The 71755-nt window shown below is 47.0% G+C and overlaps 1 protein-coding gene across 1 annotated transcript; it reads right to left on the reverse strand.

Moving 5' to 3' along the window:
- Window positions 1–8209: 8209 nt before the first annotated feature.
- ONECUT1 (one cut homeobox 1) lies at window positions 8210–51744 on the reverse strand. The gene is made up of 2 exons (XM_036301990.1): window positions 50222–51744; window positions 8210–11947 (listed from the first exon to the last, which is right to left on the reverse strand). The coding sequence occupies exons 1-2, from the start codon at window positions 51336–51338 to the stop codon at window positions 11658–11660; spliced, it is 1407 nt and encodes a 468-aa protein (XP_036157883.1). The 5' UTR covers window positions 51339–51744; the 3' UTR covers window positions 8210–11657.
- Window positions 51745–71755: the final 20011 nt, after the last annotated feature.

Here is a 71755-nt window from a genome sequence, read left to right on the forward strand (position 1 = left end):
CTTGGTAGGATTTAACAAAAGGGATTCCATTTTGTGTTTGTTGTTTCTTTTTAATTAAATCTTTATCATTAAAAGCATTACATATGTCCCCTCTTTCCCTCATTGACCCCTTCTACTCTGCCCTCGCCCCCCACCCCAGGCCTTCAACACCCTATTGTCTGTGTCCATGAGTTAGGCATATATGCATACAAGTTCCTTGGTTGATCTCTTCCCACCCACCCACCTTCCCCTACCTTCTCTCTGAGATTCTGAAGTCTGTTCTATGCTTCTGTGTCTCTGGCTCTATTTTGTTCATTATACTCCACAGCACATACCCTCTGAGATTATTCCTTACAAAATATCTGCCCATCACCACGCCTTCCTATTTCATGTTTGCACCTATCTATTTTACATCTCCAGTAAACTGACCTAAAGACAATTGCAGAGTGGACATGTCGGTTGGCTTTCTCAGGGATCCCAGATAACATCCCAGGGTGTTCTCCATGTGTGAGCTCAGAAGAGGGCACGTGAACCCTCTTCCCTGATCACAGTTCACTGTGCCCAGTCCGGGCCCTCAGGACCTTTGCATTTTACCCTGTGGAGAAACAGACGTGGCACGATAAAAATAACCACGGAGAAGCTACAAAGATCGGAAAAACTTAGGAGTTCTAAAGGCTGTTAGCACGGCCGTGTGGTTGTCGCTGCCTTCCTGAGATGGCTCCTGAGAGGGCAGCACTGTGGTTGTGGCTGCCTTCCTGAGAGGGCTCCTGGCCCTCAGCTCTGCGGCTTCAGCTTTAGGGCGGAGCGGCTGGCAGAGGAAGGACCTCCAAAAAGCCACTCCTACGTAAAAGCAATGGCAACATGGGCAAAGTCATCAAAACCAACGTTTGCCGAACTCTGGAATTAACCACAGGCTTGCAACATTCTGAGGAATGTTATCTAAGAAAAAATAGCTGAATCTTAGTGATACAGCTAGCTTCATGTTATTTTCATCAGTGCTAGTCCCAGCTGTGTCCCTTCTTGGTTCTGTGGTACCTTGAAAAGGAACAGCCCTGGAATCAGAGTGAACACCAACAGATGGGATTAGAGTTCTCCCAAAACACTGTTCTCAGAATTATTATTATTGTTATTATTATTATTTTATTTTATTTTATTAGAGAGAGTGGAAGGGGGGAGAGACAGAGAGAAACATCGATGTGAGAGAGACACATTTGATTGGTTGCCTCCCACACACACCCCGACCATGGCCCAGGATTGAACCTGCAACCAAGGTATGTGCCCTTGACAGGAATTGAACCCAAGACCCTTCAGTCCATGGGCTGACACACTAACCACTGAGAAAACTGGCTAGAACTCAGAATTATTATTTGATCCATCTGGAGCTTCCCTCAAAACCTCCACTCACAGTGCTCTTTTTTCTTTCTTTCTTTCTTTCTTTTTTTTTTAATTTAACCTAACTCAGAGCTTGCTCAATTCCCAAAACCTTCTTGTCTCTGGAGAATTCATCAAGAACAACCAGTAACAATTGCTTAATCTGCAGCTGCCTGAGACACTGGCCACAGTGGGGGAAAACAAGAAACTCACCAAAAACCTTAAAAGGCAAAGCTGGGAATGAGACACCCATAAAGAACTTTGATGAGCTCTGATGTATTTCTGGGAATTGGAACATCTTTATGCACCTGTGAGGGATAATTGCCTTTCCTTAAAGTCAACTAATTATGAACAATAATAACATGCACAGAACACCATCACAACACCTAGATTAGTGTTCGGTTGAATAACTGGGGACTAGAGACCAGCCTGGTTGACACATGAAACTGACCATATCCGGAGAGAACAGAACGATAGAGGAGCAAGGTGTCTATGGCCGAGTGAGATAACGTTGGTATTAATCCTGCTTGGGGCAGAACATCCCTCTGGTAGGTTACACAGCTAGCCATCAGCACATCGGGAATTCCAAGCCTCCTTTCTCTCTTCCTGAAACCAGGCCTCTTGACCAATCACTGCGCTTTACTAAATAGAGGAAGGTCTAATTTCCCAGCCCCCCTGTTACAAGATAGCAAGAAGCTAGGAAAATTCCGGGGCAGGAGGAATAGGGAAAGTGAGATAAGAAAATTAAACAAAGCCAAGCAGTTTGGACAGCTTGCAGCTGGTTTGTAATACCAAGCCATTATCTTCCCCACACCAAGGACACTTGAGAACAAATGGTAAGAAAAGCCTTGCTAAGGAGAGAATGCAGGAAAAGAGGGGGGAAAGAGGAAAGGAAAAAAGGGCAGTTTTATTTCACTCCCTAACCAGAGAAGCCAGCAGTCGTGGGGTTTGGCAAGATAACATTGCCAGGTGCTCCTCACAAATCCGGGGAAGGCCACGACAAAGTAAAAGGGGGACCTTGAAAATTAATCTGCACCAAGATATTCAGCAGAGGAATTTAAAAATCTACAGACAGAAAGTATATAAGGTAGAAACCCCCCACCCCACACGCTCCTCAGATTAGCTGAGTGAGCCGATCCTCGCTTTATGTCGGGTGATAGATTTGCTTGCCTTGCTTCTTTAATAAATTTGCATGCTTTACTTTCTTCTTTAAAATATATTTTTATTTTTTAAAAAAATTTTTTTTATTGATTTCAGAGAGAAAGGGAGAGGGAGTGAGAGATAGAAACATCAATGATGAGAGAGAATCATTGATCAGCTGCCTCCTGCACGCCCCACACTGGGGATCGAGTCCACAACCTGAGCATGTGCCCTGACCAGGAATCAACTCTGACCTCTTGGTTCATAGATCAATGTGCCTGAGCCCCAATCAGGACCGGGGTGGAACCTGCAACCCAGGTACATGCCCTTGACCAGGAATTGAACCCACCACCCTTCGGTGCACAGGACAATGCTCTATAACATGCTTTACTTTCTTGATAAATTCACTTTATCACAACGCCATCATCTGGAGTCACTCATTTGAATTCATTCATAGGCGAAGACAAGAACCGAGGAAGGGACAGCCCTCTCCCTCTGATGCGGGGGCTCTCCGATAACACTTTTCCCGGTGTTTTGGCTGCCTGTAACACCTCCAACACCCCATCGCCTAAGACAGGCTGACAGGCAGACACCCGCCCCCACACACAAACACATTATTTTACTGGAGAGGACTTCTTAAGGTTATCTTCTCTAATAATCATTTTCTTTCTTCTGAGAGTCAATCAGTCTAATATAAATGGCTAACATCTACAAACAGAACACCACACTTCCATTTGAAAACTTCCCCCTGTTCCGCTAGGGAACACCTCCTTCTTCTCCTGCCCCCTTAATCTTTATTTATTTATTTAAAAATATTTTTATTGACTTCAGAGAGGGAGAGAGAGATAGAAACATCAATGATGAGAGAGAATCATTGATCAGCCATCTCCTGCACGCCCCGCACTGGGGATTGAGCCTGCAACCCAGGCATGTGCCCCAACCGGGAATCAAACTGTGACCTCCTGGTTCATAGGTAGATGCTCAACTACTGAGCCATGCTGGCCAGGCAGTTACTAGTAATCTCTCTTTAAAACATGATCCTGGCTTTAGTTTGCAAGCATGTTGTCCTCTCATGCCGGGGTCCAACCCCAGCGGGTCCAGGGGTCCCCAAAGGTGTGGATGGAGTCGGCGAAGAAGGAATGACACGGAGACGGAGTTCAGTTGATCAGCAGCCTAGCCAGGATCTCTAGCCAGGATCTCCAGCCAAGTTCTGGTCTGGATCTCCAGAGAGGTTCTGCTGTTTATTGTCTTGTTACATCCGTATTTATCCCAGTTGATTTTAATCCTGTCAATTTCTATTACAAAGGTTAGGGCGTTTCTTATCTCCATTCCAGGGAGTAAAGATTATGTAGCTTAAGCATGATTGTTTGTAGTGATTAACTACCCGCCTGGCACTTAGTTAAGGAGTTTCATCCCCTCCCTGACTTCAGGGAAAAATTCCTACCTGGGGAAACAACCTTTCTAGGAGAGGCATCCCCTCCCTGACTTCAGGGAAAAATTCCTACCTGGGGAAACAACCTTTCTTGGAGAGGTGACCTTGGTTAAAACACACAGCGCTAAGGGGAGCAAACATATTAAGAACAGTATGCTATATACGCCAGGTCCCTTGAAACATATGCTGTGCAGATGTTTCTTTCCTGCAGCGACTGTGTCAAGCAGCAAGGATGGACCGGCTTCCGGCACTCTCAGCTTCACCCTTCCTCCGAAGAAAGTCCATTAGTCATTCCTGAGGTTTACAAAGAGAATAAAACAAAAGAAGACAAGAATTGTCTAAATTTAAAGTGCTGGAAAATCCAACATTTTATTTACTACATTTTGGTGACTACATAAATGCTGAAACATTTTAACACTGAAAAGCATGATGGCATCATCACTTGCTTTTTTTCTTTTTTTTTTCTTTTTTTGCTTAGCAAACACAGCAGATGATATTGCACGGCATAAAGTGAGAACAGTAGCGAAGCTTAAAAAAAAAAAAAAGAAAGAAACCTTAATGCAGTACAGGAAATACTCATAAACAAACCAGAATAACGCCTAATGCATTACACTTTTTGTTGCTACACACAAAAATACAGAAGAAGCATTGGACAGAGAGAAAGAGAGAGACAAAATATTAGCAAACAACCATAACTGGGTACAATAATCATTTCATCTGAAATGTAGATGCAACGTAGAAACTACCACTGCTTTCTAATTGACAAAGAAAATGACAGCAACATTTGTTTTTTTATAAAAAATCTAAGCCCCTCGTGGTTAGGTTGTTAAATTAATTTAATTATTTATTTACTTTTTCTCCCTCCCTCCCTCCCCGTTGCTAAGGAAGAACTCCCTCTGCTCTTGGAAGATTTTCTACTCTATTGACCTTTTTTTTTTCCATTTATTTTTATTTTATTTTATTATTTTTTTTTACCTGATGATTGTCTTAGGCACCCTCCTTACATAATAAACCATCAAGCTAACTTGAACAGGGAAAATGAGTCACACTCAAACAATAGCTAAAGTCAAAGGTGTACTGAAAAGAGAAGAGGGTTAAGGGACGATCTCAGGGAGTGACAGGTGGGCTGACTTCAGAAGGGATGAGAAAACACAGGGAGATATGAAGACGATCACCGAAGCAAGTGGAAGACAATGTTTTAAAGTTTATTTTGTTAAAAAATACTCATCACGTGGTTCCAAAGGCATATCTAAAATGAGCCCACAATGATTATGTAATAAATGCAGAACATCCACCAAAAAATCGAGACTAACACAGAAACAGGAAACATGACCTTGTGCATACCACTCTGTTCAGCGTTTCACCGCTGAGGGTCCAAGTCTTCTCCCGCCACCACTCTCCTGGCTTTCTGTAACTCACTGCACAGCGTTTGCATGAAACACACATGATTAGTCAATGCTGACCAACAGAGCACTGAATGGTCCTGCGACTCAGAGCAGACGTATTGCCCTATTAAAATACATAACGAGTACAAAAATGCTTCTAAGAAAGTGTAACATTTGACCCAAAATCTAAGCCCTCCCTTTCCTTCCCCACCCCAAACACCCCTGCAAAAGAAAAGAATGTAAATTTCTTGTATTGAGAGGAAAAGTATTTACATCTATGGATGTGTGTCATGTAGCTGAAGCAACTCTTACTTCAGCAAAATAGCACGGGGTCTGCTGAGGATGCTGCGAATCGGCTGAGAAGTCTGCGTGTGCTGATCTACATTAAATTGGGGCCAAGTATCTGAACAGCCCACGTGAAGGGGGCCCGAGGCCGGGGCCACCTCTAGTGTGTGGAAATGAAAACTAGTGGCAAGATGAAGAGTGAAAAGAGACAAATTCAAGTAGGCCTGGGGTACATTCGCCAGGGTTCTTTGGCATTTGAGGAGAATTGGTTAGGAATTGTGAGTAGCAGATTCCAAGAAACAGATGTGGGGTTGGAATATGTAACTGTGAAATATTTTCCTTAAACTGGACTAGTAATTGGGGCCGAGCAATCATGTTTTGCTTCTTTCATGAGTCAGGGCAGATGGGCAGGAGCCAGGTCCGCTGCCCTCAACCTGGACTTTCTCTGTAAGGGTGTGAAGCCACTGTATACTCCTCTCAGCTCTGCCAAAGGAACTGTGTTCATGCCCTGCCCCTGCCTTGAAGCAATTCAGAAACTTGGTGAAACTGAAGAGGATTTCCAAATTCAAGTTAGCTTGTCTCTTTGAGTTTTTACACTCTACTTCTCAGACCCGTGCGAATGGCAAAAAAAAAAAAAAAAAAAAAAAAAAAAAAGCAAAAAGCAAAGTATCTCACAAATGCCAGTGCTTTGGAACATTAAACAAGTCTTAAATTCTTTGGAATTTCAGGTCTAACCTGCAAGGTAATCTTTTCTTTTAAAAAAAATTTAATAAGTTAAAGGAAGAACACGAATAATGCCTTTCTTCTTTCTAAGTGACAAAAAGGACGACCTTGAAACTCTCCCTTTGGCATGTACACGTTTTCTGAGGGGGGGCCTGGCAGTGTTCACAACACACACTGAGGTGCCTGCTAAGAAAAGCTAAAGCTACACCCTGCAGTGAAGAGAAGCTCTCGCCTTCAGCTCATCTTAGCATCAAGAACAAAAAGATTGTAACATAAAAGCTTTGGCCGTTTGGATTCTACTATATACATTTTAAAAACTACACAGTCATAAATTAAAGCAGTGATTAAATAAGCTCATATAAAATGTACTTAAATTAAAAAAAAATCACAGCACATTATAGAGAAAATAGAAACCAGTTTCACAAAAAAGAGATTATATATATATTTATATATATATGTGTGTTTTTTTACCCTGTGGAAACAAATTTACTACGAAACACAAAACTTTATAAGTAACCATCAAAATGAAAAGCATTTCTTATTCCATTCTTGCAGTTTTTACACAACCCTTAACCCACGCGGGGAACATATCCAGAAATTAAGTCTTCCTTGAGCAACAGAGCAGTTCTGCCAAGAAAACCAACCCCAAACCGAAGCGAGGAGGGGGCAGACATCCCAAACATACAAACTACAAAATAAATAAGAATTATAAAGTTGTGTGTTTTTTTCAAAGTAACCTTAACAATTATCAAACTAGTAAGTTCTGCCTTATCACATAGACTCTCTATACAACGTAACCCTAAAACGTTATTACTATGAGGTATTTGGAGGAATTGGTAAAAGTGATGCACGGCCTGCCTGGTGAAGGGACTCGGTGAGGCGGGGGGACCTCAAAGGGAACGAGGAGGAGGAGCTTTGGTTTCTCAGCAAGAAATTGGGGGAAAAAGTCATCCTTTGGTATCAAAGAAAGTTTCATTGCATGGTTGCACGGAAAAAGCACCACGGTGAATAATTATTCCTTTTTTTTTTTCCTTTTCTTTCCATTAGTGGCCTTTCTAAGAGGCTGAGGTATTCAAAGAGTATAAGGTGAGAGAGGTCAACAGCGGTTTAACACTTTGGTTCAAGCAAGGCACTCGTCCTAGGAGTTTACAAAGTTTGCAACATGTTTGCCTAGAGATTTACAAGTAGAACTAGCAGTCATAAGAGTAGTGTTTCCTAATGTTGTCATTGTTGTGGTATCATTATTATTAAGAATGAAGACAAGTTTACACACTGAGTGAAGAGTGAGGAGGGGCCAGGAGAAGGGAGAAGGGTCGGGGTGGAGTTCCCTCTGCAGACGGAGGCCGTGCATGAAAATATCTTTGGTATTCTTTGGTATCATATCAATGTGATTAAAATCACCAATGGAAATCGAGTGAGGTAGCGTCTTTGGTTCACACTATAAATAGTAGATCTTTACACTTTTTTTTTCTTTTTTTCTTTTCTTTCTTTTTTTTTCTTTTTTTTACACGTGGAAGTAGCTATTTCTTACCTTCTGCTTCTTTGTCCTTCCTATTTAGGAAATAGTTACCAAATGCACTGTAAAAGCTAACCACACCACAAGAATAATCCAGAAGGCCAGTCGCATCTCAAAACGGCCTCTGGTGTTTGAATGCACCCTAAACAGGTTAATAGGAAAGGGAGAAGTGCTTTCTCTTTGTTTGCTAAATGCATAGTTTTCATCCTTTATGTACAAAGAAGGGAGGATCTTTTTGCGGGAAAATGCCTTTATAGCTCATGTGAAAATGTCCTAGGACTCTTTGGTATAGTAAAGTTTGGATTTAACCTGCAAAGATGGGTCATTCACCTGGGGTAGCAATGTGTGTGGGGGGGGGGGGGGGGGGGGGGTGCGGGGGGGATGGGGGGGGAGTGGAGAATAAGTCCAAACATAGCATAGTGCTTTTACTTTTGTTCCTGGAAAATTAATTATACTTTTTGGGGGGAAGGAGGCAGAGTGAGTGACATGTTCAGTTAGAACTTCCCCACACATTTTCTTTGGTTTTGGGGGCCTATTCCAGCTGCATCCAGGGACCGGAACACTCAGTTCTTGGCACCCAGAATTCTTTTACCTGAACATTTACCGAAGTCTGGGCTTTTGGGGTGTCCAGACCTCCCACTCTTTCTCTTGGCTCCCTTTCAGGGAAGCGTTTGGTCATGAGAGGACATAAATGGTTTATGGCCAAAACCAGTCTAATTTCCATTCTGTGAAGAAGAAAAAAAACAAAACCCAAAATGTGTTATTTGAAGTGCAGTTTTGGAATAAATATACATACAAATGAAAGAGTGAGATGTGTTTTTAGGTGAATTTTGTTCAGGGGCCGGGAAATGATGGGTGAACAAAAGCATGTGACCTTGGTTATGTTGGGTTTAGAACCTGAGCTGTAAATTAGTGAGACAGGAACGGAAGCATTTCCTCTCTCTGTGGCAAGTCAGGAGCAGAGCAGAAGCAGTCCTACTTGATGGGATACGTGTATTGCTTGTGAGAAGCTGAGTTTGTCCATTGTGATTTCTCAGAAGCAGAGGTTGTGAAGATGCTTAAACAGTCAAGTAAAACATTGCTTTTCAGGCTTGGATTTGTGCATCTGTTTGTGAGAAAATATATCTCTAGGCCCTGAAATTGCATAATGGGTGCACATTCAATGCTGGTATGAAAATTATCTTTGGTGTTAGCAAATAGAATCACTGGTTATTTTTCAAAAAAAGCATGGTGAGAATATTAAAAATGCAGTAATATTCTTTGAGATTGTGTCTACACAGTACCAAAAGAATTGGTTGAACACATAAAATGCAGTTAGATTAACTGGGCAGGGTCATGTAGTAAAATCAAAGCAAAAAAAAGTGATCACCTGAATTCTACTTTTGTTTTTCCTGGGGCATTGACTTTGGTAAGATTGGGTGGAGACACAGCTTTAATTTCCCTGATTTTAAACTTCTCAGGTTTTAAATAAATAAGGTTTTCCTCCCTCCTAAATTATAAGTATATTATGTAGCTGTACCCATTGTCCCCTCTATTCCTGGAAAGAGAAAATGTTAATCAGTTTTTTTCCTTTTAGTTTATGTCATTAACAAGATTAAATTTTTAGCAAATCTTGGAGGGTGGCCATTTAAATGGTATCTTTTAATAGCTGTATTGTAATTGTGCCATGTTTAGAAGGGAAATTTTTAAGCTGGAATTTGGGGCGAGAGAAAGAAAATGGACAACATGTGTCAAGGCAAATACGTCCTTTCATGAAAGGGGGAGTATGTGCCAGCTTCCTTTCCTCCTCCAGCAGACACGAAGGAGACAGGTGGCTGGCTGGTGTGGCCTCCTCTCTCCAGGTGCCTGCCCCTTCTAGACCTAGACAAGATGGTTTAATTTTTTAAAGCATTTTAATGACTCTCAATAAACACCTTATAGTTGAGATAACATTTAACTTTATATTCCTAGTTAGATGTGCTAATTGACCAAGGCTATGTAGTTCTTTCCCAATAGTACAAAAGACATCCACTTATATGAGTGATAATTCAATGGAATTCAGAGAGAATTTGGGGACGGGGGGGAAAGCAAATGATTCACTTGGGTACTACTAGTACAACTGTATTATCTTTTGCTTTTTTCGTGTTTTTTTGTTTTTTCCTTTTTGCCTTGATTTCTATAGGCCTGGTTAAGTGATTTGGGAAAATAGGAATTTAAATGTTTATATTTGGAGGTTCAGGTCTAGTTTTTATATGTCCCTGTTAGAGAGTGGAATCTATGTTATAAAATTTCCAGCTTAATGCAGTAGCAGGAAAGAATGTGGTATGCTCCGGGGGCTATGCTGAAGGAAGTAAACAGCTGAAGACTCTGGCTTTTTCTACATCCCACCGTTTCTTGGTTGGGACCTGCTATTTTTATTCATGTCCAAGTCATAAAATGTTTGAGATTAGCAATAAAATAAGTTTGATTGTATTGTTAAAATTATTCAAATATTAGATAGTTCATTTTAATAATAAAATCGGTCAGTTCTCTTTGAGTGTTTATAAAATATTTTTAAAAGGTATTTGGTGTCAAAGGCATGAAGCAAATTTGTCAAATTAATCTAAGTATGCAGTCCTTTAATTCCATGGTCTTTTTACCGAAAAGCATTACTTTAAACAAATTTTCTAATTTAGTTACCTGCCCTGTGTGAACTTAGTTTTCTAGTTTATAAATGGGATCCTACTTTGGCAGAATCCCCAGGTTTTCCCAGCTATAAACAGATTCTGGAATCATGTCATATGCCTACCTAAGTGACATTTATGGGTCCCGAAAGGGAGTGTGCCACCTGGGCGTACGTGCATCCTGCATCAAACTCTCTATTATGGTAGCAATTGCTTCCCTGGAGCGACATTCTTTCTTGCCAGTTCTGAAAACAAATATTTCAAATGCTTTAAGAGTCATAAATAATAGTCATGATTCTACGTGGCATGTGTATTACAGCTAGATCAGTTCATATGTATAACTTTACATAGTATCTTGTGTAAAAATAGCTTTGGTTATTAAAATCATTGCAATAAAATACCTGCACTATAATATTAAGTGTGTTCTTTGGTACCTAGGTGATTTTTTTTTTAAATGGATGGACTCTTATTTCATTTCTTAAAAAATATCTGAACAGTCCTTAACAAACAAAGAGAATGCACGAGTTTAGGTGTCATTCAAATTTTCCTTGCTGGGTTTGAATCTGCATTTAGGTTGTGGGCCTGGCAGGTTCAAACAATAGGCTAGACGAGCAACATCACATCCTAATCCAATGAACTCAGACAACCCCACACTGGTGGTTGCTCTCCTACAGCACAACCCTTCCTGAAGGCCCGCCCTGCCTATGTCCCTGACCACTGGTAGTGGTGGTGGTGGTGGTGGTGGTGGTGGTGGTGTGTGTGTGTGTGTAGTGCACGCACCCACACGCAGTACTGAGACACCATACACCTTTGTGGCGCGGTGGGACAGGTGAGAAAGTCTGATCTTAAAAGATGTCCACTCAATGGCTCAAAATCACTGCTCCAAACCACGAAACAGCCAAGCACAGCGAGAAGGATCGTGGATCGAAGGTGTGAGACCCAGTGGTGTTTTCCTGCTCATAACTCTTCTTGCCAAGTCGTCGCCCCGCTGAAGTGTGTGTCTCCGAACAAAGTCAGAATGCAGGTGAGCTAAGTCTTTGGTTTCTTTGGACTATAAATAACACTTTTTTTTTTCCTTCTTCAAATATTTCTAAGTATAAACCTGCTATGTTGAGGTCCTTGTCTTTTAAAAATTTCTTTTATTTAAAGCTTTTCCACCGAGGTTTTAGTTTGTGGTTATTCCTTCATGCTTTGGTACAAGTGCTTGATGAAGATGAGTTGCCTGAATTGGAGCTGCCCTCGTCCTGCCACTTGTCCAGGCTCCTCCGCCGCGCGTTCATGAAGAAGTTGCTGACGGTGCTCAGCTCCAACCCCAGCTGCTGGGAAATGGTGATCTGCAATTCTTTGGATGGACGCTTGTTTTCCTTGAATATTGCGTGTAGAGTTCGACGCTGGACGTCTGTGAAGACCAGCCTGGGCTTTTTGGGGGTGTTGCCTCTATCCTTCCCGTGCTCTTGCTCTTTTCTTTTGCACGCTGCAAAGAAACACAGAGGCCGTTAGAACAAACTGCCTGGGAAGAGCCGGAGTGGACAGGCGCAGCCAAGAAGATGTGTTAGCCATTCCACTCGCCTGCTTTCTGCCTGCTGACCTCTGATTTTAGCACCATGGTGGGCTGGCAGGGAAGTGTGACAAAACGATGGAGAATTAGGAGGAGGTGGAGCTCTGGCAGTCCTGGCTTTGAGGCTTTGACAGTATCTGCATTTTATCTGTGGCAAATCAGTTAACCCTACCTGGGCCTCGAAGTCCTCATCTGTAGAATATAGGGTTTGGGCTAAACAAACTTATTGTTTGAATTTTTTATCACCATCTGCAAAATGAATATAAGAATACCTAGAGCTGACTGGGTTGTGGTAAGGATATAGGAAATACTATATAGGGTGTTCCAAAAATATGTATACCCACGCTTTGACTAATTATAAAGGCAATGTGGTGTCTGGCTTGCTGTACTCTGATATGAACTCCAGCCGCACTGAGAGCCAGGTGGGCATCTTCCTCGTGGAGGTTGGGACTGTTGCCCTTTCATATCCCCTCAACCCTGTAGCTGGCTGCCCGGCCTATTGCCGTCTCCCGCTCCACATCCTGGCTCTTTGTAGTCTAGGTTCTCAATTCCTTACGAGATGGCTCACCATCTCTGACTAGATGCAGCCTCTGTGCTCTCCCCAGGTAGCCCTGCTCCTCTGCCTGTCCCTACCGTTCGTTCCTAACTGCTCCAGATCCCAGATTTCAGAGTTCCCCTAAGACAGCGGTTCTCAACCTTCTGGCCCTTTAAATACAGTTCCTCATGTTGTGACCCAACCATAAAATTATTTTCGTTGCTACTTCATACTGCAATGTTGCTACTGTTATGGATCATAATGTAAATATCTGATATGCAGGATGGTCTTAGGCGACCCCCGTGAAAGGGTCGTTCTACCGCCAAAGGGGTCGCGACCCACAGGTTGAGAATCGCTGCCCTAAGACCTTAAGTGCACATTAGCACATATTAGCTCAGCAATCAGATCAGCTGGAAAGCTACTGGGTGAAGGCTGAAGAAGCTTCCAGTCTTTGGAGTCCAATCTAGGGGTATCCAAGTATTTTTTTTTTAAATCATATGCTACTTAGTAAAACAATGATTTGAGTGTAGACTCCCTAATACTATTTGTTTATAAATTATATGCATGTATATATACATGTGTACTACTATGTTATGTGCATTATAAGGCATATATGAAATATAGGAAATTTGAAAAAGGTAAAATAAAAATAAAGAGACATAGGAATTCTCTTCTACAGATGCATCAGCCTGCCCATGCCTTCCAGTGCATTCACCCCCCTGAAGGAACCACTGACCTAGTCAGAAAACACAGGGTAAGAATTTCAGACTGAACATGAGGGGAGATCTCACTCATAAAAGATAGATTTGGGGGCAAGTAAGGCCACATGGTACCTTTCATGACATACGCCGTAGGTCACTGGCTACATCCCTTTCCCAACATGAGAGAACGGCATCAACACAATGGGAAGTATTTATTAACTGCATAGAGCTATATATACCAAGCCAGCTGAATTTCCCCAAACAGAGTCCCTCCCCTACAGCCTACAGCCCTCCTTGGACAACTAGATTAAGTCCCTGCAAAAACAGCTGCCTAGACCAACAGTTCTAGTTAGTCTGAGTCAGCCCATGTAGACACAGCTTTATACAATACTAATGCACATGGCTGATTCACTCACATTCAAAAGTGAAGGTAACACAGGCTTTGCTCTTAAGGAGGTCAGTCACATAAGCTAATAACTGCAAGAGCAGAAAAAGGTATACAGGAGATTACCTCTGCTTGAGGATATTAAGGAAGGCATCACAGAGGAGGGGGTGCGTGTACTAGGCCCTAAAGGATGAATAGGAGTTTGCTAGCGAGAGAAGTGGGACAAACTCATACTCAGCAGGGACAGCAGCATCCTAGAAGGACTGATAAGTATTAGGAGACTGGTATTCGTGGGGCAAGAGTGCACGCAGGAGGAAAGCTGTGGAAGACAAGGCTTCACAGGTAGACAGAGATCAGAATTGAATTATCTTGTAGGTAAGGAGGAGCTATTGGAAGGTTATGAGTAAGGGTGTAGTGTGATTAAATTTGGGTTTAGTAAAACTCCTCCAGTAGTGTCACAGGGGGTTGAAAAGCAGCAAGATTAAGGATAGGGATGCTGTGGTATGCCGCCTCAACCCCCTCAGAGCTAAGGCACTCAATCTTCCACCTTCTGGGAGAGTTGGTGGCTGGCGGCTCTTAGCTGAAGTCCATTCTTGGAATTGCCCTTGGCCAAGGTTATGCCACCTTGGGGTGGGGTCGAGGAAGAAGGGTTGGTGTGGATGGTAGAGGTTGAAAAGAGTGGAAATGTGTTGGTTTAAGGTCTTACAACCTCAGCCCCTTGTATCAAGTTGGGACAACTGTGAAGGGTCACCCAGTTCCAGAGCACCCTGTAGGACTGATTGAGGCTACTCTTGTAACCACATTGACATTCAATTTCTCCCTCTGCTTGGTCTTACATCTGCCACCCCCAACCCCCACAGGGGCGATTCCCCATAGCTCTCTCCGATAAACTTCCTGCATGCACGTTGCAGAAAACCAGATCTTTGCCCCAGGAAACCTAGCCTAAGATGGAAGCCATTAGAGACCCATTGTAGTGAGGAACCCAAATTATATAATGCAGCTGAGGATGCAATATAGGGAGTAAATCCAAGAGCCTCTTGGAAGGTAGAAGAAATCAAGAGGACTTAATGACAACTTGGCTGGGTGGATGGTGTTTAGAACAGCTTCCAGGTTTCTGGTTGGATGGTAGTAAGGAGGCCATTAGGCGATGCAGATGGGGAAATGCATTTTACAAAGGCAGTAATCACTTCTGAGTGGGACAAATTTGAAGTGCTTGCTGGACCTTTTGTTAAAGATCTCCACTAGGTGGTTGTCCGGAGGACAGGAGGATATATGTGGCGTGTAGCTAAGGGGAGAGGTCTGGGCTAGGAATATAGACTGAGATGGTAAATTACATACGACACACGCCTGGGGAAAAGTAAATACCTGAGTGTTGGGTGCAGACTCAGCTTACTTATCATTCAAAAGGTAGAGTGAAGGGAAACCACATAGATATCCATTTCCCACCTAACCAGGAGGTATGCTTGAATGACTTCTATGTGGTCCTTGCACTTGGAAGGACTGAGCAGGCTAAAGCTACTCCTGAGCCAGCATTTCTCCAAGGGCATCAGAGGAATATCTCAAACAGGACTTCCTTGGAAAGATGGTTTGCAGGTCAAGTACACTTACAAAAACCTCCTCAAAATTCCTAATACGTGTTAGCACGTGTAATTCTGTTTCCAAAATTTTCTTAACCAGAATCCTTTTTGGTGGGGACTGTTTATTAATGTCTCACACAACACTGCTGTTGGGGAAACAGTTTGGAAGTTCCTGCCTTGAGCTCTCAAGCATTGCAGACATCACAATATTAGAACCTGGGAGTAGCCCTCGCTGGTTTGGCTCAGTGGATAGAGTGTCGGCCTGTGGACTGAAAGGTCCTGGGTTCGATTCCAGTCAAGGGCACATGCCGAGGTTGTGGGCTCGATCCCCGGTGGGGGGCGTGCAGGAGGCAGTCCATCAGTGATCCTCTCTCATCATTGATGTTTCTATCTCGCTCTCCCTCTCCCTTCCTCTCTGAAATAAAAAACAACAACAACAAACAAAAAAACACCTGGGAGTAAAATTCCCCCAGAGCAGAGAGCCTGGCTGACTTGTTCTGTATTCCAGGGCCTCCTAGCATAGTGCCTGGCTCTAAGGGGAGCTCAGTACCATGTGAGTACTGGAGGGGGTGCCTGTGACTAAATGCATGTGGTATATCTGGAAAGAACTCCGTGTGGAAGTTGGAGTCACTGAACAAGAAAGCAGAGATATTGGTAGAATAGAGAGTGGACTAAAGCTTGTTGACAACTAGGGGCCATCAGTCACCCTCAGTCAGTGTCTGTGAAAGGAATCCACGAGCCAGGCTTCAACCTTGGCCCTCCCTAACTTTCTCTCAATCCATTAATCTGGAGAGAGGCAATCATCCCTTTAGAATAAAGGGGTGGAGACTGAGGTTTCTGATTGGCTGTTAGCATTTGAGAAGGTGTATAAAAACCTCAGGCACCAGAGGAGAAATTCAGAGTCCTCCAGCTCTGCAGTCAGCGCTGTGCTTCTCCACCAGATCTGAGATCTGAGCCCCAGCCAACTCGGTCACAGCAGACGTTTCTGCAGGATTTTTTTCTGAGCACCTTGAAGATGAGCATCCGGACCCCGCCCACACTCCTGTGGCTGGCAGGAGAGAGCCTGCTGAGGGACCAGGCCTCAGCCATCGCAGCTCTGGAGTACCTGCCTGCTGAGCTCTTCCCGCCACTGTTCATTCAGGCCTGCCGGAGGAGAATGCGGAAGCCCCTGAAGGTTTTGGTGCAAGCCTGGCCCTTCCCTGTCCTCCCTCTGGGGAGCCTGATGAGGCTGCCTCCAGTCATGGTCTTAAAGGCGGTGTTGGAGGGGCTTGACGCTCTGCTTGCCCAAGAGGATCTCCCCAGGAGGTGGAAACTGCGGGTGCTGGATTTAAGGAACATGGATGTCAACCCCTGGAGAATGTGGTGTGGACACAGCACCTGGAAGTGCTCGAGGACAGGACCAGTGGCTGTGCACTGCTCCAGCCCCAACATGGAGCACCCCTTGGCTCCCTTGGAGGTCTTCCTAAACCTTGACTTCAGTGAAATGGCCAGGGTTAAGTTTTTCATGTACATCATCCAATGGGCCCAGCAGAGAAAAGGGTCGGTACACCTGTGCTGCAAGACGCTGAGTTTTTTGGAATTGCCCTTCCAGAGGGCCAGGAAGGTCCTGGATAGGGTGCGGCTGGACTGCATCCAGGAGGTAGAAGTGGACTGCACCTGGGACCTGCCCACCCTGGGGACATTTGCTCGCTACCTGGGTCAGATGAGTAACCTGCAGAGTCTCGCTCTCTGCCACATCAAGGTGTTAGCTGAGGGGGAGAATGAGGAGGAGGAAATGGAGGAGGAGGAGGAAGTGCAGGAGGAGGAGGAGCAAGAGGAACAGAAGGAAAAGAAGCAGGCCTTGGAGGAGGAATGTCTGTGGGAGAGTGAGGAAAAGGAGCGGCAGTGGAAGGACGAAGAGGAGTGGGAGAGGGAGGAGCAGGAGTGGGAGGACGAAGAGGAGAGGGAAAGGGAGGAGCAGGAGGAGCAAGGATACTTTTCCCAATTCCTCTCTCAGATGCAGAGGCTGCAGCACCTCAAGAAGCTCTACTTGGACTCTCCCTCCTTCCTCCAAGACCGTCTGGACCAGATGCTCAGGTGCCTGCAGACCCCCTTGGACAAACTCTCCATATGGGATTGCTGGCAGCTGACGCAATCAGACCTGACACACCTGTTCCAGTGCCCGAACCTCAGGCAGCTGAAGTTCCTGCGTCTCTATGGCGCCAACCTCACTGATTTTAGTCCTGAGCCCCTCCGAGCTCTGCTGGAGGCAGTGGCACCCACCCTCCAGGACCTGTGCCTGGATAACTGTGCGATGGTGGACTCCCAAGTCGAGGCCATCCTGCCTGTCCTGAGCCGCTGTCACCAGCTCAGGGACTTCACCATCACTGAGAACCCCCTCTCCGTGGCCACCGTAATGCAGCTGCTGCGCCACACAGCCGGGCTGCGCAGTTTAGAGCACGAGCGGTACCCCGTCCCCCTGGAGTGTTACAGGACCCACGAGACTGTGGACCAGGGGAGAGTTGCCCTGATCCAGGCTGAGCTCACGGGGATACTGAGGGAGTTAGGACAACCCAGGACCATCCGTCTTGACACCAAGTACTTTAGCTCTGGGGACTTTTATGACGTGGCATTTTCATGACATGGAGCCCGTGATGTGCCCCTGTAGTGACCCTGCTCACCAGATGCACCTAACAAGGGCTTCCTTCTGGGCCCCTGGAACCTGAAACCTTGGACTGGGGTGCAGTATGCAGGGCCACTCACGTTTCATGCTCATGCTCAGTGTGAATGTGGAAAGGGAGGGACCCAGCCCGGGTACAAGATTACAGGGACAAAGGTTGGGGAGTTCATGGGACCTCACAGGCAACGTGTCCTACTATCAGAAACATGCATCTGGTTTGCTTGGGGAGGGGTTGGGGATTTGGGCTCGAGGTGCATCTGTGGGAGTTAATCCTCGGGTGGATGGTTGTAAAGGAATGATCGAAAATAAAGACAATTTCAAAGGCAAAAAAAAAAAAAAAAAAAAAAAGCTTGTTCAGAGTCCCTGGGTGATCTCAGTAAGGAGTCTAGGAGGAATTACCCTCAGAAATAAAATCATACTTCTAGAAGCTTTACAGAACTATAGCTGTTAGGACTGTTAAGAGAATATGAATGAGAGCAATGATTTGGAATTTCCATAGAAAACTACCTATTATAAGGTGGGAAACCACTAACTCGGGAGAGAGAGAGAGAGGGAGAGAGAGAGAGAGGGAGGAGGAGGAAGTGTGAGTGGAACATGACAAGAGGTACTGCTGCTTAGGGAACAACATGTGTTTTAGGGGAAAGTTACACTGTGTGGGTATAGAGTTTTGATGAAAAATAGACAAGTATTTCCTATAGAGCTGGATTTACAGGACGAGGATTCCTCTTGTTTGTGTAATACTGAAGAGTAGTATGATTCACCTTTGTGAAGGTGGGCAAGCAAATATATTTTCAAGATGCAGTGGCAAAGTGTGGTGGGAGCTGTCTCAGACAGGTTCCTGTGACCTTCTTTATGGGTGACATCACCCACAGCAAGTCCTCTGTGGGAAGCAGAAGTAGGCATGGAAGTTGGTAGAAGGCAGAGTATGACTATGTGCACTATAAACAAAAGAGTATAAAGAATTTTTTTAAGGTAACACATGCAACCATGAACAAAACAATAAGAGAGCCCACTGTATGGGAGAACATATTTGCCAATGTTACATCTGATAAGGATTTAATCCCCAAAATTTATACGGAACTCATACAACTTAACAAAAGGAAGATAAACAATCCAATCAAAAATGGGCAAAGGACTTAAATAGACACTTTTCAAAAGAGGGCATACAGAAGGCCAAGAGACATATGAAAACATGCTCAAAGTCACTAATCATCCAGGGATGCAAATCAAAACGACAATGAGGTACCATCTCACACCTGTCAGACTGGCTATCATCAACAAATCAACAAACGACAAGTGCTGGAGAGGATGTGGAGAAAAAGGAACCCTCGTGCACTGCTGGTGGGAATGCAGACTGGTGCAGCCATTGTGGAAAACAGTATGGAGTTTCCTCAAAAAATTAAAAATGGAACTCCCATTTGACCCAGTAATCCCACTTCTAGGAATATATCCCAAGAAATCAGAAACACCAATCAGAAAGGATATATGTACTCCTATGTTCATTGCAGCACAATTTACAATAGCTAAGATTTGGAAACAGCCTAAGTGCCCATCAGCAGATGAGTGGATTAGAAAACTGTGGTGCATCTACACAATGGAATACTATGCTGCTGTAAAAAAGAAAGAAGAAAGAACTCTTACCATTTGCAACAGCATGGATGGAGCTGGAGAGCATTATGCTAAGCAAAATAAGCCAGTTGGAGAAAGATAAATATCACATATATCGCATGATCTCACTCATTTGTGGAATAAATGAACAACATAAACTGATGAACAAAAATAGATCCAGAGACATAGGAGCATTGAACAGACTGTCAAACTGCAGAGGGAAGGTGGGGTGGGGGTTGGGGGGGGGACTAAGAGATCAACCAAATGACTTGTATGCATGCATATAAGCATAACCCATGGACAAAGACAGTAGGGGAGTGAGGGCATGTGCTAGGGGGTGGGAGCAGACGAGGAGAGGTCAATGGGGGGGGGGGGGGGGAAGGAGATGTATGTAACACTTGAAACAATAAAGAATTTAAACTTTAAAAAGAAGGTAACACATGAGCCCGGCAAGTGTTGCTCAGTGGTTGAGCATCAACCTATGAACCAGGAGGTCCCTGTTTGATTCTCAGTCAAGGCACATGCCCGAGTTGCAGGTTTGATCACCGGTGGGGGGCATGCCAGAGGCAGCCGATCAATGATTCTCTCATCATTGATGTTTGTCTCTCCTTCTCCCTTTCTCTCTGAAATCAATAAAAAAATATATTTTTTAAATGTTTAAAAGGAAACACATGAGGGTGAGCGCAAAGGACAAAGGCTTTCATTTCAGGCATACCTGGGGTCTGGGCGTTATCCATAGTTGGCAAGACAGACCCAAGGGTATTTCATGAAATATGAATTCTGCAGGATGTGGAAAGGTATTTCATTTCATGAACAGTGAGTTTTGAGGTCAGTGAGTTTGGGAAAGGCTTAAGTAATTGATGATTAAACAAGCTCTTTAATGTAGGACTTCTCAGAATCTTCAGTATGCTAATGTGCACTGATACTTTCTAGTTTATGGAGTCTCTCAAACTTATTTGACTAAGGAACTCTTTATTCAGAGAATTCCTTTCAGGAATGAATGGCGTTGCTGAGAGCAGTGTTTCTCAGCATGTGGTTGGCAGACCCCCTGCTGGTTTGGGAACTGTTACTAACCTGAAGCAAGGTCAGTACAGAAAACTGAAAAATAGCAATTAGAAAGTTTTGTAGCAGTTTGACATTACTGCAACATTCAAGTATGTGATCATTGTTCTAGTAATACATTTTTATTGTATTATCAAAATTATTGGTCCAGGACAGATGGAAATTAGAAACAAACTAGTCCTTCACTAGATAGAACATATGAAGCCTGGCCTTAGAACACATTTTATAAAGCACTAGATGCCTGGTGCACGAAAATTCGTGCACTTGTGGGGGGGTTGGTCCCTCAGCCTGGCCTGCTCCCTCTCACAGTCCAGCAGCCCTCAGGGGATGTCCTACTGACAGCTTAGGCCCACTTCCCACAGGAAGTGGGCCTAAGCCACAGTCTGGCCTCCCTCTGCGGGAGGCAACCGGTCCAATCAGGGGAAGGCGTCACCCCATCACCCTGCTGCTGCTGCCACTGCCAGCCACTGGCCCTTCTGGGCCCTCCCAGCTGCCGCAGCTGCCAGGCCTTCTCAGCCCTCGCAGCTGCCACAGCTTTGTCTGGAAGGACGTCCGGAAGACATCTGGTCTACCTGGTCTCATTAGCATATTACCCTTTTATTAGTATAGATGGCATACAATAACATCCTAGACTCAGCTCTCAGCCAAGTGTTTGTGTAACCAACTTCTATCCATTTCTCCAATTTAATGACATAAAAGACTTTACAACATCTAAAGTGCTGATCAAGCTATACAAAAGTCTGCCAAGAACTTGTCCAGGAATATGTGGGCACAGACATATTGGCCTGGAAGACATTTATAAAGCCAGATAGATTTATAACACCACTTCCCATATGAACCTTGACTCAGAGCACACAAGCTCAAGTCCCAGCTCTGTAGGTACTGATAGATGAGCGATATTGGGCAAGTCCTTCATCTTCTGTGAGCGTTAGTTCACTCAGCTGCAAACAGAGGGAATGGCCTTTGTTCCTCACAGGATTATAATAAGCATTAAACAAGATAACATATGTTGAAGTAATTATTAAAACTCTAAACCCTTGAGGAGTAATCTAGTTGTTTGCAAATTAATTTTCTGATACTTTCTTCCCTCTTTTTTAAAAAAAATATTTTTATTGATTTTTAGAAAGGAAGGAAGAGGGAGAGATAGAAACATTGATGATCAGCTGCCTCCTGCACCCTCGTGGGGAATCAAGCACACAGCCCAGGCATGTGCCCTGACTGAGAATGGAACCAGGGACCTCTTGGTGCATGGGTGGATGCTCAAGCCACACCGGCAAGGTGCTTTCTTCCTTCTTTAGTCAAGGTGCAAGTTTACCTATTGAATTGACACAGCAGGCTGGGACCTTTGCTTTGTCTCCAGCCTGTGGAATGAACTTGGACGCATCGCTTGGTCTCTTCCTTGGCATCCTTTAAATGAACAGGCAGTGCTCTAAGTCCCCTGCCAGCATGAAAGCCCTGTGAGTCGATGAATGGATGGTTGCAGTGTCTCCTGGTTTCCAAAGTCTATTAAAAAGTTTCCAAAGTAGCCCTGACCAGGTGGCTCAGTTAGCTGTGGATTCCATTCCTGATCAGGGCACATACCTAGGTTGCGGGTTCAACCCCTGGTCAGGCACATACAGTAGGCAACCGACCCATGTTTCTCTCTCCCGTCCTCTCTCTAAAATCAATAAACATATCCTCGGGTGAGGATTTAAAATTTTTTCCAAGGTAACTGTAGTCTGTCTTTAAAATATTTACCCACAATGTTTACTTTTCCACTGCATCGTCTCCATCCTTGCGGCGTCTCGAAGACAGCAGGCACTGGCTCTGCAGGGACACCAGCCAGTGCCGCAGAGAATGCAGATCCACACCCATCTGCATGCAGGTGATGAACATACACTCCCATTCCTCACAGTGCTTTCACTTTCTCAATCTTTGAGCTTCATAGATGAAGACGTTTACAAGTCCACCCCCACAGACCCTGTGAACAGTTAAGCGTTTGCCTGCCTAGGACTCCGAGCCATTAAACAATAGTTAATTTGTATGTTTACCGAGTTTCTACTTCTTTATTAAAATTGTAGGACAACTTATTTATTTGTCCCTGCACTGGCTGCCTCAGAGGATGGAGCCATGGCTCAGGGGCAGCTGTCTTCCTGGGGCAGTGGAGCTGTGATGCTTCTGCGCGCAATCACTACAAGTGCACTGAGGGTCGAGGTGTGGTTGAAGCGTTCTCCACGCTCCTGGTCTCTGAGGGAGGACGCTTCTGCACTGGTTGTCAGAAACTCTGGGCTCTGGCTTGGTCATTAATTAGCTGAATGACTAGATTAAACCCCTGAAGCAAATAGAATCCAGCTTCCTTCCTTGTATAATGAAGGGATTGGACTAAATAACTTACAGCCCCTCCCAGGGGCTGCAGCTCTATGACCAGATGTGTGTAAACACTTCCAACCCCAAGGGAAGTAGCAGGTGGTACAGACTCCCCAGGACTATTGGTTTCTGTGTCCTAAGCGGGCCCCTGAAGTCAGAGGGGTGCACGATCCATTCTAGGGATGGCTGGCCCACCCTTCCAGTCCACGCCCCTCTTTTGTCAGATGATCCAGGTGCCACTGACTCTATCTCCCTCCTGGTGGGCAGAGGTGGGGTGGGACTGGGCACAGAGGCCTCGGGGGCAGCGCACCTTCAGATGAGGCCAAAAGGGGGACAAGACCCCTGTGCTTAGTAAGCAGTATAAACAGGAAATTGGACTTTGTAAATAACTCCCAAGTTATTCTTAGACATAATTTATAAAGGTCCTTTAGAGAACTCTAGATTATGTTAGTTACACGAGGGAGGGATGGGAGACGTGTGGTTTGGGGAGGGGGTGTGGATACACACCCAGACAAGGGACAATCAGTGTTCGGCACGCATCTAGGAAGCTGTGGTATCTGATAGAATAAGATGGAAATGGAGCCAAATGAATGGCATGTCTGCTGAGCCCCCAAAGACCCTCCCTTGAAGCTGCTTTTCAAAGTAAACTCTACAAGACAATATATATGCAGGAGCAAGCGTGCAAATAAGACAGATTTCAGTAAATCAGTTAGGGATCAAAAGAAACGTAAAGGGGGAGCAGCGGAAGTGAGTGTGGCCGGTCTGCCCCTGAGCCCCTCTCCCAGGCCAGTACCCACCCTGTGGGGGACACAGAGCCAGAGGGCGGGCCAGGACAGCTGCAGGATTAGAGCTCGGACCCCAGGGTCATAATGTTATCGGATCTACCCTGAGTTATTTTGCTGTCCGGGGCATAATTTTAGAAGATGGGGCTCCTAATAGTTTTGGGAATGAGGCAGCTATTAAGTGGCCAATTCAGAGGGCACAGCACAATGAACAATTTGAAAAGCAACTCCAGCAAGACTAATGGATATGGCGAGGACGGCCCCTGCACGGGAAGCAGACTCTTGTGCAGATTGTCTGGAGGCTGAGATGCCAGCAGAGGAGACGAAGCCTGCTGGCCGCATGCTTGCTTTGCTCATGTCTGTGAGTTTGTGGGCGGCCAAAGCACCCACGGAAACTCTTCTGGGCATGCACACGAAAGGCCTACCAAAACCCGAAAAGAGCAGGCATTCGCAGTCAGGAATGAGCACAGTAACCCACCCCTGAATCTTGCTTTACTTAAAACCCCTCTGTTAAACCTACCCCTCAAGTGAGGTAGAAATGGGTGTTATTTCTGTTTCTATAGATGAAGAAACCACATCAGAAAGGGCAGGTCACTTGCCTATGGGAACACAGCTGGTTAGTGGGGGACCTCCAAACCCATTGTGCCCTGGAGGCACATGTCAGCATGGTGGATGCGTCATGCAAACTGCGCAGGATGGGGAAAGGGCAGGAGCAGCAGGTGCAGGGGGTCCAGGGAACCCGCAGCCACGGTGTGCAGAGCGGAAGCAGGCGGCCTGCAGGCACAGGCTGCTTGTCAGCCAGACCTGCGTCTCTGCTGCCCATCCCGGAAAGCGGGCTGCACGAAGCTGAGATGGAAGTCGGTGTAGGGGACAGCTCACTCACGCTGACTGGCCTGGGAAAGGGACGGGAGTGAGCCCAGTTTCCATAGGACAGGAGAGCAGCAGGAGACAGCTGTCTCCACGTGGATATCGGCTTTGGGAGGAAGCTGAAGGAACTGCTGACCCACAGGAAAAGGAAAGGTGGGGGGCAGCAGGCTAAAGCCAGGACATGTCTGCTCCATCAAATTCAGGTGGGAAAAGTCACCCAAACCTGTTACCACTCCAGCTATTTGATCCCTCCCTCCCACCAATGTGTTTTTATTGATTTCAGAGAGAGGAAGGGAGAAGGAGAGAGGGACAAAAACATCAATGATGACAGCCTGCAACCCGGGCATGTGCCCTGACCAGGAATCGAATCAGTGACCTCCTGGTTCACAGGTTGACGCTCAATCGCTGAGCCATACCAGCCGGGCCACCTATTTGCTCTTTTAGCAGAGCTAGCTGTCCAGGACAGTCCTGCTTCCCCATGCATCTGCTGCCTGGAGTCCTTCTAGGGCAGGGGTGGGCACACTTTTTGACTCAAGGGCCACAATGGGTTCTTAAACTGGACCGGAGGGCCGGAACAAAAGCATGGATGGAGTGTTTGTGTGAACTAATATAAATTCAAAGTAAACATCATTACATAAAAGGGTATGGTCTTTTTTTTTATTTTTTTTTTAGTTTTATTCATTTCAAACGGGCTGGATCCGGCCCGCGGGCCGTAGTTTGCCCACGGCTGTTCTAGAGTCAGCAAATAACATAATTCCATCAACCTCTCTTCTCCAGGTAAAGCTCCATAGCTGTAGCCCTGGAGAGGGGAATCCATTGGAACCTGTGGTCACAGGAGGGCAGAGGCTGCCGGGCCTGGGACGGTGGAACACGATCAACTAAAACTTATGGCTGCTTCCCCTGTGCTAAGCCCACGTGTGCTAGTATCTTCCAGAGCCTCACAGCAACGATGGGAGGTCTGAACCATTATTATCTCTAGTTTACAAATGAGGCTCAGAGATGAAGAGACTGGTCCAAGGTTACCCTGACAGTAAGTGGTGGAGCTGGGATTAGAGCCAGTGTGGGTGGGGCCTAGGGATGGTATTGGAGGAGGCCAGGTGTGGCCCAGGTATTCCTCAGCACAGGTTGGGGGAAAATCAGAAAATCATACATAAGTCCTCACTTAACTTCATCCACAGGTTCTCTGACTTTAAGTGAAACGACTTATAATGAAGCCAATTTTACCATAGTCTAATGCTATAAATAGGAGTTACGTTCCTAGCATCTCATCAACATTATAGTGAAACTACTTTATTGGAGGACTGGCCATAACAGCTTTCACTTTGCGTGGCCCCTCAAACAGCCCTTTTTATGTGATTCCAGACTATCTTAGTTCTCACAAACTTTGTCTTCTTTCTCTTTTGTTTTGTTAATCCTCACCTGAGGATATTTTTTCTATTGATTTTTAGATAGAGTGCAAGGGAGGGAGAACAAGAGGGAGGGAAGGAGAGAGAGAGAGAGAGAGAGAGAGAGAGAGAGAGAGAGAGAGAGAGAGAGAGAGAGAGAGAGAGAGAGAGAGAGATGAGAGACACATTGATTGGTTGCCTCCTGAAAGCAGTCAGACCAGGACCAAGGATAGAACCTGCAACCCAGGTAGGTACATGCCCTTGATCAGGAAAGGAACCTGCGGCCTTTCAGTGCTCCGGCCTATACTCCAACCAGTGGGCCACACTGACCAGGGTTGTCTCCTCTTTTGTTCTGTGTACAGGCTACACCTGAGACAGATAGGTGAGCTGGGACTCCTCAACGAATGAATGCATTTTCATACTCCTATGATACTTGTATTGTTGTCTTGCTGGCCATTCATGCTCGCACGCATACATTCTCTGCAGCACAGGTTCAAGCTTTTTGATGCTTACAGGAAGGGACACTCACCACCTGACCCTTCCCTCCACAAAGCTCTTTCCCTGTACTGCAGCTGCAAAGGAACCAGTGGGAAGAGAAGCTGCTGTCTTACACCTGCTTGTCTAGTCAGTAATAAAAGGTCATGTGACTTTTCTGAAAGATTAGCTCAGAAATTCTGATATTTTATTGTTGATGTCCTCACCCAAGGATATTTTTTCATTGATTTTTAGAAAGAGTATAAGGGAGGGGGAGAGACAGAGAGAAACATTGATGTGAGAGAGACACATCGATTGGTTGCCTTCCACATGCCCCCCCGGACCAGTGCCAGGGATTGAACCTGCAACTGAGGCACATGCCCTTGCTCAGATCAGAACTGGGACCCTTCAGTCCATGGGCTGAAGTTCTATCCACGCATCCAAACCAGCTAGGGCAGAAATTCTGATCTTTAAATTCCTAAACTCTAGTTAATGCCTGATCCATTGGAATTTTATTACATCAGTATCCCTCATCTTGAAGAGCCCCTCAACAGTTTGGACCCCAATAATCAGAAATATATGCCATTGATGCCCTAGTTATGATGTTGATTCTAGAAGACAAAACAAATGACACACCTGATGAATTGCATGCTTATTATGCACTATTTTCTCATATAAGCCTACTATGAATTATAAGTCTTAGTTTCATGATCCAATTCCTTTAATTAATAGCTGTGTAAAATATCTTATGATTTTCACAGCAATTAAAAGTTATAAAATGGAATTCCTTCCAAAATAACCTACAATTTTGATTTTGCACTGTCAGCAGACATTTTCCACAAGTAATTGCAGATTAGTGGTTTGCATTTCTGGAAAGTTGTCTGTAGAGTCCAATTGTAAATGCTATTCTCCCAATGACATGTATTACACAACTAGCCTTACAAGGGTCTCCCAGGAGCTTGCGAGGACAGCCCTTGAGAGGAAAACCATGATCTTCAAGGATCTTGACACTGACTCCAACCCCCTTTCCCACCTCATTTCCCACTACTGTCCAGCCACTACCCCACTGATCCACACCACTCAGAAGTCAGTCCTTTTTTTTTCTTAATTAAATCTTTATTGTTCAGATTATTACATTTGTTCCTCTTTTTCCCCCCATAGCTCCCCTCCTCCCAGTTCCCGCCCCACCCTCCGCCCTCACTCCCCACCCACTGTCCTCATCCATAGGTGCACGATTTTTGTCCAGTCTCTTCCCGCATCTCCCACACCCCTTTCCCCCCCAAGAATAGTCAGTCCATTCCCTTTCTATGTCCCTGATTCTATTATAATCACCAGTTCATTCTGTTCACCAGATTATTTATTCACTTGATTCTTAGATTCACTTGTTGATAGATGCATGTTTGCTGTTCATAATTTGTATCTTTACCTTTTTCTTCTTCTTCCTCTTCTTAAAGGATACCTTTCAGCATTTCATATAATACTGGTTTGGTGGTGATGAACTCCTTTAGCTTTTCCTTATCTGTGAAGCTCTTTATCTGACCTTCAGTTCTGAATGATAGCTTTGCTGGATAAAGTAATCTTGGTTGTAGGTTCTTGGTATTCATCACTTTGAATATTTCTTGCCACTCTCTTCTGGCCTGCAAAGTTTCTGTTGAGAAATCAGCTGACAGTCATATGGGTACTCCCTTGTAGGTAACTGAGTTTCTTTCTCTTGCTGCTTTTAAGATTCTCTCTTTGTCTTTTGCTCTTGGCATTTTAATTATGATGTGTCTTGGTGTGGTCCTCTTTGGATTCCTTTTGTTTGGGGTTCTCTGTGCTTCCTGGACTTGTAAGTCTATTTCTTTCACCAGGTGGGGGAAGTTTTCTGTCATTATTTCTTCAAATAGGTTTTCAATATCTTGCTCTCTCTCATCTTCTGGCACCCCTATAATTCTGATGTTGGTGCGCTTGAGGCTGTCCCAGAGGCTCCTTACACTATCTTCGTATTTTCGGATTCCTTTTTCATTTTGCTTTTCCAGTTGGGTGTTTTTAGCTTCTTCGCATTTCAAATCTTTGCCTTGATTCTTGCAGTCCTCTGGTCTGCTGTTGGGAGTCTGTATAATATTCATTATTTCAGTCCGTGTATGTTTAATTTCTAGTTGGTTCTTTATCATAACATCGAGGGTCTCATTAGATTTGTTGAGGATCTCATTAAGTTTATCAGCGGCTTCTAGACAGTTCTTGAGAGACCTTAAAAGTGTGGTTCTGAACTGAATATCCTCCATTGACAGTTTTGTCCTATTTCTTTGTCTCCGCATTTTTTATGCTTTCTTGGTGCACCCCCTAGTGGTCTTTGTGTGCAGTCGTCCTGTAGTTAAGCCTTGATTGTTGTAGTTAATACTAGGGGGATTTGACCTCCAGGCCAGCTGGCTGTGAGAATCAGCTGTGTCTGCAGTGGGAAAACTTCTGTCCTCTAGGGAGGTGCTAATCTAGCCTTTGCCTGAGGCTATCTGGCAAATGGCTCTTCACAGGGCTTGGGCAGGGCGGGTGGGTCGCTTGGGCTCGGGATCAACAGGGTGGGCCGGAGAGAGCAGTTATGGCGGCTCTCAGTTCCGTCCCTAGGGGCTCTGCCTCACAGAGTCCCAGCAACCGCTGCAAACCTCGGAGAGAAAGCTGCCTTCGAGTTCCGACTGAAGCCAGACAGTCCCGCTTCTCCCGTTTGAGTCTGGGTCCCTAGAGACTCGCCGGGATCTGGAGCTCAGAATCTGAGACTCCCTCCCGATTGAAAGCACCAACCGCGCCCTCCGCCGCCAGCCCGCTCCGCGCGCACTCTGTACCTGAGTATTTCACTTCAGCACTGCGCCTCCTCTGAGTCTGGGTATGATATTCTCTTTCCTCCTAGTTGTAGAATTTCCACTCAGCCAGCCTTCCTGTGGTTCTGGATGATGTCCGTTCCGTCTTTTAGGTGTGTTTTGATTTGGTTGTTCAAGGCAGCAATCTCCGGCGTTAACCTATGCCGCCATCTTGGTTCTCCAATGAAGTCAGTCCTTAATACATGTGAACTTTCACGGCCCCATTCCTTTCACAAGTTGTTTCCCCCCACCAAGATGTCCTTCCTTCTCTTTCTTTTCCACGTAAAAAGTTCCCTATGTAATCAAGACCCAGCTTAAGCATCTCATTTTCTGCTAAGCCTCCTCTCTCCTCTCCCATCCAGAGCTGCTCTCTCCTGTGCTCATAGAGCCCCCTGGATAATTAGTTACTTACCTACCCATCTCTCTCATGGGATCATAAGATCCATAAGAGTATTCCATGGATTATTTCTTTGGCATATTCAGCATCCTTGCTGCATAAATAAGCTGGATGTGGCCCCATAGAAAATGGAGACACCCAAGACACAAGTCTTTATCTTTTGAAAATGTGTAGATAGAATGCAGTACACGTTTTCCTTAATTCTTATTATTTTGGATAATTATTTTGAAGATATTTTTGATGGCACTCTGGGGGATATTTCTGAATTATTATTGACAAGGCAGTGAAAGGGTCTGAGACCTTGTAAAGAAAGCTGAAGGGCCCTAACCGGTTTGGCTCAGTGGATAGAGCGTCAGCCTGAGGACTGAAGGGTCCCAGGTCCGATTCCAGTCAAGGGCATGTACCTTGGTTGGGGACACATCCCCAGTAGGGGGTATGTAGGAGGCAGCTGATCGATGTTTCTCTCTCATTGATGTTTCTAATTCTTTATCCCTCTCCCTTCCTCTCTGTAAAAAATCAATAAAATATACTTTTTAAAAAAGAAAGAAAGCTGAAGGTTCCGAGGGGCTGAATTTGAGCTGGGACATTTAAACGAGCTTGGGATAGGGCAACCAGCCCCTCCTGGATGAGATGCCCAGGTCTGGGGTCACTGGGTCCCAGGAGGCAGGGGGATGCTTTCTGTGTCTGTCCTTGCTAACGCTGGGTGGTGATTGGTCCATATATACCTTAGTCAAATATAGAATTGATAAAATTTATGGATAATGTTAGCAAATAACCACACAGAGTCTGTGTGGTGGAAACCATACAATAAATTAACAAGATGACCCCCAGGGAAATAGTTTTGCGGAAATTCAAGTTTAAGGGATGAAGGACATAGGTAAAGACTGCTTTATAGATAAGATGAAATTACATACCATTTATTTCTTCTTCTTCTAGTGACTGTCATGTCATTGGAGTTTTTGAATTGGTGAGGGTGTCATTCCTTCCCCCAGACTTCACAGCTGGCCTGAATTCTGCAGTGGGAGAGGCTGGAGGGACCCACACAGTTCTCATCCGTGTCTATGAATTGGAAACCCCTGAGACTTTTGAAAGCTCCCCAAGTGATCCAAACACATATCAAAAGCTGAGAACCTCAACTCTAAATCAGTGCTTCTCCAACTTGAACTTTCAAAAACTGGAACCCCTTGGGGAGCTTGTTAAGATGAAGATTCTGATTCAGCAGGTCTGGGTGGCGCCCCAAGTGTTGCCCAGCTGCTGGTCCAGCACCCTCCTCTGAGAAACCAGCGTCCAGAGTGTTCAAAATACACAGAACGCCTTCCCATCGCCACTAAATTAGACTCTCGGAGAGTGGGATTCCCCAACACACACTTTAACCAGCTTCCCGCCCAGGGAATTTAGAGGCCGATAAAGTCGGAGAGCCATTTGCTCCTAGGCTAATAGTTCAAAACTTGCCAAGATCCAAAGAATCACACCCTACACTTGTCAGAAATGCAGATGGATTGAATCAGAATTTTAGGCATGGCCAGGGCATCTACTCTGAGAGGAGAACCAGGTAATGGCTCTGATTTCAGGCCCAGGAAAGGCTGCTTGCTGGAGTTGGGGAAGGTCCAGGTAGCTCTCTGCCCTCTCTCCACAATGAAATGGTCACTGTCAAATGCAGCTCCAGTGACTGTCATAGACAGTCCATGGGGTTCAGTGCTGGAGGCGAGAGTTTTGTTCTGATTCTGAGGCGAGAGGAAGTTGGGTGAGAACAGGGAGAAAGGGTCAGATTTTCACCCTGTGAGGTTTTCAACACTAACAGAGCTTCCTCCATCTTCAGTTTGCTGTACGTGTCTATAGGGAGGTGTGGGGGCTGTGGAATGGGAGAGCACCCCGACCCCAGCAAGGGCACTTCTACCCCCTCCCCCTTCCTCTTGGCTGGTACCTGGAGGAGAAACAAAGACTGGAGGGTCTGTTTACTTTCACAGCTGCACCTTTGCACCCATGCTGTGACAACAGAATCCCTTATCAGTCTGCACTGGCCCTGTTTTGTGTGTTACATTTCAAATATGTTGACAGTATCATGTTACGTAATAATACGTGGGCACATGGGTAGACGCATATATCTATATCATAAAGCCATGCTGCATATTCCAGGCTGTGCTTCTCAAACTTTAGCCTGCATTAGAATCACTTCAAGAGCTTGTGAAAACAGATTCCTGGGTTCTATGCCAGAGTCTCTGAGTTGGTAGGAGTTCTAACAAGGCCCCAAGTGAGGCCTGGATGTATATGTGTGGGAAGAATGCAGATGAGTCCTATCTAAAAATATTTCAGCAGGTTTGTTTGTTTTATGGGTATGGGCTAAGCAATTTTGAAAGTATTTTAGGTGTATTATTTAATTGAGTAAATGAGTAAATGCATGTTATAACAGAGAGAGAGAGAGAGAGAGAGAGAGAGAGAGAGAGAGAGAGAGAGAGAGAGAAAGAAAGAGAAATGTTATTGGGTGCCAGATTCTCACTATGGAGGAAGCGACATATAAATATGGAATGTGGGAAGGCAAGAAAAAAATCCTATGGGGATATATAGCAATGGAATGTGGAGGTACTGGTGCGAACTCATGATTTTTAAAATACTGTATGTGCATAAGCCTTGGCCAGTTTGACTCAGTGGATAGAGCATCCGCCTGCAGACTGAAGGGCCTCAGGTTCGATTCCGGTCAAGGGCATATGATCAGGTTGTGAGCTCAATCCCCAGTAGGGGGCATGCAGGAGGCAGCCGATCAATGATCCTCTCATCATTGATATTTCTATCTATCTCTCCCTCTCCCTTCCTCTCTAAAATCAATAAAAACATAAAGAATTAAAAAAATAAAATGCGTGCATAAGCATATTTATGTGCACATGTGTAGTATGTATGTATCAGTGTGTATGAACATTTGTGTGTGTGTGTACATATGCATGCTTATTTTTCCTGATTTGTCTGAGAGGGCCAAAAAACAAAGTCACACTAGAAGCCCTGAACACACCTAGTTGTCCTGATCTTCTTGTCTCCAATACCATACTCCACCAAAATAAACCAGGGCTCATCAAAGAAGGGGCAAATTCTAGGGTTGGGGCAACAGATGAACTTGAAATGTCTTGTTATAATGACAGAAAGTAAAAAAAAAAAAAAAAAAAAAAAAAAAGTTGGAAAAACACAGGAGCGGGATTAAATCCGGGACAACTTGAGCACTGAAATAGTGAAGTATAGTAATGAATTATAAACCACTGGGGGGGAAAGGAGTGCGTGAGTCTACCCAGGGGTGGGCAAACTTTTTGACTCGAGGGCCACAATGGGTTCTTAAACTGGACCGGAGGGCCGGAACAAAAGCATGGATGGAGTGTTTGTGTGAACTAATATAAATTCAAAGTAAACATCATTACATAAAAGGGTACGGTCTTTTTTTTTTTTTAGTTTTATTCATTTCAAACAGGCCGGATCCGGCCCCGCGGGCCGTAGTTTGCCCACGGCTGGTCTACACCAATAATAAATGCATATGTAAATGAGAAGGAAGGGACTCTTGATCACAATAGAAAGATGAGAGCTGACTGTTAAGTGGGCAGGAGTACTGGAGATGGAAAATCATTTTGAAACCATTGTGATAACGATTAGATCAGGCAAGAATCAATAGTTGCTAAACCAATGGGGAATTTTGATGATGAGGAGGAGATTTGCATGGTTTTAAAGAGTATCCCCAAAGACTGCTTATTATTTGTAAGGGACGGGGGGGGGGGGGGGGGGGAAGGCCCAGCGATTATACAGTGGAGAAAGCAGACAACACCGTGACTGGATGATCAAAATGACCTCTCCAGTAAGTAAGGAACAGGCAGACGTCATGGGCCTCCACATGAGATCCCGGGGAAGGACTCACCTCACCATGCAGCTTTCTGGGCAAGAGTCATCTCAATCTAACTGAGGAAGCATCAGATAAACACAAAGTGAGAAGTATCTTTTCTAAAAAGTGGAGAGTATATTCTTCAAACATGTCAACACTATAAAAGGTAAAGAAAATCTGTGGGAATGTTTCAGATTAAAGAAAAGAAGATCTATGACAGACTAATATTTGACTGGAGGATAACAATGCCATGGAAGACTTTACTGGGTCCACTGACAAAGGTAAACAGTGGCTACGGAAGGGAATGCCCCTACCCTTGGAAATACACTCAAGATATAATTTACCCTCCACTGGTGCATATAGAAATTCAGGGAGACAGAGAGAGAGAGAGAGAGAGAGAGAGAGAGAGAGAGAGAGAGAGAGAGAATGTGAACAAGCCAATGATAAAATGTTAATAATTGGTCAAAGAATATATGGATGTTCTTTTACTATTTTATTTTTATACCACTGAAAACTGTGAAATAATTTCCAAATAAAATTATTTAAAATCATGTTTTTGAATAATATTTAATGACATTGACCTGGCTGGGTAGCTAAGTTGGTTAGAGCATCATCCTGATACACGACGGTTGTGTGTTTGATTCCCATCAGGGCACATACAAGAGTCAACCAATGACTGCATAAATAAGTGGAAAAACACACCGATGTTTCTCTCTCCCTTCCTCTCTCTCTTTCTAAATCAATTAAAAAATTTTTTAATTTTAATGACATCAAGATATGTTCAGTTGTAAATTCTCCATGAGCTCAATTTTGTGAAAATTTAAAAATGTATTTTATTTATGTACTCTTAAAAAGCTGGAAGGAAACAAACCAACATATAAGCAGGCATGATCTTTGGGTTATGAAATTATAAATGATTTGATTCTGTTTATAATGTTTCATATCTTCCAAAGTTCTACACTGAGCAAGTATTACTTCAATAATTAGAGAAAAAATAGCTTTCAAAGAGGAAAGTAATATTTCAGTAAAGTTTTATGTATAATGTTGCTGACATTAGTAAGAGCAAAAACAAAACAAAACCAAAATCCTGAAATCACTGAAATCTCCAATGATGGGGAAAGTTGTTGGAGAGGTTGTGTAAATCATGATACTAAAATACTATAGAGTCATACAAATTTATGTTTACCCAATCAATTTATGGGCCAACCTAAGTGCCCCCAAATAAGGGACTGATTAAAATATAGCATAGCTGTAAAACAGAAAATGGGTAGGCTTTCTGACGTGGAGCACTCTGCTGTCTTCCAAATTGTGAAACTCTACCTCTACATATATGCTGAATTAATGGATGCTACTTATGAGGTATTTGGGAGTGGGCAGGGATGGTGGAATTACCAGGGATTTTTATTGTCTCCATTCTTCTTCGTCTTCCTTTTTTAGAGAAAGTGGGATGGAAGGGGAGAGAGAGAGAGGAGAGAGAAACATCGATGTGAGAGACACATCAGCTGGTTGCCTCCTGCATTGGCCCGGTCAGGGCCAGGGATCAAGCCTGCAACCGAGGCTCGGACCCTTGCCCATGACTCTGACCCTTCAGTCTTCAGGCCAATGCTCCAACCACTGAGCAAAACTAGCCAGGAGCTCCATTATTCTTTTATGTATTTTCAAATATTCTACCATAAATTTAATAACATGGAATTTTTAAATTTAAAATGTTACAAAAAAATATGTATGCATCATCTCATTGAAGAAAGATTAGAAGGATATTCACAACAAAAGGCAGGTATCTCTGGGGGTGTTATGAGTGTTTCTTGTTTTCTTTTTAAAAAAATATATTTTTATTGATTTTAGAGAGGAAGAGAGATAGAAACATCAATGATGAGAGATCATTAGGGAATTGAGCCCACAACCTGGGCATGTGCCCATAACTGAAATCGAACCTGGGACCCTTCAGTTCGCAGGCCAATTCTCTATCCACTGAGCCAAACCTGCTAGGGCTTGTCTTCTTTTTTCTTGATTAGTACATTATACTGTTACAAGAATAAGTTACTTTTTAGAAAGCATTGAAGTAAAATTTAAAAATAAGATACAAGATGTTGGACATGGTAAGTATGCAAATATGGTAAAAAAAATTAGTAGGGCTATGTCAGATAAAAGCAGGATCCAACATTATATATACATACTACAATCATTCACTCATTGGAAAAAAACCTTCACCCTTGTGTTGAAGGCCCTAAAGTGACATAGTAGTTGTGTCTGGGTATTGCATTACTTTAAAATAGAGAGGCCGGTGGTAGATAGAATCTCCTATATAATAAAAGCCTAATATGCTAAGTGATTAATTGTTCAACCAATCAAAGCGTAATGTGCGAATGATATGCTAAGGCCACTCAACTGCTCACTGACATGCACTGATCACCAGGGGGCAGACCTCTGACCGGTAGGATAGCTTGCTGCTGGGGTCTGGCTGATCAGGACTGAGCAAGATGGGCAGACACACCCTGGAGCCCTCCCGTGGTCCCTCCCTGGCTGGCCAACCTCTCGTGTCCCTCCCTGGCCCTGATCATGCACTGGTGGGGTCCCTCAGCCTGGCCTGCACCCTCTCGCAATCCGGGACCCCTTGGGGGATGTTAGAGAGCCAGTTTTAGTGATCCCACAGGCCAGGCCGAGGGACACCACTGGTGCATGAATTTGTGCACTAGGCCTCTATTATTTTTATAAGCTTAAGTTTTGGACCACTTTGGTATATTGAGTTGACATTCATAAAAGAGCTGGATTAAGGGGACAGCCATTGAAACACCTGAGACCATTTTCAGCATACCAGAAGGCTGTTCACCCTGTGCGAATCCTTTAATTTCAATGCTCAGTTAATAGCAGTGGGTAGCACTTTGTCAGGCATGTATATATATTTCCAGGAAGACAACTGTCAGTCAAAAGAGCAGAATTTTGCAAGAGGAAGCAAGAGGCATTCACTATTTCCCCCAGAGTGTTATTGTCTGGGAGATGGAAGAGGTCCTTGATTATTTTTTTTAAATATGCACGCGCACACACACTTGAAAAGCCCTATCTCCGAAGAATACACAAGAAAATGCTAACAGGAATTGTTTCTAGGGAAGGGGGACTGCGTAACTAGGTAATTGGTTTGGAGAAACATGTTTTTTCCCCTCTGTATACCTTTTTATGCTGTTTAACTTTTTTTTTTTAATTGCTTAAAGTATTACAAAGGGTATTACATATGTCTCCTTTTTCCCCCCACCCTGTTTAACTTTTAAAAAATGATGTGCCCATAGCAGGTACTCAAAAATAAATATCTATTAATTAAAAACAATTTTAAAAAATTGAGGTTTATGAGCAATCATGAAAACTAGAATAAAGCAAAATTTTCTTTTGTATGAGAAGATGCTTGACTTTGGGCCATCCCAAAGTGATCTGAAAGTGATGAAAACCAAGACTTGCCAACACTTGTCTGTCCTTCCAACATGTCTGTGCTTATATCTTCTCTCCTGTTGTCTTCATTTATAGACAGAAGACTCCTGACCCACAGTTACTGGGGACTACTTCTGTTTCTCTACCAGCAGGAATGGATTGGGACTAACCTTTACCCTGGTTCTTCATGGTTATTGTGTGCCCAACAGCTGACTGTTGGCTAGAATCAGAGGGTCCATCACTGCCCACCAACACTGGGCAGTGAAAACCAGACCTCAAGGGCTGAGCCCACAATCTACCTCATGAGCATCATACTAACATCATTAAGTAACATATTCTGGTGAGGCATAGATACTTGAATTTACATATCAAATCTGTGCAGAGGTGACAGATTGAGAGTGTGGACTATTCTGAAATGTTATAACTTTATATTTACATTACCACAGCCATTCAATGGCTAAAGGTATACCCAAGCACCCAGCTACCCAAGAAAGAACCACAGGGGTCGGTTCCTCTTCCTTTTTCACTCTCCACAATGTCTTCTGGGTTTTACTTTTGAAATGTCCCTCAAATTCTGCCCACCCATTTTCTCCACTTGTGTTGACAATGACATATAATCAGACCCTCATAGCTAGTCCCCTGCTACTGCCTCTTCTCCCATTATCTCCTACTCAAGCTTGTTTTCAAAAGAACAAATCTCAAAACTTCATTCCACAAGAAAAACAACTTCGTTTAGCTCCTACTCTTATAGGCCCGAATCCTTTAGACCACACAGATACACTGGGTTCTTTGTAGTCGCTTTTTCAGCCTTCTTTCCACTTTCCTTACCTGCTCCCACAGAACTTGATTCCTACCAGGATCAGAGCATTCATCAGAGACACTGTAAGTATTTATTAACCAACATCCTCCCTGCCATCTCCTTCAGGATTTGACACATCGTTCCTCTTTTCAGCTCCAGCACTTATCCCAAGTTCCAGCACATAGAAGGCACCCAAGGCCAGGCCCATAGGAGGCACCCAGTCAATGCTTTGGTGAGTGAAGGAAAACAGAACTTTTGGATCATGTGATAAGACCCTCCATGGAGCACCTCAGACTTGAATTTGCACATGAATCTCCTGGGGATCTTGTCAAGATGCAGATTCAGATTCAGTAGGTCTGGGATGGAACCCGAGAGTCTGCACTTCTCTGCAAGCTCCCTGAGAAGGCCAGTGCTCCCTGAGAAGGCCAGTGCTGTTGTGTGGGAGCCATACTTTCAGTGGGGAGGACCAAAAGAACAGTGATAATTTTTCAGATTGAGGAGAGTATGGAAACAATTATTCCTACAGGAATCTTGAATTTTTGAGTAAATTTTTATCTCAAAAGAGATAAAAAGAAGTGAAATATTATATAATGATAAATAACATTATGTATTATGTAATAATAATATTTTACAGGGTGGGGCAAAAGTAGGTTTACCATAATTAATAAATAATAAAAAGGATAAGAGTTTATTCTTGTTTTATTATTTAACTATGGTATTATTTTCCCTATGAACAACTGTAAACCTACTTTTGCCCATCCCTGTATTTAAGCTATGGAATGATAGGTTATTTTAGAAAAAGGGTAAAATAAATGATAAAGGGGCAAAAATAAAAATCATTTTCTCGCCCTAGCCAGTTTGGCTCAGTGGATAGAGCACCAGCCTGCAAACTGAAAGGTCCCAGGTTAAATTTTGGTCAAGGGCACATGCCTGGGTTGTGGGCTCGATCCCCAGAGTGGGGCTGCCTCCATCCCCAGTGTGGGGCATGCAGGAGGCAGCCGATCAATGATTCTCTCTCATCATTGATGTTTCTATCTCTCTCTCCCTCTTCCTTTCTCTCCGAAATCAATAAAAAAATATATTTTTTAAAAAGTCATTTTCTCTTAAATTCCCAATGTCAATATTCTAATTCTCAACTTGGAGTTATATTAGGATCATGTGGGAGGCTTTTTAACCAACATGTATTCTCCCTGACCTCTCTTCCACCAATCGGATTTGCTCCCCTAGAAATATGAAAACCTCTGCTCACCCCTGACCACCATTGAAAACCACGGCCTCAGAGAAGGCTTCTGTTATCGTCGGAAGGGGATTGTGCCACTCAGCTGTGCCAGGAAAGGAAGAGGCCTCCAGATCAGTGATAATCCAGATCCAAGAAACCTACAAAGGGATTTCCCGCCAGGGCTTCCGCACATGCTATTGTTCCCTCTGCCTGGAAGCCTCTTGTTTGGTTTCTGATCCAAGTCCTACTCATCTTCCAGATCTCCAAAAATGTCACTTCATCGTCCCCTGAACCTCTTCTCAGCACAAACGACCAAGAAGAAGGATATGGATAGTGACTTATCTCTCTTCCCCACTAGACTGTGAGTTGCAAGGGACTAGTCCGCTGTACACACTATCCCCAGGACTAAGCACAGTGCTGCTATAACAGCTGCTCAGATGAATAAAGAATGTCCCCTCTTTCCATATCTAATGACATTTCCTCTTTCAATTTGTACTAAATAGGCCAAATATAATTGTGGGGTTTGTTTGGTTTGGGGAACCAGACAAAAACAATTTTTCTACTCCCCAATGTTAAAATTAAGTAACCTATTGTATTGCCTGCAAAACAATATGCATCATATACTTAAGATAGGAAGCATAATAACAAAATAAATATCTGTGACGGCAGCACTCAACAAAAGAACTAGAACATCAGCTGCCATGTGAACCTACAAGGGTGTTCTCTCCTCCGATCACCTGGCTTTCTCCTACCAGATGTAACCACGCTCCTGAATTTGTATTCATTATTCATTTGTTTTTTAAAAAACAATACTTATGTATCTGCCAACAATAATTATTTGGCATTGCTTGCTTTTGATGTTTGTAAAAATGGTATTGTTCTGGTATGATCTTCTACATCTTGTTGTTTTTTTAAGCAACATTGTTCTTAAGACTCAACTATGCTGTTGTGTATAGCTGTGGCTCATTCATTTTCATCACAGGATACTACTATATTATATAAATACATCACAATTTATTTTTTATTTTATTTATCTATTTATTTAAATATCTTGTGACATCTTTGTTTGTTTATTTATTTTCCTCACCCAAGGATATGTTTATTGATTTTAGAGAGAGAGAGAGAGGAAGAGAAAAACACTGATGTGAGAGAGAAACATCAATCAGTTGCCTTCCTGTACTCCCCCGGACGGAGGTTTGAACCTGGGTATGTGCCCTGATTGGGGATTGAACTAACAATGATGCATGGGATGATGCTCTAACTAACTGAGCCATCCAGCCAGGGCCATCACAATTTATTTATGCATTCCTTATCAGTGAACATTTGGGCTGTTTTTTTTCTTCTTTTTCTCCTTTTTTCTTCTAATGAACAATGTTGATAACAGTTTTGCACACATTTCCAGGAACATCTGTAAATTTATTTTGAGTATATACCAAAGAGTTGGAATTTCTGGATAGGAGTAGGTTCAGGTTTATAAGATAATGTCACAACTATCTTTGGAAGTAACAGTGCCAATTTACATTCTCAACAGCAGTGTATGACTTCCTGGTGATCCATAGCCTTGCCAACAGCTTGTACTATTAGGACACAGGAACTGCAATCTCAAACTGCAGCATTTTTGTGCTAGAAGGCAGCTCTCCTGACTGGATGGACTGTTTCCTCCTGGCCATCTGACAGGAGAGCCTGGTCCTGAGACTCTGCCCAACAGATGGCCCCTGGGCCTTACATCCTGCTGAGTCCTGACTTTGGGACAGAGCACTGAACTGAGAAAACAGACTTTGCTGTGGATGTGCAGTCACCATAGAAGGTAATCGATCATAGAATGTGAGACCTGGAAGCACCCTAAGGCCAAATCCTTCATTCTACATTTAAGGGGACTGAGGCCCAGAAAGGTTCAAAGACTTGACAAGTTCTCAGAGCTAATTAGTGCAAGAACCTGTCTCTAGGGCTCTTGATTTTTACTCCAGGGTTTAAAAATGTTTGTTTGTTTTAGTAATCTAAGGGGGCATAACATGTTCTATTAAATTAATAATGACTCTAAATATTCAAATAACTTCCCATTTATTTTTAAAAGGTGGTGGTTTGACTTAATTGACTGATACATTTCATAACATTAGCTTCTTTGCTTATGAAGTCAACAGGGTAATACTGAATTTCAATGAGATAAAGGCAATCTCCACAATTATGGTTTTCAATATGCAAATTTAACAGTGTTGAAAGACACCCATCTCCTGGGGAAAAGAATCCCCAATTTTCTGACTGACCATTTTTGTTTCTGGATCACCTCCCCCCACACCACCCCCACCCTCACCCCCTCCTCCACCCCAGGGAAATGCTAGGCACTGCCTTAAGAAGCCATTTTGTAAGGAAGGCAAGCTTCAAATTTAATAAGTTTCAATTCGCCCCACTCTTCTGAGCACCCATAATTAAGCTATGGCAAGAGGCTGGGAACTATGTGCACATTATGGCAAAATAGTCTCAGTAACTTGACGGCTCATAGTCTCATCTCACATGGCTTTACATGTGAATGCAGAAAAACACTGAAGAGGGACCAATTTGCAGCTGAGTGCACCTAGTAATTAAACAGAGCGTGGTCCTGTGCAAAGGAATCTGTCTCCAGGCATCAAAGGCAGTAAAGTGGAACTAGGGAGGGGAGAAGGACTGCTCACCAGCAAGGGTGTTTGTGTGAGGGAATGTGGTTCGGAAGCCTGCAGTGGACATTTTAACTCAGGAACGACCCACCCTCCAATGCAGACAGACACACTTCCCTTACTCATCCCTACCCCAAGAATTTATTTACTATTTTAACATATCTTTTGGTTTAACAATGTCTATAGGCTGACAATAAAAGATTTCTGTGAGCCCATCCCTCTTTTAGCATCAGGAAAAAACTCAGGAGCTGTTTATTGCTGTGGGGTGGGAAAGAACACCAAGTAACTTTGCGAGGAATGCTGAGCAAACGGTGCTGAGGTACTCCTGGATCAGGTTTTCCTCTTCGCCGTCATTTTAATCAGCACTTCCCCTATTTAATGAGCTTGTAGTGCCATTACATAATCACCCAGCTCACTAGATTAATGATGAAAAGAGGAACTGATTTTTCCAGTTGCATCATTTGAAGTAAATGTTAACTTTCTTTCTGACTCCTTAGTTAACCGCATTAGTGTGACAAATATGTCTTTGTCTAGCATAAGTAATTAGAATTTAATCACTTTAACTGCATCTTAATTACCCCAAATGAATTGAAGGGACATTTAATAGCAAAGATTAAATTGCCTTAATGAACGATTTTTGTGACTCCATCAATACTTGAATCGCGTTAGCCACTCCTCTCACGCACTTTACCTGAAGTGAGCACGGGGGCCACTAGGTGGCGCGCTTCGCTGGTTTATTTATTTGATTTCCCCCACTGAGCTGTTTTAGAAGACAACAGGAAAGAAAGAGAAAAGCACATAGTTTATTGTGTTCCTTGATAATCCCTCTTTGGGACTATGAGCTCATCACCAGATGTGAAAACGAAAGCAGTGATTTCAGCAACTCGATTCTGAGTGCCCTATGGCATATGCAAAGGGAGATGAGAAACACATGGATAACTGGAAACACACAGTATTTGATGGGAATTGTAAGTTGCCCTCTGGATGATTGCCAACATATATACAGAGTTTTAGTCAATTCATTATTTTTTTAGAGCAGAGTCCTAAACTAGGAATAATAGGCAAGCTTTGGAATAGCAAGGCTGGCGTTGATGTGAAGCCAAGAAATGTAATTGCTGTGCAAGTGCAGATCAGAAGACCAATGCCTGAAAGTATGGGAGGTTTGGGCATCTGGGCCCTCCTCCAGGCACGGGTCCCAATGGGCCAGTCCTACCCACAGAACACATCTGATGAGATCGGTCTTGCCCATCAATAATTGTTTAAGTGAACAAACGGACAGGGAGACTTGGGTTCCACATCTAGCTCTGCTACTGCCTTACATTCCCTCTAGCTGCTTCTTCAAAAGAGAGCAACAGAAAGTCTCTCTGATAAGTCCCGAGTAAAAAGGAAATACTAAGTTTCCATAAGTAACTCTCATTGAGAGTCCCAGAGAGAAGACACACCCTTTAACTTCAAGACCTTTATTATGCAGAGACTTTCTAGATTGGGTGTTTGTGACAGAGAATCAGACATTTCTGCACTCAAGGCCCATTGACCTGGAAGACCTGTACTAGTAATAGAGGCACAAGGAGGAGGGTAAGAGGGTTCTGGGCCATGGCTGGGAAGCCTGAGTTCCATGCATCAGTGATTTCCAGCTGTGCTACCTCAGGTAAGTTATTTAATCTCATTGTACGGAGAAACAGGGTAAGTGTGGTAGCTAGCACATAAACTAGTGGACCCCAAACTTTGCTGCACATTGAAATCACCTCAAACTCTTAAAAATCCCAATGCCCAGATCATGCCCTATAGCAGGGGTGGGCAAACTTTTTGACTCGAGGGCCACAATGGGTTCTTAAACTGGACCGGAGGGCTGGAACAAAAGCATGGATGGAGTGTTTGTGTGAACTAATAAAAATTCAAAGTAAACATCATTACATAAAAGGGTACGGTCTTTTTTTTTTTTAGTTTTATTCATTTCAAACGGGCTGGATCCGGCCCGAGGGCCGTAGTTTGCCCACGGCTGCCCTATAGCAATTAAAACAGACTATCTAAGGTTGTAGCCAGGAATCATTTTTTTTAAAGACCACTAAGCGATTCCAATACTTAGCACAATTTGGGAGCCACTGGCATAGACAATGAATATTCAATGAGAACATCTCTGTGCCTAGCATGTATCTGGCAAACAGAAAGTGCACAGCAGACATAACCTTCCTTATCAATTGCCATGAAAATCTGATGGGTTGTACTTCAGGGTCTGGTTCTGTTCAGCTGTTGTGTTATCAAATTGTCTCACCTAAATTAGAAGAAAATTTCTAGAAGATAATTTGTTCCAACTTTATGATAATATAATATCTCCTGGGGGAAATATAATGTGATCACTTTATAGCAAGACACTGTGATAAAACACAAATCTTTGTTCCTATCAAAATGATCAGATTGTCTTGTGATTGGTTATCTAACCCAATCCTATCATTTCAGGAGGAAATAAAGCTTCATTAGTATTAACATATGCATGTTGAAAGTAAAAACCTATACAAATATATTGATAGGAGACAGGAATTTATAATTGTTCACTAAATTTATTCACATTACAAATAAGTCTTTTTCTTGTTACCATGTGGAAATAATATAGCTCTTCTCCTCCCAAATGTGTTTATTCTTCTTATTCAAATAGATACATAATGAAATTGTATTTAATGAATACTTGTTGAATGCTTTCATCCAGAATTATAAGAATCTACCCTCTAATTACCATGATTTCATTAAGACCCTCTTTCTGTTGCTACCCTAGGGGATTTTTCAATTTTACCAAAAGAGTGGAAATTCTACTGTTTTAACAGGGTCTGCAGTGAAACTAGTCATTTCTCACCCAATCCAACAAGGCTTCTTGGTTAATTTAAACATTAAGTTGGTGTTTATTCTAATATGTGGAGTTTACCAAACACCACTGAGCACTGTTACTTGAAGGGCAAGTCTTCTAACTATGGATTCTGAGGAGCAAGGCACCAAGAACCTCCCTGCTAATTACCTACCTTCATCGGATTTCAGGATTTTCTTTCCTTCACGGAAATCAACAATAAATTTTACCGATATACTTTGTAAGAACTGTTTCTTTTGAGAACTTTGGGTAGCAGTGTCTGTTTGATTAGCTGAATTCACCACAAATGTGGAAATGATGACATCAAAACAGCCCGTGTAACCACCTCTTTAAAGACCTCGTAGATTAGAGATGACTATAGATTTTCCTCAGCATGGATCAAAGGGACTGAATTGAACGTTTTAGCTTAATGATCCAACCCCTGTCACACCCATAGGGACTGGAATTCCGATTTTATAAGCAGGTGTGCTCTCAGACGCACACAGAAAGCTGCTAGAGAGGGAGGTAAAGATCAACCACCTGATCGACGAGAATAGGTTTGATCTTTCCGATTACTTGATTGTGGTGGTGTATATTTCTGGCGGGCTCTTACGATCTCTCACAAACGTCTGAATATTAGCTGTTAGTTTTCCTTTTCTCACTCTATCTCTTCAAAGACATCCCTGCCACCTTCCAGGGGCGACAAGAAACTGGATCTATCAGGCTGCATGCAGGCAGGGCCCTGTCCAGGGTCCTGACGCTGCACCAAGGCTCCCAGCCGGTGGGCCTGCGGACGCCCTTTCACCCACTCAACAAGGGACCAAACAAAGACCTCCAAGCTCAAGGCCTCCGAGCAGCCTCCCAACTTCCATCAGTTAGCTGGAAGGGGAAACAATAAAACAAAGGAACCGCTAACCCGCCCTCCAGGTCCTACAGCCCTCAGCCCCAACCTCCTTCTTCAGACACAGAGTCACCTTCTCTACTCTGGCCCTGAGCTCCTCAAATAAAAACATGCCCGCAAAAGTATCATTCGGCTAGAAAATCCAGACTCGCATCTTGTTTGGCTAGGTTAGAGTTGGTGTGTACTTTGGGGGATGGGATGGCAATGTTGTGTCATCACTGGGGTAATATTAAAGCATTGTTGGGGACCAAGACAGATTCACTAGCTATCCTTTTCTTCCTCCTCCACATCCTCTTCCTCTCAAAATAGTTACCTTTTGTGAAATCCCTGGGACAGCTTCGTAGCAGGTTGAACCACGGAGGATTGCTGGGCGCCAGGCCCGCCGCCCGCAGGGGGCGCGCGCAGCTATCGCAGCACAGCCCGGCTGCTACCCAGGGAAGGCGAGCCCACAGGGAGCGCGCCCACGGCTGGACCCTTGAAGATAAAGTCGCGCCCTGGGTTTTCAGTCACTCTGAGGCTACAAACACAACCTGCGATGGGATGGCACAGTCCGTCCCAATTGCCGGTTGCAAAGCAGCGACGGCAGGGCTGGGTCTCTAGTGACCACAGCAGCCCTGGGCCAGGCGGGTCGCTCAGGCCAAACCCATCACCCCGCTGGCGATTCCAAGGGGCTCGGGGCTGCACCGCTGGCAGGACAGCCGGTCACCCTTTGAACGGGCCGAGGTGTTTACTTATCTCAGGTGGCCATCCTCGATAAGCTGACACCTGAGTCGCCACACAATAACCGTCAGGCCTCCTCAAGCCCCCAGAGCAGGTCTCCCCCCCACCCTAGTCAAACCACGTGCACACTTCCTAACCCCTCCCTCCTTTCTCTCCTCACCGGGGTGTTTGTGCTCCCTGGTGGGGACAGCAAGGGGAAACTTTTGTCTCATATCCTCGAGGGTTCAGACATGGGCTGCAAGAAAGGCTCACGTAGAACCTTCTGCTAACTGTCCCCAAGAGCGAGGCCTTTTGGTTTCCTGCTGAGCTGGTGTGTGTGGGGTCTCCAGCCACCATTGGGCCTGGGGGTGGGGTGGAGGTAATCGCCCTCTGACTACTGGCCCAGTCCCCAGCCACTCTGGGAGGAGGCCCTCCCCGGCCTTCGGAAGAGGCACTTCTCATGGGATTCGAGCCCAGCCGCCACCGGCCGCACCCCGCCAGCCCTTTGTTCCAGCCGCAGCTTGCTGCAAGCAGCTGCACTGCGCGGGAGACCTGGGGCGCGAGGGAACCAATTCACTTAGCGCCTTCTCTTCCCACTCTATGACTCAGGCGCTCTCCCAGCTCCAGTGTCCCCACACCCAGTCCTGGCTGTTCTCCGGGCTCCGGCCAGCGGGAGTCTTTGAGGATTGGGGAAGTGGGGTTCCCAGAGCCAGCACCTTGGCCCCAGGCTCTCCTGTTTGGCTCCCGTGGCCCCAGGAAGCAAGGGGACAGTTGAAATGTCACCCGCGGGGATAAATATTAACAAAAAGCAAATGAACTTGCGCAGGGGCCTGTTATCAATCAACCAGGCCGCAAGGCCACTTACGGCAAACACAGTCCAGGTTGGCCCCGGCCAGACTTTCTCATGGCCACCTCCTGGCCAGATCCCCCTCCTCCTCCCCAGGCCCTTTTTTAAGTCACTCTGGAACAAATTCTGGACAGGAAGGGGGCGCAGTCCGGTTCCAGAGACCCAGCCGGCTCCGTGGCATTTGGAGGTTTCCTTGCCTCCAGGTACCAAAGGGTCCGAGTGGCCCAGCACACACCCCTGCCCGAATCCTGGGCCTGCAGGCCTCACCTCCCAGGTCCCGGGTGCTGCGCCAGCTGGCGGGTGCGCTTTGCAGCCTCTTCCTGCGCTGGCAGCTCCCCTAGTGTGGTGGACGCCTTCTGGAATCTTTAATTGGAAACTAATCTCCTCGCATCTTAATAGGCGCCTGCGTCAGAGGCGGGGCACACACCCACCCGCACAGCCAAGACCTCCCACCCCCACCTGGGACGAGGAGCGGCGCGAATCTGGTTGTGCTGCACTTTAATGGGGCAGCAGCAAGTATTGCATTGAGGGAACATATATTGATTTTTAAAAGGTAGTTAATTTGGTGAGAATTTCCTCATCTCCCTCCCGTCTTCCACCAGCAGATGTAATTTCCTAAGGAGAAGGCACCTCCCCAAACACGTAGCCACGTGTGGAGGGCTTGACTCTCAGCAAACTGCGGGGAGCCTAGGGTACAGGGAGGGGCACAGAGAAACCACCCTCCTGCCACCGATGGAACCGACCACGGTGGGCCCAGCCTCGCGTGGGGTGGGGACTAGGTTGACGGGTCTTTGAGTGCAACAGCGAGCACAGCTGCAAGGAGCTTCTGGGTGCCTGGGAAGTGGTGGCGGGGAGGAGGCAGCAGTGTTGCACAGCTGCAACCAACATGCCCTGAAATCCATTCTATGTCTCCTGCAAAGCCCAGTCGAGATCACTGAGAGGGTTCAGGAAACGGCCTCCCTTTGTTTTTTATAAATAACAATGCTAACAGAACGCCTCATAGTCCTTCAGTGACTTAAAAGTAGATCGTGGTTTTTGCAGCAACATGGTATTCCCGGTTTCCTCCGCACCAGACCGTATCCCAGCCCTCCCCACCCCGTTAATTAAGCTAAAGAAAGGGAAATGAAAGGGTCAAGGCTCCATCCCTCCATCCGGGTCTTAGGATGCGGAGGCCCTTTGGGATTAGGGGTTCAAACGTGTGTCCTACCAGAGTCTCCAACCTCCCCGGCAACCCCCGCTCCCCCCCAAAAAAAGACCACATGCCTGGGGCAGAGAATGACATGGCACAGGCTGCTGGATACCAGGCAGGCGCCCACTCGATAGCCTCCTCGGCTCCATGAGCCTCAGCCAGCACGCTGCCCGCGCCTCCCATGTGCGGGTCGCAGTATTCCGACTTCCCCTCAACAGCACTGGGGCGCTCAGGCCTGGAGATCAGAGGGCGCTCACGCAGGACAGGGCCCAAGACCAGGTTTCCAGGGCTCGGGGATCGTCTCTGAACAAAACCCGAGAGTCTGTTCTTCCAGGCGGCAACAGGAGGCAATGAGGGAGGAAGGGTCATTGAAGTCCCGAGCAAGCGCCTTCACGGGGTGGCGGGTGGGGGACGGGTTCCCCGGGGGCACCCCTCCTTTTCCACCAACCCTCCACCCCCACCTCCCTCTCGGCCGGCCTGTGCGGGTACTGCCCGGGAAAAAGGTCCCGAAGCCCGGCTGGAGTCTGGCGCAGGCGTGTGAAAAGGCACTGATCACCTTAGGCACCCGCATTAGTGGAGCGGCCGGGGAGTGGGGCAGCCGTTTCTCCACCCTCCCTGAAACTTCAGCGGCTCTCAGGTCGCAGTCAGCCGCAGGGGCAGTGGAGGGGCGGGGGAGGGCGATACGGTGGCAGCACACGAGGCTAGCGAGCGGAATCGCGGGAGCCTAGAGGGCACCCTGTCAACCTCTTCCTTCCTGTCTCCCCACCCCTGTCTTCCCTGCGTGGGGTCTTTGCTTGGAGCGCAGGAGCGCCGGGCTGAGGCTCAACCAGCGGGTCGCTCGGGAGGGCAGGCCAGAAGCGCCCAGACCCGCAGATTGCTGTGCGTCGCCTCCCGGCCGGAGTCGCGAGCTCGCGGGCACGCCAGCACCTGCCTCCCTCTAGCTTCTCATTGGCCCGCACGAGGTGGGGGAGGGGGGCTCTGGCCTCTGGCTTTGATTTTAGTCTGTGAAACTGCTCAGTGCCCCCGGCTCTGAGCGGATTGACTGTCTCTCGTTCTCCAGGGACGGATTAATGGAGAACGATCAGTTAATTAACAAACCCGCATACCGGCTTTTACCTTTCTCTTCGCCAGGACTCAGGCCATGGCGCCGGGGCTAAAATTGGGGCTGGGGGTGGGGGTTGTGGGGGGATGAACCCAGGAGTTACTCAGCTCAGCCCGGGTCTCATCAAACCGAGTCCGCCCAAGGCTACCCGTGGCTCTACTTCCCCTCGTGTCCTCCGCCCTCGGAGGTCGCAGAATCCGCACGAAATCCTCTGTGGCTTCAGCCTGGGCTCAGCTGTCCCTGGGCTAGTCCGCCCGCCGGAGCCTCGTCCTCACCTTGGTCGAAAGAGGTGAGGGGAGGTAGGCACCGTGTCCGTGCAGCGCCGCCAGAGACCTTCCCGCAAAACTCCGAAACGCTTCGGGGTTTCGGGTCCGGGAGACCTTTGCTCGCAGACTCGGGGGCCATTTCCACACCCCCGCCCTTCCCTGCATTGGGATTTAGACGAAACATCATGCAAAGGAATACCATGAAAATGAGAAGTCCTAAGCGAGTAAGCAGCGCAGGCTGTCTCCGGGCTGACCAGGACCTCCGCACCGCCCGTCTCCCTCTTCCTTCCACAGCCCGCTGCAAGTCCGCTTACACTCACCTCCTCGCGGCTGTAGAACCTTCTGCCCCAACTCTGACTGCGGGCCCCTCCCGCCCCTATAGAGTTAGTGCGGGACGGGGGGTTACCGCAGCGAGTTCAGATCAACATTGGCAGGCAGCTCCAGCCCAAGTGTCCAACCGAGAAGCGCCGCACAGACGGCGTCTCCCCAGGTGAGGGGAGTGTTCTCCGCCTCGGGCAGTGCGGGCTGCCCGCGCTGTCTCCCAGCACAAACGCGCCCCGCAGTCGCAGAAACCGCAGCACTCAGCCTTCAGGGCCTCCCACAGCCCAACGCACCAAGTCCTGGAGGAGGCGGTCTGCTGCCTGGAGCCCGGTACCGGCTCTTCCAGGCCCAAGGACACCATCCCGGGGAAAGGAGGAGGGGTGATGAGCCCCAGTCCTCTCTTCTTCCCGCCCTCCTTCGGTTCCTGGGGGCCCCATCCCTTCTATTCCCGCGCGCCCCAACTCCTTGACGCGCTCACCTGCTAAGCGGAGCGCAGACATGCGTTGGAACTCCGGCTCCTGCAGCCACTTCCACATCCTCCGGAACGTCTCCCGGCCAGACTTGAGTTTGCTCCAGGGTTTGGGGTTGCGCAGAAGGTCCGAGAGGGTCCCCTGGGAGCGGCAGAGCACCCTCTGAGCGAAGATGGCCTGTGGGATGCTGTAGCGCTTGAGCTCCGTGGTGATGCGCTGTGCCACCTCTTTGGTATTGATCTCTTCCATTTGTCCTGAATTACTCCCATTGCTGACCTGCGCACCGGTCACGGAAGGGTTGGGCTCCCGGGCTGTGCCCAGGAGCTGCCCGTGGCCCTGGGCGTTCAGGTGGGCGTGGGGGTGGTGCGGAGGGAGGCCGTTGATGGGAACCATGCCGGCCGAGGTGGGCGTGAGGTGCTGCTCCCCGTGACGACCCAGCATGGCCGGGTGGTGGGCTTCGAAGCCGTTGGGGGTGAGCATCTTGTCGGTGGGCATGGCGGCGCCAGGGTGAGCATAGTGGGGGAGCCCTTGCTGGGAGTTGTGGATGCTGCCCAGACCGGAACCAGAGAGGGGCGAGAGGCTCTGGCCCATGCCAGCCACGTCCTTGTGGTAGGGGGTATAGAGGTTATTCATGGAAGCCAGCCCTCGCTCGTCCCGCATGAGCGTGAAGCTACCGCTCACGTTGCCCGCCAGGCGCTGGTGGTGGTGCGGGTGGTGGTGGTGATGGTGGTGGTGGTGGTGGTGATGGTGGGGAAACTTGTCCGAGACGGTGGAGATGGGCGGCAGCGGCTGCAGGGGAGTCAAGGTGGTGTAGGTGGTGGGCATGCTCATACCTGGGGGAGTCTCGCAGGCCATGGTCATCGTGGGGTGAAGGGGGCCGGCCAGGCTGTGCTCAGGGGCCCGGTGGTGGTGGTGGTATTCGCCGCCGCCGCCGCCGCCGCCGCCGTCCAGCAGGGACGCCATGCCCATGGAGCGTGGGTGCGCGGGGGGCAGGTGGCTACCGCGGTGCGCCACGGAGCTTCGCGCGTGGGGACTGCCACCCAGCAGGTCGGCAGGGGCGGGCACTGGTTCATGGCTCACCCCGTGCAGCTCGCCGATCGCCTCCATGGTCAGCTGCGCATTCATCGTGATCCGGGCGAGCGGGCGGCGGACACAACATCGATGAGGCCGGACAGAGGCGGCGAAGGGCGCACGGAGTCCGGTCTTCACATCGGCTGCCGGCGACTGTTGCCTTCCTTGCTTCCTTCCTTTTCCTCTCACTGTGGGGCTCTGTCTACCTCTCTGTATGAATCGCCTTCCCTCTTGCCCCCACCTTTTCCTCTGCGTTCTCTCTCTCTTTTTTTTTAATATTAATTTTCAAAAAGGATCCTCACCGTTGGCTGAGCGCTGTGTCCCCAGCCTCCTCGCCCCTGGCCCCCTCTCGCCCCTCTCTTTCTTAGAATTGTGAGGTCCCCGGCTCCCCTGACGCAGCCCGCGCGCCTTCCGCGGCTGCTGCCTGCCCGCGCCGCTGGCCAGCTCGAGCCATGGCTGGGTTACTGTTGCAGACTCTGTGGCCGCGGTACTGCCGCCGCTGCCGCCGCCGCCGCCGCCGCCGCCGCGGCCCGCCCTCACGCCCGCTGGGCGCAGCGCGCAGGCGCGCGGCTCGGCCCCGCCCCCTGGGCCCCCGCGCGCGCGGCCCGTGACGTCCCCGTACAAATGGAGGAGGGGGTCCTGCGCCTCACCGGTGGCGCCGAGTGGCCGGATTTGCGGCGCGCACGTGGGAAGGCCCAGGACACAGAGCGACCTGGGGCCGCCACCACAACCCCGGGGGACTCGCGTCCCTCTCGGCTCCCAGGCTGGGGGGCGGGGGGCGCTCTCCTCCCAGCCCCTGGCTGCACTGGCTGGGTTTTCCTCCCGGGTGGTGCGCTGAAGAGCCGTCGGCGCTCTCTCTCTCCAGCTGCTGCCCCCGGCGCAGTTTGCCCGGGATGCCGAGGCTGCCACCACTCCCACCACCCTGGCCCACTAAGCTTTACTTTCCGGAGGGATTCGGGGAGTCCACGTTTTACCCATCCGCAGGGGACAAATAGCTTAAAGGCTTCGGTCAGCTCTGTGGCTGCTGACCCAGAAAGCTCGGACCTTCTTGATACTCCTCTGCCCACCCCTCTTTCCTCTTCCACGATGTGGGAGAGGAGCGCTCGGTGCCAAGAGTCCCAGCCCGGCCCATACCTGGCTGTCTCCTGCCGGCTGGTTCCTCCTCTGGCCCCGCTGACAATTAAGTCGGCGCATCTGCTTCCGAAGTCGTGTATGTGTGTGTGTGTGTGTGTGTGTGTGTGTGTGTGTGTGTGTGTGTGTGTGTGTGTTGGAGCGGGAGTGCCCTGCTGGGTTCCCAGGTTAACTTCTGGGTGCTGGTGGCCCAGCCCGTTCCTGTGACTTCTCCTTGGCCCTCCTGGTAAAGCGCCCAGAAGCCACTGCTCGCAGGAAGGACTGATACCCGCAGGGCGGACCAGGCGCTCCGGTCTCTGCTTGGCCCGCAGGGACGCCCTCTTCCCGGCGTCCGCGTGAGAAGCCTCCAGATTTGAAAATCAATTCAGCTTCGGACGTAATTGTCCGCTTCTCACAATCACGCTCCAATCTGGAATCGAACTTGGTCCTTGGGCCTGGTGGGGACGCGTGGGGCGGCCCCCAGTGTGGGATGTACACCCGGCCGCCACATGCCGCGGCTTTCTTTCATTTACAAAGGAAAGAAAAAAAAAATCTGCAACAAAAGGCAGAGCCGTGTCCGCTTAGGTGCTTTCATCCCTCAGAGAAAGGACAGATGTGCCCATTGTCAGGCTCTTGGCAGTTACGACCGGGTCAGCGCCAAGCCTCAGCCCCGGGCGAAAGGTGGTCACAATGGGAGCCTGCCTCTCAAAGCCTGGGTATCTGGGCCCGGATATGGAATAAAGTGTGTGTGGCCTGCACTGGTCCAAACTCAAATTGTACTTCCCTTTGCTGGGATACCCTGTCAGAGCCCACCAGAGGTGTTTCTACTGAAAATGCTCCCAGATCCCAGGAGACATCAGGGCTGGGATGGAAGTAGCAGAGGTGACTGGTTCCCCTAGGGCCTAGGCTAGGCAAAAGCTTGGGCAGGGCCACCCTTGGGGGAACTTCCCACCAGCTAAGGCATGAGCAGGTCCATCTCTTTGCCTAGGTTCCTGCCACCACCAGGACATCATGATCCAGGTAGGTTAAGACTGGTGGGTACAGTCAGTCAGCCCGACTTCCTTGAAAGTGGTCATGTCCTGGAATTGGTTAATCTGGCTGATCTGGTCACCAGAGACACTCCTATCTTGTCCAAACAATGCCTATGGAGGCCTTGGAATTGGGGATCTACTTCAATGGATTTAGCATCTACTTGCCCAGTGAACATTTAGGAATTTAAGGCCCCCAGAGAGAAAAAAGATCTTTGGGGAAAATACACTGACATAAAGAAACTCAGAAAACAAAATTACTCTATTTAAACTTTTATCTACATTAATCCAGAGAAACAAGCATAAAGTATATTTTCTGCCTAGTGGATCACAATATGTTAGTGGGAAGCTGCATTCTTGTTTCCGTTCTTTTTTTTTGTCATAGCATAGAATGTGTGGGTCTCATATGAAACCAGACAATGGGTTAACGTAGCAGGCAGCTTTTGAGCTAAACTATTGTCTTCCCATACCCCCATATTTTAATCCCTTGGAAATTATTGACTTGTCCATATGACAAGTCTTTTCCCAAAAGGCAGTTTGTTAAAAGAAAGAAGTAAATACCACCAAGTGCACAAATTGTTCATGGTTTTTTTCTTTGTGTATCTAATTAGGGACTTGATCCTGGAAACCCTTCTTCACAGGGAGCTCTGGCTGAGCCCCTAGACCAGCCGTGGGCAAACTATGGCCCGCGGGCCGGATCCGGCCAGTTTGAAATGAATAAAACTAAAAAAAAAAAAGACTGTACCCTTTTATGTAATGATGTTTACTTTGAATTTATATTAGTTCACACAAACACTCCATCCATGCTTTTGTTCCGGCCCTCCGGTCCAGGTTAAGAACCCATTGTGGCCCTCGAGTCAAAAAGTTTGCCCACCCCTGCCTAGACTCTAGGGCCTAGAGAGGCTACCTGAAGAGCGCTGGGATCAGGTGAGCAAAACTCCCCTATTCCCTTTGTGAAAAGGGGGGCTGGTTCGGTGTTGGTTCCTAAAGGAGAAGTCAAAGAAAAGATCTAGACAAGCATTATCTATGTTGAGTTAATATGTGTGCAGGACTTGCTTTGGTTTGAAAATCTCCCTAATCTTTCTTGGCTATTCATGCTATTATATTTAACCATGGTTTTCCTAGAGTTGACTGAATTACAGTGATTTCTCAGAAACATTTTATCCTTACTTGATTTTTTGGAAATTTTTCCTCTATTAAGGAAAGGGGTGGCTTCCCTTAGGCCAGATTAAAATGAGAGAGAGAGAGAGAGAGAGAGAGAGAGAGAGAGAGAGAGAGAGAGAGACTAAACAGATTGCCAATTGCTGAGATAGCTTTTTGTCATGTTGTCTCTCTCTTCCCTTCCCCCTTCCAGTGCTCAGCAAAATGCCTGGCACCCACATCAGGTGCACTGTGGGGGAATGAAACAATTCAAACCCAAGGAGAAGTTCCTTGAAACTACTTGGTTGATCAGTGTATTACAGTATGCTGCACAATTCTTTATGACAGTAAAGAAGTTCGAGGGGAAGGCTTATTGGCAACTGGTTAGATTTTGAGTAGCTGCAGGGGACTTAAAAAATAATGTCAATCATTATCACAAAATTACATACATGTATATATTTAAGAAAAAGGGAAATAAGACTATTGACTAGACTAGATGCTTGTTGCTGGTAATATTTTCAGTGTGGAAACCAGGATTCCAGACTGCTTATTTTATAAATATCGGGGTGGTGGTGGTGGTGGTGGTGGTGATTGGGCAGGTAAAATCTTACCCATGCTGGATGGGCTAGAGCTTACCAGGTGACCCCATTAAACTTAGAAAAGAGAATGAAAATAAGTCCATTCCCCCAAATGCTGGCCACACAAGCTTTTCTGAAAACTTCCTTCAGCTTCAGAGCTCCTGCTTTAGTTTTCTTTGTGAGTAATGGAGAGCTAACATATGGCCTCGTCCCAGTTTTCTGGGCCATTCCAAAGAAATGTTTCGAGAGCCCCTCTAAGACATTGAATGTTTACTTCCCATTTGTTGACCACATAAACAGCAAGGCTGGGTGTTAGGGCAGATCTCCCCCCCGCACCCCCCGCACCCCCCGCCCCCCAGCCAAGTTCCAGTAAGTGGCTGGCTCCTTGGCCAGAGTTTCAGAAGGTAACTCACCAGTGTTTCTGATGCCTGAAGCAAGTCTAGAATTAAACTCCTGGCGAGGAACCATTTCTTCGGTGTCTGGCAACAGTATACTGGCCACAACTTGATAACTATGGGGTGAAGGATTTGGTGGTGCTTTCTGCCAGGCTCTCTTGTCTTCCTCCCGCCTCTGGAGAAATTTAATTCAGAAAATTGCTGTTGGCTTAGAATAGAACACCAAGAAATTCAGAAGGGGGTGGTCTGGTGATTCCCATTGAAAACCATTTAAAAAATTAATCAATGACTTCTCTGTACTCTCTGGGGGCCAAGGAAAGGGTAACCAATTATTTTAGCCCTCTTCATTAATCTTTGATCTTCTATTAGCATATAGTTTTTAATTCATTTGTTCAGTTTTTTCCCTTTTTAACCTAAATTAAGGGTTTTGCTCATGACAATATGTATATTTTATACTCTGTGTTTTTGCACTCTCCTTTGTTCTATCGCCTACCTACCCTCTCCAAATCCAAAGAGAAGGTGCTCTGGTGAAGGGCTCTCCCCAGCTGGTGCCATCTCCAGCTGACCCTGGGATTCTGGGAGATGCGGAGGGTGGCCAGGAGAGCGGTGCCAAGACCTCAGACCCCTTGCCAGCATCTCCAGTTACTTCATCTCTTGGGCCATCTGATAAGCTAGAAGTGGCTCTCTTGGGTTTAAATCTGTTCTTGTGGTCCCCAGTTTCAATGAGGACTTTTCAGGGCCTCAGGCCCAGTGCCCTGAAGGGAGAAGGAGTGTCCTAATATTGTGGAGGGGTCCAAGGCTCCCTGGTGATGCTCTGGCTGCAGAACCCCGCGCTGCTTTCCTCAGCCAGTTGGATTCTGGGGGAGTTGCCCTTTCTCTTGTCAAACTTGCAGTGAATTTTTCTTTCTTTGGTCTTTATATCGTTGAAGTACATTTCAAAGGAGATCTGTCGGGACTACTGGGGGTGGACTTAGTGACGGATTTTCCGGGTTTGAGGCGGTGGTTCAGGATCCTCTCCGGGTGCCTAGAATCTAGATTAAGAGGTGCAAGGGTAGAGTGCCAGGGTTCGGGACTAGGAGGACAGGGCAAGGGGCAAGGGGCCCTCTCGCTGGTGCAGTTCTACTCCGAAGTGGGAAAACTCAGAGAAAAGAGGGCGGTGGGAGACCAAAGTCGGCTTGGCACAAGATGGTCTCCAGATGCACCATCCCGGGCCTTGTAGGAAGGACGCAAGTCACGGGTTGCAGCCCCGCCAGGAGCCTCCGGCGGCGGTGGCGGCGGCGGCCAGGGGTGGACCAGTTGCACCGCCCACCCCACCCTGGGGCCCATTGGCGCCCTGCGGGCCGGCGGCGCGTGGCCCACTAGGAAACTCCTCCACAGCCTCACAGGATGAGGAGAGCAGCTGCACTTGGGAAGGAAAACTCTTTAAACAAATCATTTTGGTGTCTAATCAATTAGTGTTTGCGCAGTCAAGTACCATAGATTTAACAGAATAATCGTTACCGCCCTTGTCTTTATTTGACACGCAGACACCTAGATGATTTAAAAATGAAAAGCCGGTGTTCTGGGCGCCCCACCCCTTGCCTGCTCCAGGCCTGCTCGCCCCTGGCCTTTGTTTCCTCCGGGCCTCGCCTCCTCTTCCCTTCCTTCCGTCTTTCCTTTCCTCTTTACACTTTGCGCATTTCCCCTTCTTTTCTTGCCCATCCTGCCCTGTCCGCGGTGCCTGCCTCGGCCTCTTCATCCCTTCACTCGCGTGGCTGACAGCCTCCGCGTGGGCCCCGTGGGGCTCTGGGCGAGCGGGCCTGCCTGCCCTTTGGCTCCAGCGCCATCCCCGCGCAGGGCGATGGAGCCCTCGAGCGCCCAGAAGCCGTTTCCCCGGGACCCTCGCCCTCGAGCTCTGATGCTCACCCTCTCACACCCGCCGGAACCATCCAAGACCTAGGTGGCCGGTGCGTGCCCTTTAGCTTCGGTGCGGCTCTGCTAGGAGAAGACCTTTACCAGCGCGGCGGGGCTGCGTGCCTCAGAGGGTCTTGCCCCACATATGTGGTGACCTGGGGCGCCGCCTGGGGCTGAGATGAAGAGCTGAGCGTGGCCTTGGCCCCCAATCCCCGAAGCCTGGGCGAGGAGTCCGTGCTGCGGAAGGTGGAGTCCCTGGAGACCGATGTTTGAGGGATGCGTGTAACCTCTGGGCCAGGGCCAGCGCCCAAGGTCTAGGGGTCGGGAGGGCCCCAGGAGCTCGTGAATAGATGCTCCTGTGTCTCCCTCACCTCGTGCCTTTCGTCAGGCTGTGGGGTGCACGTCTAGGCGTGTGCATGTATTTGTGTAGAGGCGCTAGCTGTGCACCCTCGGGGTCTCCCACCACCAGGGCTGGGATGTGGGAGCCCTGAGCGGGTTGTAGGGATGGCGGTCAGACCCAAGAGACCTGGAAGCAGGGCTGGGAAGCTGTGGGGATGATGGGTGGGCGCAGTGAGAATTTTGGCCAAGAACACCTCCACTCCTTTGAACCCAGCAGAGAGGCCGAGCCTGACACATCTGGGTAGTGGGTTGGAGAAATACGGGCTTTAATTCTAAAGTCTGGGAGAAAGAATGAGCTGGAGGCGAAGCTCACCCTTCTTCACCACTGCCAGATACTGGGAGCTCCGAGGCCCCAACCCGACCCTGGAGGGTCTCAAAGGCCCCTAGAACTGCCTCCCAGTCCCAGGTTTCAGGCACTCACCTGAGAGACTTTCTCTCAACAATAGATGATTACAATGTACTTGACTAACGTCTGTATTTTCCTGTTTAACATACATTAATCCAAAGTAACAAAAAATCAATATTGCTAACAATATTGCAAACAAATCCTAGTCTCTCTCATACAAAAACCTCGTCAGATTTTCAGTCACTTCTACCCACTTGAATTTTGTTATTTCTCCTAGCCCACTGGTAGCTCCTGGCTAGCCTGGAATTCAGTCCTGACTTTCAATAGCCTTCTCTAAAAATCTTGATTTTTTTTTTTTTTTGCCATTGGGGGGAACCTGGAACCCTCAAAATCCAAGCCTCCTCTCTCCCCAAGGCCCTTTGAGGACCCCAAGGGTTTACCTTAAATTCTGTCCCTTTATGCACCAGGGGGTGCCCAAAGTCACTACTCAGTGACTTTGGATTTTGTTTTCCTTCTCCAACAGAACCCCCCCTTGTGGCAGCCCCCAGCTCCCCCCCCCCCCAGAACTGGAGAACCCACACTTGCCCTCCCTGCCAATCCTCCTCACCTCAGCCGCCTGAAGCTAAATTGCAGCCCGCGGTTCTTGTAGGGAATTTATTATGATTCCTCTTATTATTATTTTTTTTAAATTGGTGTTTTCCACCTGGAAAAAACAAACCAGAGGGGCTGGCTAATGAAGGAAGTTAGGTTTGCAAAACACTGTAAATAATTTAGTATTGTATTTCAAGGAAAAAAAATAGCTTTCTTAAATCATCCCCGCAATATAAATTGCAGACTTACAGTATGGTCCTGGTAAGTCTAAATTTTTAAAGGAGCAATATTCAAAGAGACATAGATGTCTGTATTAATTATTTATTCGCTGGTGCCTTCCTTCGTTTCTAACTTATTATTAATTAGGCGCCTCTAGTCTTTCGCAGAGCGCTCCACTGAGCCGGTTGCAGCTTTAAATATGAATTAAAAGCAAATCCAAGCTACTGTAATGCGAAAATTATTCCGTGTCTTGCATGGCAGAGATGAATAGCCGCGTGGATCAATACCGTGAAACTCGGCTTCGAACGACAGGGTTATTGATAGCTTATATTAATGATGTTAATGATGGAAAAAGGAAAACAAGGGCCCACCCGACTTAGAAACTTTTTGCCGCTGAAACCCCGCAATAAAAACGGGAAGGGGGCAGGACACGGGCTTAAGTGTAATAAGAAAATTATTTATGAAACCGGATAAATGACTTCAGAGCCTTGATGCATTTGAACCTAACGCTCGGCTCCTGGCAGCCCTGGCTCCAGCTGGGGAGACCACGAAAACCCCAAGCGGCTGGGGCGGGGGGCGGGGGGAGAGGGTAGGTAGGGGGGCGCTCCCCCCGCCTAGGCAGCCTCCGGTTTGCCGCCGCCTTCCCCAGTCCCCTGCGGGAGAGCCCTTCCGGGGGCGACGTGGTGGGGCTTTTGGAAGTTGGTGGAAGGGGCAGGCTGGAGGCTAGTCCTTGCTGCGCGGAGGAGTAAGTCCGTCAACGGTCCCTGCAGCCTTTGGCTCGATCTCTTCACGAATGCTTTTGGCACCCGCTCCCGAGAGGAGTCAAATGCGCCGGGCTTGAGTGGGGCACAGATCTGGCTCTGCACTGTCGCCTCCCACCCATCTGGCCCAGACTCTCGGGATCCCCAAAATGTAAACGGGTAGCTGGTTTTTGGAGGTGGGGTTTTGGATGAAGAAAAACTGCTCTAAACAGGACAGAAAAACTAGGAAAGATGCCCACTTTTCTCCTTCGCGCCTTAGTTAGGACTTTACCGGGGTTTAACTGGGCTTTGCCTGCCAGCGCCTGGCAAGTGTGGGATCCTTGAGACTCAGTTTCCTCGCCTGCGGAGAAAATGAGCGCGCTGGTTTGGGCTGCACCCACGTGTAATTCAGCCTAGGCGCCGCCCCTCCCCTGATGGTCTCAAATATCGACCCACTCTCCTTTTCTCACTTGCCCAGGGCCACTGAGTGGCGGGGGAGTAGGGTGGAGGAACAAAAGGTTAAATAGTGACCCTAGAGGATAGCGGGGAAAGGTCAGAGCCCCAGGGTCACCGCCAGGCGCTGAGCAGCCTGATCCCCTCCCCCAGCCGGGGCCCTGGGCCCTAGGAGGCCAGGAGTTAGGCAAGGTGATGCTAGGTTAGCGGGTGGGAGCCCTCGGGACTTCCAGGTCAGGTCACGAGTCTAGTCTTTTGGATTGGAGTAGGAAGTTGGGGGGCTTTTTATCTATGCTTAGGACTGTCATTTGGTCTGAATTTCAGGGGGACGAGAAGGCACCTGCAGCTGCAGTAAAAGGCCCAGGTAGTTTACCAGGGCAATCAATCACAGTTTTCCTCCAAAGGATGGGTAATATTATATATTTTCGTTATTAAAATCTGCTTTTCCTCCTTTTCCTTAGTCTCTTTCATCATTCTTTTCACTTCTCCTTTCCCTTTTCTTTTCCTCCTTCCTTACATTTGTTCTTCCCACCTCTCCTTTCTTATTTTCTTTTTCTCTTTTCCTCCCCCCTTTCTTCCTCTCCACCTCTTCCCCCCCCCCAACTTGTCCTCCCCCATTCCCTCCCTCCTTCTCTTCCTTCTATAGGTAGGTGGAGGCCTGGCCGACCTCTCTGCTCCTTGAGATTTATCACATGAAAAGTGCAAACTCCATTTGGCATTGATATAAAATAATTTTATTTTTGAGAAAGGAAAGAGGCAGATGAACACCAGAATGTGGAGGGAGCACTGCTGCCTCGGCCCTTTCACTGCAATCAACACTACTCCGTTGGGCCTTTGCAGGGGTGGGTGTCCCACGGCTCAGGGTCTGGCCCCTTTCTGGAGCCTGGGGCTCAGGTTCGGGGAAACCAGGAGAGTGTCCTCCTCTTGCTAAGGCTCCCCATCAGACCCCCCTCCCCAACATCACCAAGATTTATGAGTTGGCTTATTTTTATTTGACTCTATTCTGAAAAAAAATTTAAACAAAGTGAATCGCTGAGGCCATAGTTCCTAAAAGCACCTGCCGAGCCTTACATCTATTCTAGGGCACCAGAGGTGGCCCAGTTGAAACCATTATCTAGACAAGTAGACAAAAATAAAATTTCCTGCCACCCGGCAAGAGTCCCCTGTCAGCTACGCAGCTTCAAAGTCTACAATCAACCACAGTACGTGTGTCAGATGCGCACCGATGTAGACACAGCCATAAAGCCACACAATGTACCAGCAAAGGCCCTTCCTCCGAAAGGCAACACAACGGACACTGTACAAAAATCACTTGATTCCGGGGGAAAAAATCAATATCGAAATTAGGTTTATTGTCTGTTTATATGATTAAAAATGACAAAGTGTTGCCTTTTATTTTCATAAAAAGACAGAAGGCTGAACAAAATAATTTACTATCGAGTTCTGTTCGTTTCATTTGCCTGGCAAAACCTGGAGGAGGCGGAAAGGACGGCTGGAAAGCAGTGGCCACTCGCTGCCCCCGCTACCGCCCAGTTCGTCCCACCATGGGAGGAGATGCGTGCTGTTGTGTGTTGCAGAATACATTTCCTAATCTCCAGTCTTCAGCCATGCCAGTCCAGCTGAGTGGGTCTCAGTTCTGCTGCGTTCCAAAGAAATGCAGGCAGTCTGTCCCTAGCCCCTTCTTTAACTTAAACCCAGGTCACAGGTCTTGTTCTCAAAGGTAATTCTCAGGATGACTCTGCTTTAGTGGTTGCCTTCCTGGCTCACGCAGGTGTGGCCTCCTAGACCCCCATTCAGCCACCCTGGATCTTCGATTCTACGAAGCACTGCCTCGTTCGAGCGTGTGTCGGGTTGCTTGACCGGGACCAAGGGGTTCCGAAACCTCCGGGGCTGGATTCTCCAATTGTGACGGGCGGCGAGCCGCATGCGGGGGGATAAGGCTGTATAGGGACACGCGCTGGTTACACCAACGCCGGGGTTATTTATCTATGTTAAAAACAAAAAGGAAAACCAAAAAAACAGGCACCGTGTGAATCTCATCTTAAACTACCCTCCCTACCCTTTCACCCCCCAAAGCCGAGTGAGAATCTATCCTCTATCTCCGCTGCTGCTCTTCGGCGAGAGCCCAGAGAACGCGGAACACGCGCCTATCCGTTCCCCTCCTTGTTCTAGAACAAAGTGGCTCCCAAACGCTCGAGGGTTCACGGAGCGCGGCCCACGAGAGAGCGCGAATAGCTTCACGCGCGTCATTAGGGAAATAACCAGCAAGACGGGCCCCTCGGAACCCATACGTGCGCCTTCCCGTTTGGAACCAGCGCAATTTTGCCGGTTCACGCGCCTCAGACTCGTTTGTTAAAGACGTTAATGGGTCCTCCTTTTATTCTGGACCGGAGGGGGCTGATCTCCCGGTGGTTGCGAAAATGAATCCAAACAAACCATCTCCTCCACGGAGTCCCTGGGGCGCGGCTCCTCCAAGGCCTTCTCTTGGGCCGAGGACTTCAGGAGAAGCGGACGTGGATGCCCCTATTACTTGGGAATCTGACAGGCCTCCACGCCAGGGGTCCAGCCCCGCCAGCTCAGCCGCCCACTCTCTGCTCTGCTCGACGTCTTTGTGGGGCCAGGCCAGAGCACCCTCATGTCGGTGCAACTTTCCCGGACGCCAACGGGAGACGGCGAGGGCGCTGCTCGGGACAGGCAGGCTTGAGGAGGTCGCCTTGGGGTGGAGGAAGGCAGCCTGTGGCCCCGCTTCTGGGAGGGTGCAGCTCAGGCTCCTTTCTGCATAAAGGCAGATCCAGCCACCAGCTTTCTAGGGGACAAACCCGGCCTCTCCTTTCCTCTCCAGTCCGCCTCTTCCCCGTACCGGCCTCCCTCTCCAGCCTTTCGCCCCAAGCAGACAGTCCGAGGGTCAAAGGTCAGGCCTTCCTAGGCCCGGCCTCTTCCCAGCACTGCTGCTGGCTGGGTCGGGAGTCGCCTAGTCATTTTCCGCTGACCTGCCAGCGCCCACCCAAGAGGGAACAGAAGCAGATCTCAGAGCTCCCTCCTCCTCTATGTAGCCCTCTCTGATGACGGGGATCTCGGGTGAGGGGCAGGTTAATTTAGGAAATTATGTTGAGAGTATAAAATCATTTGTGGTTATTTGAGATTGGGGGGGTGTTTAATGATTTCTGTAAGTATCATTACAGAAATGACGTGGTGTGGTTATCAAACTGGTGTGGTTATCATTTCTGTTGCCCATTCCCAGGCCAGAGCTAGAAAGAAGTTGCCAGAAGCAATCTACAAGAGACAAACGAAGCCCAGCTCTCCAAGTAGGCTGATCTCTTCCAAAGGGGTCGACCTTTCACGTGAATGGGGGCAAGGCCAGCAGAGTAAAAAGCAGATTTCTATGCATGTTCACGTGGCCCAATGTAATGAACACATCTCCATCAATTCCTGGAGGCAGAGGACTCAATTTGTTTTGTTTTAGCTGAGAATATCCTCAGTCTCAGCCTCAGCTCTGACGGACTACAGAGCAGCCAAGTAGTTAGAATTCTCTCTCGAATGAATGTGATGGTCAATAGAACTCTCGGTATCAAATGAGCAATAATTTGCTGTGGCTACATGCTGGATAATGAAAGATGTTAGCAGGATCAATAAAAAATGAAAACACTTTTACTTACATCTTGAGTTACTGTTTTAAGAGCAAGAGGAATGCAACAAACCCAAAGCTAGGTTTAGAGCCTCCTGTGCCCCCTCAAATCCGCAAAGCTCTGTCACTACAGGACTGCAGCTTCTTGCCACCAGGCCTCTACCTGCCTTCCTCCCTGCTCAAAGGCAAGTAGGTTATTTACATCAACATTAACCCATTAGAAACCAGTGATAATTTAACTATCAGGGTTTTTATTTTTTTATTTTTTTCCCTACAGCCATAGTAAATTTAAAATTTTTTTTTTATCAGAACTAAAGGTCATCTAGTTGGTTATAGTTTACCAAAAAGAGTAGGGAAGCATCCTAAAGCTGACTTGTCCTTTGAATGCCTCTACATGTACACTTGAATGAGACACGCCGGAGGGCCCCTGCTCTTTGGTTGTGCAAACACAGGCAAAGAAACAGATTTAATTCCTTTTCATCTGTTATGTTTGGCCATTACATTAGAAAATTCAGACCTTAAACGTGCTCTTTCCAGATTAGTTAATTCTCTCATCTTCTTTCATAGTCATTTAGTCTGTTCAATTATTATTTTTCTATTGGGTTTATTTGTACTGCTTTCCTCATCATTCAATCCCCAAACACTCCCCTACAGATCTGGTCCCTAAGAAACCTATTGTGAAACCACCGGAGAAGCATTCTATACATATATATATTTTTGATACCAAGACTTTAAAAAATGAGAAGATATCCCTAGTGCTCTACATAAAACAGGAGCAGCGAAATAGCTTACAGCCAGATAGCTTCCAGCACTGAACCAAATAAGCAAAGAACATTGGGAAATATGTTTGGATATTTCTGTAGGCGTAAGAAGCCTACATTTTCTCACCACTTAAAAAAAAGCCACGCATTTATCCGCTGCTTTATGTCAGTCTGACCAATGGATCTGGTTCTGCCACTGATAACGGTCAGTGCTGCAAGGACAGTGGACTGTGGTCATCTTTAGCATGTTTGGGCGGATCCGGAGAGACAGCCAGCAACCTGGGAGATTTAGAGAGCGGGAACCAGCCCAGGAAAGTGTAGACAAGTTCCAATTTGGGGATTTCCCCGGGTGAGGGAGTGTGGCCGGCTCCACTGGTACAACTCGCACGAACACAGGTGTGTGTCTGCAGCCGCACAGCTGCGTTATCGGGAGAGCCGCGCACAAACCCACAAACCGCGGATTCGTCCCCGTACCGGCCGTTGCGCTGGGCGCACCGGGATATTTACACCCTGTTTGGGAGGCCTCCTCCCTGCCCTCATTTGCTACTTTAAACTCGACAGGAGGATCTGTTAGTGGCCCTGGCTGGGATGACAGGCTGGGAGGGTGGCGCCCCCGCTTGGCTCTCCGGCTGTGACGCCGCTGCTGCCCTCCGCCCTCTGCTCCCTCCCCGTTTGCGTGGAACAAGCTCAGCAGTGGACCAGCGTGGCCGGGCTGGTGGGGCCCCTGCCCTGGCTGACCACCTCCCCCACGCCCGGCCTGCGCCTGTGAGACTGGCTTACCCCAGTGGGCGAGTCGCAGCGCATTAGCGGATTTCATGGCAAGTTGCTTCCGTGACAAGCGGTCAGGTTTCCGTTTGAGGACTTGCCCCCTAGGAGGGAGGGAAAAAGAGAGTCAATCTGCATAATTTCAAATGAGAAATAAACCACAAACGGGGACCCTAATTTCAAAAGCCCTAATGCTGCCTTCCCCCTAACCTGTAGCCCCCGACGACCCCCCACGCTCAAGGCACAGTAAGAAAAAGTAATCCGCACACGTCGCGGGTGATACCTTTTATTGCGCTCATTTTAAAGACAGGGACAGGATGGCCCCCTCCTTGAAGCCTTTCTCCGCAGCCCGGGGCAGGTGGGTCAGCCAGGCCCCTCCGGGGCCCGCGGATTCCGGCAAGGTCGCAAGGTGAGGGGCGAAGGGAAGAACGATCTCGGGCTCTGTGCCAAGCAGCCCCCTTCGGCGCCCAGGGTCTGAGCCAGACGCACAAACCCAAATTCCCTTCAGCGCCTTCGGCTCCATCTTTAAGTCCAAGCAAAGATCAATTCTCCCTCTCTCTTGCTCGCACACATTTGCAGCCATAAATAAACAGCTCCCGGCTAAATCAGGAACGAGAGAAGAAAAAGAGGGAAGAAAGGAGAAAGAGAAAGACGAGAGCCGGAGCGTGGGTCCCGCTTTGCCCCTGCGCCGGCGCCGGACGGCTCTTTTTGGTCAGGCCAGCCTTGCATTTGGGGTTGCAACTTGCATTTGAATAGCTGCCTGGCTTGTTATGGACCCGGGAAGGCTCTGAAAGGGAATCACTATGCAAATTGTCCCAGTTACAATCGAAAGGTTCGATCTCTAGGAGCTGCCTGACGGAAGTTGATGTCAGCTATCTGTGCATTAGGGTTGCATTACCGCCTTCGCCTCCCTCCTCACCCCCGCTCGCGCCTGCCCGGGAGGCTTTTCTTTTTTTCTTTTGCTTATGTGTATATTCCCCCCCAGTAATTAAAAAAAGGAAAACACACACACACACACACACACACACACACACACACACACACACACACACACACGGTTGAAGGTGGCGGTGTAGCTGCCTCGGACCTGAGGCCCACGGGCGGAGGGGAGGAGGTACGGCCGCTCGGGCGGGGTGTGTGTCATTCTTTGCAGCAGGTGCTGGTGGTGCGTCTGAAATCAAACATTTAGAAACGGTGTTTTTTTTTAGCGCTTTGCAGGACTAGGCTGCGGCGAAGGGCGGGGGCGGCGATGTCTGCCTTCGCCCGCCTGCTTGATGATTCTACAATGCGGGCTGCAGATCAATACCCGCTCTCTGTAATCCCAGTAATTGTAGGGCTCGCAGCTTTTATTTTAAAGAATAGGACGCTAGAGTGCTGGCGGGCGGCTGAGGCAGCGATGCCTCCGGGTGCCTTTTGGGGCGCCTTTTACCCTCCAGAAGTCTCCCCACAGTGGGCTGTTTTTGTGCGTGCATTAGCCTGGGGACCACGATGCTCCCGAGGCTTCCCGCCGGGAATGGCGCTCCCGCGAAGGCGCTCTTGGCTATCGGGGAAGGCTACGTGCAGCGGGGATGGGCAAATTGGGGCCGTGCAGGCCTCAGACTTCAACGCTCGGGCCGAGGGTGCTGGAACCTGGACCTTCTGGCGTAGAAGGCGAGCAGCTTTGTCCGTCTTCAGCCGCCTACCAGGGCCCGAGGCCGGTCTGGGCTCGTGGATGCCCAGGGGACACGGAGCCACAGGCCTGCGTCGGACGCTGGATCCGGAGGTTGGCAGAGGCGCTGGGATCTGGTTTCCTCTCGCAGTGCGGGCTGCGCGAGTGGCGGAGGCCCACAGACCCCGCCGCCGCCCCTCGCTGGCAGAGCAGGGGCAGGACCGCTGGGGCCTGGGGCCGCAGCCCCCGCGCGGCGGGCAGCCCGCAGCTTCTGGCGCCCCCCGAAGATGACCATCTGTCATTCAATTAAGGTTTCAGGGCAGCTGATGGGGGAGCCAGGGTCAGCGACCCCAGGACAAAACGGCCTGCTGCCTCGGATAGGAGAAGTTCAAATGTTAAATGCAGAACATTGTGCCCTCTCCCAGTCCCGGCCCCCGCCGGCCGCAGGTCTGGCCGGTGGACAGCAGCGGGGTGAAGGGCAGCGGTCATTAGCACTTAGATTTCAGCTCAGGGCTGGGCTCCTTCTGTTGGGTCATTTTGACCAGAGAACCTTTAACCCTTTCTTACCAGCCCTCCCTCTAGGGAAGGAGGAAAGATAGAGAAGGGAGATCAGATGTACCCATATAATGAGGGATAAAACTATATTTCTGGTCACTTCTCTGTAGGAGAAAACGTACAAGAGAAGAAGAACAGTTAACTACAGCCCAAACAAAAAGGTCTTTAAAAAGTTTTATTTTTATTGTTATTTTTTGTTTTTGTTAATCCTCAGCCTAGGATATTTTTCCCATTGATGTTTAGAGATAATGGAAGGGAGGAAGGAATGGGGAGAAGGAGAGAGAGAGAGAGAGAGAGAGAGAGAGAGAGAGAGAGAGAGAGAGAGAGAGAGAGAGAGAGATATTAGAGAGACACATTAATTGATTGCTTCCCATAGGTGACTGACCAGGCCTGATCAAACCTGCAACCCAGGTATCAACCCTTGACCAGAAATTGAACCCATGACCCTTCAGTGGATGGCTGATACTCCAACCACTGAGCAATATGGTCAGGGCAAAAGTTTTATTTTTATATTTTAAAAAAATCTTTATTGTTGAAAGTATAACATGCCCTCCCCCACCCCCCATGACCTCTTCTAGCCCACTCCCACTCCCAGGTCTTCACCATCCTAATGTCTTTCCATGGTTTATGCATATATGCATACAAGTTCTTTGGTTGAGCTCTTCCCATCTACCAAAAGCTTTATTTAAAACATTTTTAGTTTTGGGGAAGAGTACATTATTAAATATGATTGTGAAACTAATGGGCCAATGTGGGAAGAGTGGGTTTGTAAAAAATTCCAGATTTTCCTCCCATAATTAAGTTTATTTGCCCAAATGTGTATGAGAAGTGATGAGTATCCAGCTCCAGACAACTCCATTAAAAGTGTTGGTGATGAAAAGTCTCCATTGCAGCCAGCCTCATCTACAGTTGAAAATAGGTTGGACAGTTAGTCTTTCCCTTCTGAAATTTTCCCATAATAAAATGAGGTAACATATTTTTCTTAACTAATGGAATTCATAAAATACATTCATTGAGCATCCACAGGCTGTGGACATCTAGGTGGCAGTAGCTTTGGCTTCCATATACTACACAGAGGGGGAAGCAGTCACACAGCAGTTTTCAGTAGAAGATCCAACTATTCTTCTCAATTATTAACCATGAAGCTTGAGAGCAAGATATCATTTCAAGGCATGGACAACTAGGTCCTTCAGCAGGCTAGTGAGTAATAGAAGGGCCCAGGGCTTCTGGCTTCCAGCCCCAGTTTTCAACGTTAAACCTAGTCGCTACCTCTTGGAAGTAACTATCAAATCAATGAATCAATCAGACATTCAGAATTGAAGCACCTTAGCAAATTTTTCATTGGATAACAATGAATAATGCATAGACCTCTAGTATATTGACTGTGGTAAATGATCTTTAAAGTAAGGTGCTGCAACAAGTACCTTTAAATAAAATCAAAATAAAAAGTTTACCACAATCATAATAAATTGTTCAGTCATCTTCCTATTGACTCACATAAGCATCTTTCTTCAGGGGCATTTGGAGTTATTTTTCCCCCTCACAAACAGACCAGAACAAATTGATGAATTGAGCTTTCACTATGCTAATTTAGACATTATAAATATTTAATTAACATCCCTAATAGCCAGTCATAGAGAGCCCCCTCTCTACTTTACACTGTTCTTAATCTAAAGTAAATGCTTTTCCCATTAATAGCTTGATGCCATATTAGCAGCTTCCTCTGTAAAAGGGCCCCATTTAGTCCAAAAGGAGGGGGCATTGAGCAGTCTGCATTAGATAGGGGTTTATTCCTAGTTGTAAAGGAGCCTAGGCAGTCTCTACAAATTCCACCTTTTTCAGTTCTTGCTCAAGTGAGGCTGTCCTAAGAATAGGGGTAGCCTCTCAGTTCCATTTCTCTAGACAAGGTAATCTTTTGGGATTGTAGTAGAATAAAATATATTTTCGTAAGAATTATTTTTAAAAAGTGATTCATAGATAATGGGTGACAAACTTCCAACCATAGAATGTACCAATCTTTCCAACAGAGTGGTGCAGTGAAAAGAATTCTGAACCAGGAGTCAAAGGATCTCAGTTCAAATTCTGTGGCACTCACTATCAGTGGGATCCTTGGAATGGATTAACCCCTTAGAGCCTCAGTTTTCTCTTTTAATGTGGCTATAATTAATGTCGATGCCACAGGGTTACTTTAAAGATTAAATGGGAGAATATATGTGAAATTGCTTGGCATATACTCAATTAATAATGGGTTAGGTCCCAAATGACTGCCAAATATTCATTAATCCTCCTTTCCCCATATATATATTAGGGGCCCGATGCACAAAATTCATGCAAGGGGCTTGGCCCTCGCAGCCTTGGTTGACTTGTGGCCCTGTGGCCCCCCGCCCACTGGTCATTCTGGAAGGTGGTTCAGCCATCTGGTCTAATTATCATATTAGCTCTTTGTTATATAGGATATATATATAGTTTCTATAAAATTATCTTGTTATAATTTAGCATTATATTTGCAAATGTTATTTTCTCATCAATTCTTAGAAGTGGGGAGAAACTGGGGAGCCTAAACCCTGACCAAGAGGCAATGTAAGAACAGATGCTGGAACTGACTTTCAAAAGCTCTGAGTCTTAAACTCAGATCACTGAAATGTCCTTATACAACAGTCCTTGTGTGGTTTAGAAAGATTCCAGAAGCAGCATTATATTTCCCAGGGGGTCAGGAATCAGGCCAGAACTGAGAGTTCAAGAAACTGGAAATACTCCAGGCTGATCTAACTCTGGGGCTAGAATCTGCAGATACTAAACATTAGAGTAAAAGCAGAAGAAAGGAAAATAACTCCAGATAATTTAAATTTAAAACACTGAAAAGATAAGTCATCTTATTCTGAGAATATTTTCAAAGAATTTGAGGAAAAAAACTGACTTGTTGGATGTTGCTGGTTAGAGACAGTAGGAACCCTGAATTATTCTTATTTGCAAGCACAACATAAATACTACTTACTGTAATAAAAGCATTAACATTGACAAGATAGATGTTTATCTAGATAAAAGTAAAGATCCTAGGAAAGTCACATTATTTTGATTTTTGGGGCAAACCAAATTTTCCTTTCTATTTTTGGTTAGCACTGGAAAGACTCAGATAGCAAGATTAATGCAAAAGAGGCAAAGAATTGGCTGGATGACTTCCCGAGTAGCAGGGAGTAGTAGGAGGTATGGGCAGATGCCAGCAGTTTGCTCTGCTCTTCCTCTCTCATTCTCTCCCTGTAATTTGTGATGATCCATGGAATAGAAAGGGAAACATTTTTGCACCCCTTGCCCTCATCATTTTGTTTTGAGACATCCGTGGGGCATATTTTTGACAAACGGTTCCTAGGGATGTATCCTAGAGTGTTACCTCTTAAAGATACCAACTTGTTCTATGGAAATGCTTGGTGTGGTCTTAAACTCTGATTTTCTATTTCTTGGTCCTCCTGAATGAGGGCAATGGGCCTCTTGGCGTTAAGCTATGAGGAGTTGCCCTGAAGCTCTTTGAAACATGGTGGAAAGTGATTTACAGCATGAAAAACTTCATGTTTGCTTAGCCACCTACTGCCCACTGTGTGTCAGGGACCTTGCTGGGCACTGGAGTTAAGAGGAAATAAAAAGTGGTTCCTGTTCCTAATCTGAGGAAAGTGACAGATATTTAGATGCTGTTTTAGAGATCTGAAGAAAGCTGTGAGAGTGTGGGTAGCTGCCCAAGGCAGGGAGTTTGTCACTGAAAGCTTTACCCAAGGAGGCAACCCCTCAAACTCAGGGTAGATAGGAGTGGGCGGACAAAGATTAGGATGGGGGAAGAACATAGAGGCAAAGACAATGAATAATATGTGCAAAGGTATTACAGTCTGAATGTTCAACATAGCAGGTGTGAAGGTATACAGCTCAAGAAGAAAGTCAGCTAGGGCCTGTGAAGGGCTTTTGTTGCCAAGTTGGGTTTGGATTTTATTATTTACTCAACGGGGAAGTAATACAAGTTTTTAAGCAGGTGAGTGAGATGATCAGATTTATTGCTTAGGAAAATTAACTGGTGGTAGAATGAAGAGATTGGAGACAGGAAGGCCAGTATAAAAACGAGAAAAACAGCAAGCAAAAAAAAAACTGGTATTCATACTATTGGTGTATACCAAGCATGTCAAACTCAAAGGCTAACACGGGCCAAATAAACAAGGTTTAAGTTTATGTGGGCCGCAAAAAA

Source organism: Myotis myotis, unplaced genomic scaffold (assembly GCF_014108235.1).
Source record: "Myotis myotis isolate mMyoMyo1 unplaced genomic scaffold, mMyoMyo1.p scaffold_m19_p_1, whole genome shotgun sequence".
Taxonomy (NCBI): Eukaryota; Metazoa; Chordata; class Mammalia; order Chiroptera; family Vespertilionidae; genus Myotis; species Myotis myotis.

Coding starts and splice junctions, on each gene's coding strand:
- ONECUT1 (XM_036301990.1), bottom strand. CDS start 51,338: ATGAATGCGCAGCTGACCATGGAGGCGATCGGCGAGCTGCACGGGGTG. Junction 11,948..50,221: donor GTCTGCGCTCCGCTTAGCAG/GTGAGCGCGTCA, acceptor GTTTCTTTGCAG/CGTGCAAAAGAAAAGAGCAA.